The sequence below is a fragment of the Mytilus californianus genome, unplaced genomic scaffold (assembly GCF_021869535.1).
Source record: "Mytilus californianus isolate M0D057914Y unplaced genomic scaffold, xbMytCali1.0.p SCAF_9, whole genome shotgun sequence".
Classification (NCBI taxonomy): Eukaryota; Metazoa; Mollusca; class Bivalvia; order Mytilida; family Mytilidae; genus Mytilus; species Mytilus californianus.
In genome coordinates, this window is record NW_026262745.1 from 67,820,928 (window position 1) to 67,893,016 (window position 72,089).

The following is a 72,089-nucleotide window of genomic DNA, read 5'->3' on the forward strand; positions in this document are numbered from 1 at the left end:
ACGTTGTCATACTTCAAATATTTGTTTTTAATGCTGGATATACATCTCTGTTCACTAGGTATTTTAGAAATTATGGCTTATATAATTATTTTCTATAGAAGGGTATATTTCAAACGAGACTACTTCAAAAGGAAACACTAAATATAAAGTTGAATGAAAAATTATTAAATTAATCTCTAAGATCAAAGAACAAATATATATAAGCAAAGAACAAAACAAAATGGTAAACTGATACAAACAGAAAACAAAACATAAAACCATCTGTACGAAAATTAAAATTAATGAAAAAGCATTTCAAAATCATTTTAAATTTCCTAGCATATGAACTGTACCTACTGTTTGGAACATGTACTTACCTTTGAACAGCATTACACGTACAAGTGGTAGAAGCAAATGCTATCCTATTGTTCATCAACAGAAAGATACATACAATGTATGTCAAACCCATAGTCGATCAGTTACAAGGATGATATTGTCAATACTGAACACCTTATCAATTTAGTGATCATAGAAAACGGAAGTAACAATTAGCATTTAAAATTGGAAACATTTTCATATCCAATTTATACTAAGCACAATAATGCAAAATTGATTCGCGCTACGTGTTAACATGGTGCAAGATAAATGTTTCTAATCAATTTAATAATCGATAAGGAAAGTTTAAAATTTCAACTGTTAGCTTCGTTTTTTATAAATACGATTGGTTTCAATTTCAAACTTATCTTATATCACCCAATTCGACAGCGACCGACGGTTTCCTTCATATTATGATACAAGGATTTCATAGAAAGTAAAAAAAAAAATACAGCATGTTGAAAAGGAGTCATTAGGAAAAAAAATAATAGAGTTAAATTTCATTATATATTGTAATCGATGTTTAGTTTGCCGATATAAAGATTACGACATTCACACGGTGAATATCAAGAAAACGACTATAACAATTTTAACTCTTAACAGTAAACCTATCGATTTTTTGTAAAGATTAAACATTGTGTACGGTACTTACACACATGTAGGGCTTGTGTCCAATTATACACAAATACAAAAAATAAACCGTTTATATAGCGTTAGTTGGTAACTGCAGTTTTAGTATGAGTTTTAGAGTTCACGGCGATAGTAACACGTAGGCCTAGTCATATAGTACGAATCTCGATTTTTTTTTTTTTTTTTTGGTTTGTTGTAAAGTTGATTCTTTAACAACAGTAACATATCATTATTTGCTTTTATCAAAAAACTATCGATGACTGTTTTGTTTTTCAATGAAAAACAAATACGAACATTGTTATCTTGATGTTGACGGCATATGAGTCTGTTTTAATACGAAAACAAAATGGTGGTAAAGGCATTCTTTGAAATTCTTCCTGCAGCCCGTTGAATGTGAAGATCTTTTTCAACTCGGTTTAGAGGTGGCTATGCTGATTATACAGTATCTACTTTCCATGATGTTATATGCACTCCCCCATTCAAAACGTCATTATGATCCATTATGTCCACAACCTGCGTCAGGAAAACAATTTTAACTATCCCTATTTAAATCAATTCAAACTCACAGCTATCATTTTATATATTTCCAATCAACATCGTTTCAAACCGTATAGGAAAACATGAAACGGAGAACAGATCCTTTCTACAACTTACCGTTATTAACAAAGGCCTCCCAGCCATCCTTTACCAAATGTAATGTCTCGCAATTGAAACACGTTTTTTCATGACATGGAATATACAAGAATGTACCAGTATAATCAACATGATAGTTAAAATAAAAAACCCAACAAAAACAGTTTTTAAAATTCAAATCTTTGGGAATCATCAGGTGCTCCAAAAAGGTAATCATATCCTGCTAAACATGTGGTACCCGTCATATTGTTCATGAAATATAAATTCGGTTGTGCATTGTTAGTCTAATTCAGTGACCTGAATATTGTCAATAACACTTCAATGCAAATGTCTTGAACAAAGGTCCTAGAAATTCTCAACATGTATAATAAATCATTACGACAATGTCAGGCAATAGTCTCAACACGAAAAAAAAATGTGGATACTCTTTCCGAGTGATTGAAGGTTGTGCAGTTGTTGATACCATTTGCAATTAAACCAGAAACTAAATAGATTTAGGAATAATCATCCATTTTTAAAGACTAAAATGTTTGTTGAAAAGTACCCCCACTCACTGACAAACGTGTTGCTTTCCTTACGGATAAAACCCCAAACAACATTGTTTGTATATGCGTGTTACTCACAACACATCAACAAAAAATTGACGCAAAGTAATCTTTCGATATGCCAGGTTTTATATGCATTGGGTTTGGGCAATCATACAATCTGACAATGCATTTCCTATCTGATGGCTTTAAATTTGTTCAACCGTTGGTATATTCATGCATTATAATACATTTGCTTGCGCTTTATAATCTTATTTGTGTAAATTTAATTACCCGTCTTTGAAAACGGTTCAAGCCCTTAATGAATCTTTACAGTTTGTTACCATGACCATGATGACATTTATAAGTACTTGAAAACAGTCAAATTTTTTCAATGGAAACTGAACACTAGTAGCAAGATTTAAGTCTGAAACGGTCATTTTGGTCTGATCAAGTCTTAATCGCCTTGATTTACTGCTAGGGAAAAACGTTAAGACCTGTTTAGACTTTCAGACTCTGTTCCGATGTATCGTGTTCAGTCAGATCAGTCGGGTCAAGATAAACAAGACAGATTCTTCCAGCGTTCAAATAAGACTTGATTAGATCACGTTCAGATAAAATAAGACCAAAGGTAAAAATCTGTTTAGTTGCTGTAAGATCGTGTTCAGTCGTGTTAAGATTTTAAATATTTCAAATAAAACGAGCGACAATTTATCTGTGTTTATTAGGGGTTACTCCCCTTTATGAAGAAAATCGGCATAGCTTGGAGGATATTCTTTTGTGGTCTTTTAATGTAATACTGTATATCTATTTCATTAAATAACGTATGCAAATGTACAATTCATTTTTCGCGATAGAACTTTTAACATTTAATTGGTTATATAAGAAAAGATTAATTGTTGTAACCGGGAAATGTGTTAGTCATTAAAACTTTGCATCGTGCTTTCTGACATAAAGTAGTCCTATATTTATTCATTCCGCCCGTAAAGATATAATGACAAGTAATATATCCCAAAGATGTTCTGAAATTTTCTTAAACATTTTTTTTGTTTCTAATGTATAATTATATTTCTGATCCATATAGAATTTGTCAAAAAAAATATATTCTAAGTATCTAATTTACTTTATATTTTTAAATATTATACAGATGACATTTGCTTAGTGAAAGTTATTTACATTTTAATTAACGGATTATCTAAGCAGTCAACCGAAACGGGTTGTCATAAACTATCTAAATAATTACCAGTGCAACGCTTATGATGTTTTATCCATGGACGTAAAATGAATAAAATTCCATGTTTTATCTTATATAAGGATTTACCGGGTAAAATTATTACACTGACAAATAAAACATTATTTTTTTTCAAAAAAAATGCAACATGAATAAAGAATATTTTAAGAATTTAGTTGACAGTTTATATTTACCATTAGGTGCCTATAAAGACCGATGTCGATACCTCTCTTGATTTTTTTTTATCATCAAGTTTTTTTTTAGGAAGAACTAATACAAGAATAAATCATATAATAGAAAAATATCAAACAACATAAAAGTTAAGAAACGATTGATAAAATCTTGTGTACGGTTTATATTTCTGTTTTGTATCAGATTTTTTTTTATAACACCAGCGTTACTTCTCATTTAAAAAAACAGTGAGATGCTTACTTGCTTTTTCAGAATTGACCAAAAAGCTATAAAATAACGTAGCGAAATGACCGTACTTATAGATTAGAACTTTGTTTTTCCATTTTGAATTGTTTTACACTAGTTATTTTGGGGACCTTTAAAGCTTGCTGTTCGGTGTGAGCCAAAGCTCCGTGTTGAGGCCGTACTTTTAATCTATAATTGTTTTATATTTTGTGACTTGGATGGAGATGATTATTTGGCACACATATCACATCTTCTTATTTATAGTAACCGGGAGCAGTTTATAATATTTTCATTTCGATAAAAAAGAAATATGCAATTCAGTAAATCAAATCGATTTGTACCATATTGTAACATTCAAAAGTCTTTAACTGAAGTAAATGATTGATAGAAATACATTATTTGTATTGCATCGCTCCTAAAATAATGTCCAGTGTCAAATATTACACATCGATGATCACTTAGATGTTCAACTGATTCAACAGAAAATTTAACTTAGGACTAGGACCAAATGCAATTCATTACGTTACAATTGTATCCAATATTAATATTGCTAATAACATTCAGTCGAGGAAAAGACACATGTGACATTGATATGCATTGGTTTGTTCTAGCCTGATACGGCGAGCGCGTGTCGACAAAAAAAAGGTCATGTTAACAAGAGAACAATTGTTGTGAATCAGAGCCAAATTGACCTTTGTTCCAACTTTACTCATAAATAATGCGTGCTTGTGGACAAATGTTCACAGACGAAAGGTCACAATTCAGTTTCTGAGACTATTATCTTTGAAAAAGAAAATACTTATTTTTAAAAAAATATTTTGTATTTATCTTGAACTTTTGTATATATAAACCAACTCTGTAAACAAATGTATTAAATGAACAAATAATTGTTTAGTAAACAAACTATCAAAGTGGCTTGGTACCTAAACAGCTTTATGGTGCTAAGAAATATTATATCATTTGCATGATTAAAATTTAACAAATCTTCATTTACCAAGGCTAATAAACAATTTCATAAACTTTAAAAAGAATATATGTAATAAAAAGTAATTTTTCAAGATATTTCTCTTAATACGTAAACAATTGTCACTTCCTGTCCTGCGACTTTTTGTCCTGTGACTTTTCAGTGTCCGCTTACTGTTAAGAATAGGACCTCCCTTACCCAGGTACTCCCTTACTAATGCAGAGAAAGCTGTCGGCACTACCAATCCAAAGTGTTAGAGAGAATAAAAAGTACACCAGTCATTCTCAATTTTATATGTTTTGCGTAAAACAAAACGGTTTTAAATGTTGAATTCAAGGATTGCTCGGATATAAAAAAATAAATCTTTTTCGTTTGCTTTTCGTTGAACTCATCCTGAATAGTATGTAATATTGTACGCTGAACATTCAACGATCATGGCCAAGCATGTGTTCTTCAAAATGCAATCTGTAGAAGAAAAAACACGGTTTTAAATCATGAACATTGGAAATCAAGAATCGTGTGTCGTGTTTGACCTATAATCCTTTATTAAATAGTCGAAATTGACTATTAATATATAGTTTTTTTTTTTTTGCAACTACGTAACTCTATATTTGCGTGCTTTTGCCACTTTGTTTAGAAAAAATATCATATATCTTAATTCTCTTTCAATAACATTTCCTTATTCAATTTGCTACTCGTCTACCAAAAAAAAATAGATATTGTTTCATTTTTGTCATTTTGGTTAAGTTCTTGGTAGATCTCTCAGGTGAATATCAAACATGAGTCCAGAGTTTTGACGGTTGTGAATTAAGGATAAGTTACTTTATGGAACACTTATTTCCTTGGATGGTAGTACAAACTTATATTTTATCCGTTAAAGTTTGTCTGCCTGTTTAATAATTTGCAGTTTAAAGGAGAATTATTCGTCTTTTGCAAATAGTTTAAGAATAAAATGAAAATTTGCTTTCGATTGCACTCAGGCAGAGAGAAATATGTTTTGTTATATTTCAGACGATTTTAGTACGGATATTAAACTATAATTCTTAATCTCTTCCAATTTTGAACGGAGGTAACCATTATTTTTTATAATAATTATATAAGGGCTTGCTGAACAAAACAACAAGACAAAAATAAAACGATATATTACATAGGGTGTAGCATTCTCCTGTTTTCATTGGATATTACGATCGCGTGTTTCAAATAATATTTCATGTATCTGAAGCCTTGTTTCTATTTTTAAGTATATTAACGCTGTGTTTCTATTTATACGTATATTGACGGTGAATACTAAAAATATGTGACGTCACACAAAACAATCATGGCGGAAGCGCCGCAGAGTACGAAAAGAAAATTTGCAAGTAAACTGAAATGAGTTCCATTTGAATTCTTATTTGTTCTAAACAGAAAAAAGTGCTGTGTTTTTGTTTACAATAAAACAAGTTAATCTTATTTATTAATATTTTCAATAGCATGTTAAAAATCTTGCAAAATAAAATTAAAAAAAAACACGTAAAGAACATTGAAGTCCATTTTTCTAATACATTATTTACATATGTAATATATAAATTAAGGACTTTCACTCAGTCAATACGTTATATATGGACCTGTTAGATTATATTGACACTCGGACTTCGTCCTCGGTCAATACAATCTGAAACAGTTCATAATTGACAAGTATCTTATAGGACGACTTATCAGTTTTAACATTTTAACATAGGCCCCCTTTAACTGATGCACAGTTCTTCAGATGTGCTCTCTTTCGAATGTAAAGATCTAAACATTTCTATCGCCATGCCTTAATGCTTTCTAAATCATTGCTCCATTAAATTAAATCAACTATTAAATTTTTAAAATATCACCGTAGAAATTACGTTTTGTGTTGATATCAGATAATGACTTTTTCTGAATCATAATTTATATAAAATAAAATTCAAATCATCCCTGCCTCTCCACAACTTTTAGCAATAACTCCACTTTGTGTACATAAAAGTCCAAAGAAAATGTATTTAATTCAGAGTGGCCTTATTTGTAGATATGTTTAGTAGTCATTTGGACTGTTTACAGTATTCTGTATCGACTTTAGATTCCACCAATAACGCAAAAAGAGATGAAAGTCAGCCTTAAAGGTCAAGCTTCTATAAAATTAAAATGAATATTTTGTCTGTGTTATATCGCTTGTAGATTGTGTCAAGCTGACCATTCCCCCCTTATATCATGTATATACTACAGTTTTCAAGATATTATTAACAAATGCAAATGTTGGTAAAAATGATCATTGGATGCCATTAATTCCTATAATGTATAAAGAGTCAACTGACAGGTTAAGTCACATTGCCTTTATCGAAGGTTTAATTTTGGCGGTAAGCTTTTCTTGTTCTACTATATTACGCCTAAGTGGCGAACAATCTTCATTAGAAGGTACGAATAAATTTAATTATTCAACAGACGATTTCCGCTATGTCAAAACTATTGCACAGGTTTTTCGTGCGATCTTTACTAGCTGAAAATTATACCTGGTCAGTTCTGCGATGACTGTTTTCATTCTAAATGAAAGCAAACACCTGTTTAACAGTATGTGCTGGATATATATGTTCTTACCATGCTTTGAATCTGATAGGACCAAAAAGAGACCTGACATTAATAATGACGGCCTAGTTTCAAAACATTTGGCTTTGCAGTTCCAGTGTTCCAGTGGAAAAGATCGGAAAAGGTAGGATACACCTACTAAGTAATTGATTGTTCTTTCCGTCCGAATGACTTTTCGATCTCGTATATGTATAACTGAATTTCGTCAGGTAATTTGTAAATGTAAATGTTATTTTAGGGTCAAGAAACTATGTTATTATACTGTAGTTGATGGAACTTGAAATGAATAAAATTTTCAAAAGTACATCACTGTTGTTTAATTCCTGTATTCAAAATCAAATACATAAACAGTACTGCATAAGGTCAAAATTAATCGAATGAGCCACACGTTGCTGTTCACGTTGTCATACTTCAAATATTTGTTTTTAATGCTGGATATACATCTCTGTTCACTAGGTATTTTAGAAATTATGGCTTATATAATTATTTTCTATAGAAGGGTATATTTCAAACGAGACTACTTCAAAAGGAAACACTAAATGTAAAGTTGAATGAAAAATTATTAAATTAATCTCTAAGATCAAAGAACAAATATATATAAGCAAAGAACAAAACAAAATGGTAAACTGATACAAACAGAAAACAAAACATAAAACCATCTGTACGAAAATTAAAATTAATGAAAAAGCATTTCAAATTCATTTTAAATTTCCTAGCATATGAACTGTACCTACTGTTTGGAACATGTACTTACCTTTGAACAGCATTACACGTACAAGTGGTAGAAGCAAATGCTATCCTATTGTTCATCAACAGAAAGATACATACAATGTATGTCAAACCCATAGTCGATCAGTTACAAGGATGATATTGTCAATACTGAACACCTTATCAATTTAGTGATCATAGAAAACGGAAGTAACAATTAGCATTTAAAATTGGAAACATTTTCATATCCAATTTATACTAAGCACAATAATGCAAAATTGATTCGCGCTACGTGTTAACATGGTGCAAGATAAATGTTTCTAATCAATTTAATAATCGATAAGGAAAGTTTAGAATTTCAACTGTTAGCTTCGTTTTTTATAAATACGATTGGTTTCAATTTCAAACTTATCTTATATCACCCAATTCGACAGCGACCGACGGTTTCCTTCATATTATGATACAAGGATTTCATAGAAAGTAAACAAAAAATACAGCATGTTGAAAAGGAGTCATTAGGAAAAAAAATAATAGAGTTAAATTTCATTATATATTGTAATCGATGTTTAGTTTGCCGATATAAAGATTACGACATTCACACGGTGAATATCAAGAAAACGACTATAACAATTTTAACTCTTAACAGTAAACCTATCGATTTTTTGTAAAGATTAAACATTGTGTACGGTACTTACACACATGTAGGGCTTGTGTCCAATTATACACAAATACAAAAAATAAACCGTTTATATAGCGTTAGTTGGTAACTGCAGTTTTAGTATGAGTTTTAGAGTTCACGGCAATAGTAACACGTAGGCCTAGTCATATAGTACGAATCTCGATTTTTTTTTTTTTTTTTGGTTTGTTGTAAAGTTGATTCTTTAACAACAGTAACATATCATTATTTGCTTTTATCAAAAAACTATCGATGACTGTTTTGTTTTTCAATGAAAAACAAATACGAACATTGTTATCTTGATGTTGACGGCATATGAGTCTGTTTTAATACGAAAACAAAATGGTGGTAAAGGCATTCTTTGAAATTCTTCCTGCAGCCCGTTGAATGTGAAGATCTTTTTCAACTCGGTTTAGAGGTGGCTATGCTGATTATACAGTATCTACTTTCCATGATGTTATATGCACTCCCCCATTCAAAACGTCATTATGATCCATTATGTCCACAACCTGCGTCAGGAAAACAATTGTAACTATCCCTATTTAAATCAATTCAAACTCACAGCTATCATTTTATATATTTCCAATCAACATCGTTTCAAACCGTATAGGAAAACATGAAACGGAGAACAGATCCTTTCTACAACTTACCGTTATTAACAAAGGCCTCCCAGCCATCCTTTACCAAATGTAATGTCTCGCAATTGAAACACGTTTTTTCATGACATGGAATATACAAGAATGTACCAGTATAATCAACATGATAGTTAAAATAAAAAACCCAACAAAAACAGTTTTTAAAATTCAAATCTTTGGGAATCATCAGGTGCTCCAAAAAGGTAACCATATCCTGCTAAACATGTGGTACCCGTCATATTGTTCATGAAATATAAATTCGGTTGTGCATTGTTAGTCTAATTCAGTGACCTGAATATTGTCAATAACACTTCAATGCAAATGTCTTGAACAAAGGTCCTAGAAATTCTCAACATGTATAATAAATCATTACGACAATGTCAGGCAATAGTCTCAACACGAAAAAAAAATGTGGATACTCTTTCCGAGTGATTGAAGGTTGTGCGGTTGTTGATACCATTTGCAATTAAACCAGAAACTAAATAGATTTAGGAATAATCATCCATTTTTAAAGACTAAAATGTTTGTTGAAAAGTACCCCCACTCACTGACAAACGTGTTGCTTTCCTTATGGATAAAACCCCAAACAACATTGTTTGTATATGCGTGTTACTCACAACACATCAACAAAAAATTGACGCAAAGTAATCTTTCGATATGCCAGGTTTTATATGCATTGGGTTTGGGCAATCATACAATCTGACAATGCATTTCCTATCTGATGGCTTTAAATTTGTTCAACCGTTGGTATATTCATGCATTATAATACATTTGTATGCTTGCGCTTTATAATCTTATTTGTGTAAATTTAATTACCCGTCTTTGAAAACGGTTCAAGCCCTTAATGAATCTTTACAGTTTGTTACCATGACCATGATGACATTTATAAGTACTTGAAAACAGTCAAATTTTTTCAATGGAAACTGAACACTAGTAGCAAGATTTAAGTCTGAAACGGTCATTTTGGTCTGATCAAGTCTTAATCGCCTTGATTTACTGCTAGGGAAAAACGTTAAGACCTGTTTAGACTTTCAGACTCTGTTCCGATGTATCGTGTTCAGTCAGATCAGTCGGGTCAAGATAAACAAGACAGATTCTTCCAGCGTTCAAATAAGACTTGATTAGATCACGTTCAGATAAAATAAGACCAAAGGTAAAAATCTGTTTAGTTGCTGTAAGATCGTGTTCAGTCGTGTTAAGATTTTAAATATTTCAAATAAAACGAGCGACAATTTATCTGTGTTTATTAGGGGTTACTCCCCTTTATGAAGAAAATCGGCATAGCTTGGAGGATATTCTTTTGTGGTCTTTTAATGTAATACTGTATATCTATTTCATTAAATAACGTATGCAAATGTACAATTCATTTTTCGCGATAGAACTTTTAACATTTAATTGGTTATATAAGAAAAGATTAATTGTTGTAACCGGGAAATGTGTTAGTCATTAAAACTTTGCATCGTGCTTTCTGACATAAAGTAGTCCTATATTTATTCATTCCGCCCGTAAAGATATAATGACAAGTAATATATCCCAAAGATGTTCTGAAATTTTCTTAAACATTTTTTTTGTTTCTAATGTATAATTATATTTCTGATCCATATAGAATTTGTCAAAAAAAATATATTCTAAGTATCTAATTTACTTTATATTTTTAAATATTATACAGATGACATTTGCTTAGTGAAAGTTATTTACATTTTAATTAACGGATTATCTAAGCAGTCAACCGAAACGGGTTGTCATAAACTATCTAAATAATTACCAGTGCAACGCTTATGATGTTTTATCCATGGACGTAAAATGAATAAAATTCCATGTTTTATCTTATATAAGGATTTACCGGGTAAAATTATTACACTGACAAATAAAACATTATTTTTTTTCAAAAAAAATGCAACATGAATAAAGAATATTTTAAGAATTTAGTTGACAGTTTATATTTACCATTAGGTGCCTATAAAGACCGATGTCGATACCTCTCTTGATTTTTTTTTTTATCATCAAGTTTTTTTTTAGGAAGAACTAATACAAGAATAAATCATATATTAGAAAAATATCAAACAACATAAAAGTTAAGAAACGATTGATAAAATCTTGTGTACGGTTTATATTTCTGTTTTGTATCAGATTTTTTTTTATAACACCAGCGTTACTTCTCATTTAAAAAAACAGTGAGATGCTTACTTGCTTTTTCAGAATTGACCAAAAAGCTATAAAATAACGTAGCGAAATGACCGTACTTATAGATTAGAACTTTGTTTTTCCATTTTGAATTGTTTTACACTAGTTATTTTGGGGACCTTTAAAGCTTGCTGTTCGGTGTGAGCCAAAGCTCCGTGTTGAGGCCGTACTTTTAATCTATAATTGTTTTATATTTTGTGACTTGGATGGAGATGATTATTTGGCACACATATCACATCTTCTTATTTATAGTAACCGGGAGCAGTTTATAATATTTTCATTTCGATAAAAAAGAAATATGCAATTCAGTAAATCAAATCGATTTGTACCATATTGTAACATTCAAAAGTCTTTAACTGAAGTAAATGATTGATAGAAATACATTATTTGTATTGCATCGCTCCTAAAATAATGTCCAGTGTCAAATATTACACATCGATGATCACTTAGATGTTCAACTGATTCAACAGAAAATTAAACTTAGGACTAGGACCAAATGCAATTCATTACGTTACAATTGTATCCAATATTAATATTGCTAATAACATTCAGTCGAGGAAAAGACACATGTGACATTGATATGCATTGGTTTGTTCTAGCCTGATACGGCGAGCGCGTGTCGACAAAAAAAAAGGTCATGTTAACAAGAGAACAATTGTTGTGAATCAGAGCCAAATTGACCTTTGTTCCAACTTTACTCATAAATAATGCGTGCTTGTGGACAAATGTTCACAGACGAAAGGTCACAATTCAGTTTCTGAGACTATTATCTTTGAAAAAGAAAATACTTATTTTTAAAAAAATATTTTGTATTTATCTTGAACTTTTGTATATATAAACCAACTCTGTAAACAAATGTATTAAATGAACAAATAATTGTTTAGTAAACAAACTATCAAAGTGGCTTGGTACCTAAACAGCTTTATGGTGCTAAGAAATATTATATCATTTGCATGATTAAAATTTAATAAATCTTCATTTACCAAGGCTAATAAACAATTTCATAAACTTTAAAAAGAATATATGTAATAAAAAGTAATTTTTCAAGATATTTCTCTTAATACGTAAACAATTGTCACTTCCTGTCCTGCGACTTTTTGTCCTGTGACTTTTCAGTGTCCGCTTACTGTTAAGAATAGGACCTCCCTTACCCAGGTACTCCCTTACTAATGCAGAGAAAGCTGTCGGCACTACCAATCCAAAGTGTTAGAGAGAATAAAAAGTACACCAGTCATTCTCAATTTTATATGTTTTGCGTAAAACAAAACGGTTTTAAATGTTGAATTCAAGGATTGCTCGGATTTAAAAAATTAAATCTTTTTCGTTTGCTTTTCGTTGAACTCATCCTGAATATTATGTAATATTGTACGCTGAACATTCAACGATCATGGCCAAGCATGTGTTCTTCAAAATGCAATCTGTAGAAGAAAAAACACGGTTTTAAATCATGAACATTGGAAATCAAGAATCGTGTGTCGTGTTTGACCTATAATCCTTTATTAAATAGTCGAAATTGACTATTAATATATAGTCTTTTTTTTTTGCAACTACGTAACTCTATATTTGCGTGCTTTTGCCACTTTGCTTAGAAAAAATATCATATATCTTAATTCTCTTTCAATAACATTTCCTTATTCAATTTGCTACTCGTCTACCAAAAAAAAATAGATATTGTTTCATTTTTGTCATTTTGGTTAAGTTCTTGGTAGATCTCTCAGGTGAATATCAAACATGAGTCCAGAGTTTTGACGGTTGTGAATTAAGGATAAGTTACTTTATGGAACACTTATTTCCTTGGATGGTAGTACAAACTTGTATTTTATCCGTTAAAGTTAGTCTGCCTGTTTAATAATTTGCAGTTTAAAGGAGAATTATTCGTCTTTTGCAAATAGTTTAAGAATAAAATGAAAATTTGCTTTCGATTGCACTCAGGCAGAGAGAAATATGTTTTGTTATATTTCAGACGATTTTAGTACGGATATTAAACTATAATTCTTAATCTCTTCCAATTTTGAACGGAGGTAACCATTATTTTTTATAATAATTATATAAGGGCTTGCTGAACAAAACAACAAGACAAAAATAAAACGATTTATTATACCTCAGTATGTTTTTTCTATATAAAAAATAATGAAATAGTTGTGCTATTTCATTCCACAGACTATTTGCCAGTCAATAGTTTCAAAGACTATTACCCCGGTTAATAGTTTCATAATCATCTTTCCCGTACTTTTTCATGCTTATTTTTCATTGGACAATAATGATGTCATTGACTATTTTGCTTGGCAACGTCAAACTCTAATATTGTAAACAGTATAATCTGTTTGTGTCGATTGTAATTTCACTTACAAGAAGCAATTATAAAAGAGAGAAAATCTTCGCGCGCATTTTTTAAAGATCTAAAATATAGTACCTTATTCATAATAGGGTTCGGTCGTCGTATTCTAAAAGCGAATTTGCGTTTGGTGTACTTTAGCTTAAATTTATCATATGCACGGAAAATTTAACACAAGTATTTCTAGTCTTGATTGCAATTAATAAAATATTTACAAATACAAGAAGAACTATAAAAAAAAAACGTATAGTTCATCTTGTGCATGTCAAGTTATGTGACATTTTTTCTTTTCTTTCAGATGATATATGTACACTTTTAGAAAATTAGTTAATTTGGTATATAAAAACACTTAATGACTGTGTTGTTCAGTATAATAAAACACCTAATGACTGGTTGTGCGGGTAATAGCAAGTTTGTAGTCCCTTCGCATACCAACTATTGCTCTCGGCTTTGCCTCGAGCAATAGTTGGTATCTCAGGGACAACAAACTTGCTATTACCCTCACACCCAGTCAATAGGTGTATAATATTACATAGGGTGTAGCATTCTCCTGTTTTCATTGGATATTACGATCGCGTGTTTCAAATAATATTTCATGTATCTGAAGCCTTGTTTCTATTTTTAAGTATATTAACGCTGTGTTTCTATTTATACGTATATTGACGGTGAATACTAAAAATATGTGACGTCACACAAAACAATCATGGCGGAAGCGCCGCAGAGTACGAAAAGAAAATTTGCAAGTAAACTGAAATGAGTTCCATTTGAATTCTTATTTGTTCTAAACAGAAAAAAGTGCTGTGTTTTTGTTTACAATAAAACAAGTTAATCTTATTTATTAATATTTTCAATAGCATGTTAAAAATCTTGCAAAATAAAATTAAAAAAAAACACGTAAAGAACATTGAAGTCCATTTTTCTAATACATTATTTACATATGTAATATATAAATTAAGGACTTTCACTCAGTCAATACGTTATATATGGACCTGTTAGATTATATTGACACTCGGACTTCGTCCTCGGTCAATACAATCTGAAACAGTTCATAATTGACAAGTATCTTATAGGACGACTTATCAGTTTTAACATTTTAACATAGGCCCCCTTTAACTGATGCACAGTTCTTCAGATGTGCTCTCTTTCGAATGTAAAGATCTAAACATTTCTATCGCCATGCCTTAATGCTTTCTAAATCATTGCTCCATTAAATTAAATCAACTATTAAATTTTTAAAATATCACCGTAGAAATTACGTTTTGTGTTGATATCAGATAATGACTTTTTCTGAATCATAATTTATATAAAATAAAATTCAAATCATCCCTGCCTCTCCACAACTTTTAGCAATAACTCCACTTTGTGTACATAAAAGTCCAAAGAAAATGTATTTAATTCAGAGTGGCCTTATTTGTAGATATGTTTAGTAGTCATTTGGACTGTTTACAGTATTCTGTATCGACTTTAGATTCCACCAATAACGCAAAAAGAGATGAAAGTCAGCCTTAAAGGTCAAGCTTCTATAAAATTAAAATGAATATTTTGTCTGTGTTATATCGCTTGTAGATTGTGTCAAGCTGACCATTCCCCCCTTATATCATGTATATACTACAGTTTTCAAGATATTATTAACAAATGCAAATGTTGGTAAAAATGATCATTGGATGCCATTAATTCCTATAATGTATAAAGAGTCAACTGACAGGTTAAGTCACATTGCCTTTATCGAAGGTTTAATTTTGGCGGTAAGCTTTTCTTGTTCTACTATATTACGCCTAAGTGGCGAACAATCTTCATTAGAAGGTACGAATAAATTTAATTATTCAACAGACGATTTCCGCTATGTCAAAACTATTGCACAGGTTTTTCGTGCGATCTTTACTAGCTGAAAATTATACCTGGTCAGTTCTGCGATGACTGTTTTCATTCTAAATGAAAGCAAACACCTGTTTAACAGTATGTGCTGGATATATATGTTCTTACCATGCTTTGAATCTGATAGGACCAAAAAGAGACCTGACATAAATAATGACGGCCTAGTTTCAAAACATTTGGCTTTGCAGTTCCAGTGTTCCAGTGGAAAAGATCGGAAAAGGTAGGATACACCTACTAAGTAATTGATTGTTCTTTCCGTCCGAATGACTTTTCGATCTCGTATATGTATAACTGAATTTCGTCAGGTAATTTGTAAATGTAAATGTTATTTTAGGGTCAAGAAACTATGTTATTATACTGTAGTTGATGGAACTTGAAATGAATAAAATTTTCAAAAGTACATCACTGTTGTTTAATTCCTGTATTCAAAATCAAATACATAAACAGTACTGCATAAGGTCAAAATTAATCGAATGAGCCACACGTTGCTGTTCACGTTGTCATACTTCAAATATTTGTTTATAATGCTGGATATACATCTCTGTTCACTAGGTATTTTAGAAATTATGGCTTATATAATTATTTTCTATAGAAGGGTATATTTCAAACGAGACTACTTCAAAAGGAAACACTAAATGTAAAGTTGAATGAAAAATTATTAAATTAATCTCTAAGATCAAAGAACAAATATATATAAGCAAAGAACAAAACAAAATGGTAAACTGATACAAACAGAAAACAAAACATAAAACCATCTGTACGAAAATTAAAATTAATGAAAAAGCATTTCAAAATCATTTTAAATTTCCTAGCATATGAACTGTACCTACTGTTTGGAACATGTACTTACCTTTGAACAGCATTACACGTACAAGTGGTAGAAGCAAATGCTATCCTATTGTTCATCAACAGAAAGATACATACAATGTATGTCAAACCCATAGTCGATCAGTTACAAGGATGATATTGTCAATACTGAACACCTTATCAATTTAGTGATCATAGAAAACGGAAGTAACAATTAGCATTTAAAATTGGAAACATTTTCATATCCAATTTATACTAAGCACAATAATGCAAAATTGATTCGCGCTACGTGTTAACATGGTGCAAGATAAATGTTTCTAATCAATTTAATAATCGATAAGGAAAGTTTAAAATTTCAACTGTTAGCTTCGTTTTTTATAAATACGATTGGTTTCAATTTCAAACTTATCTTATATCACCCAATTCAACAGCGACCGACGGTTTCCTTCATATTATGATACAAGGATTTCATAGAAAGTAAAAAAAAAATACAGCATGTTGAAAAGGAGTCATTAGGAAAAAAAATAATAGAGTTAAATTTCATTATATATTGTAATCGATGTTTAGTTTGCCGATATAAAGATTACGACATTCACACGGTGAATATCAAGAAAACGACTATAACAATTTTAACTCTTAACAGTAAACCTATCGATTTTTTGTAAAGATTAAACATTGTGTACGGTACTTACACACATGTAGGGCTTGTGTCCAATTATACACAAATACAAAAAATAAACCGTTTATATAGCGTTAGTTGGTAACTGCAGTTTTAGTATGAGTTTTAGAGTTCACGGCGATAGTAACACGTAGGCCTAGTCATATAGTACGAATCTCGATTTTTTTTTTTTTTTTTGGTTTGTTGTAAAGTTGATTCTTTAACAACAGTAACATATCATTATTTGCTTTTATCAAAAAACTATCGATGACTGTTTTGTTTTTCAATGAAAAACAAATACGAACATTGTTATCTTGATGTTGACGGCATATGAGTCTGTTTTAATACGAAAACAAAATGGTGGTAAAGGCATTCTTTGAAATTCTTCCTGCAGCCCGTTGAATGTGAAGATCTTTTTCAACTCGGTTTAGAGGTGGCTATGCTGATTATACAGTATCTACTTTCCATGATGTTATATGCACTCCCCCATTCAAAACGTCATTATGATCCATTATGTCCACAACCTGCGTCAGGAAAACAATTTTAACTATCCCTATTTAAATCAATTCAAACTCACAGCTATCATTTTATATATTTCCAATCAACATCGTTTCAAACCGTATAGGAAAACATGAAACGGAGAACAGATCCTTTCTACAACTTACCGTTATTAACAAAGGCCTCCCAGCCATCCTTTACCAAATGTAATGTCTCGCAATTGAAACACGTTTTTTCATGACATGGAATATACAAGAATGTACCAGTATAATCAACATGATAGTTAAAATAAAAAACCCAACAAAAACAGTTTTTAAAATTCAAATCTTTGGGAATCATCAGGTGCTCCAAAAAGGTAACCATATCCTGCTAAACATGTGGTACCCGTCATATTGTTCATGAAATATAAATTCGGTTGTGCATTGTTAGTCTAATTCAGTGACCTGAATATTGTCAATAACACTTCAATGCAAATGTCTTGAACAAAGGTCCTAGAAATTCTCAACATGTATAATAAATCATTACGACAATGTCAGGCAATAGTCTCAACACGAAAAAAAAATGTGGATACTCTTTCCGAGTGATTGAAGGTTGTGCGGTTGTTGATACCATTTGCAATTAAACCAGAAACTAAATAGATTTAGGAATAATCATCCATTTTTAAAGACTAAAATGTTTGTTGAAAAGTACCCCCACTCACTGACAAACGTGTTGCTTTCCTTACGGATAAAACCCCAAACAACATTGTTTGTATATGCGTGTTACTCACAACACATCAACAAAAAATTGACGCAAAGTAATCTTTCGATATGCCAGGTTTTATATGCATTGGGTTTGGGCAATCATACAATCTGACAATGCATTTCCTATCTGATGGCTTTAAATTTGTTCAACCGTTGGTATATTCATGCATTATAATACATTTGTATGCTTGCGCTTTATAATCTTATTTGTGTAAATTTAATTACCCGTCTTTGAAAACGGTTCAAGCCCTTAATGAATCTTTACAGTTTGTTACCATGACCATGATGACATTTATAAGTACTTGAAAACAGTCAAATTTTTTCAATGGAAACTGAACACTAGTAGCAAGATTTAAGTCTGAAACGGTCATTTTGGTCTGATCAAGTCTTAATCGCCTTGATTTACTGCTAGGGAAAAACGTTAAGACCTGTTTAGACTTTCAGACTCTGTTCCGATGTATCGTGTTCAGTCAGATCAGTCGGGTCAAGATAAACAAGACAGATTCTTCCAGCGTTCAAATAAGACTTGATTAGATCACGTTCAGATAAAATAAGACCAAAGGTAAAAATCTGTTTAGTTGCTGTAAGATCGTGTTCAGTCGTGTTAAGATTTTAAATATTTCAAATAAAACGAGCGACAATTTATCTGTGTTTATTAGGGGTTACTCCCCTTTATGAAGAAAATCGGCATAGCTTGGAGGATATTCTTTTGTGGTCTTTTAATGTAATACTGTATATCTATTTCATTAAATAACGTATGCAAATGTACAATTCATTTTTCGCGATAGAACTTTTAACATTTAATTGGTTATATAAGAAAAGATTAATTGTTGTAACCGGGAAATGTGTTAGTCATTAAAACTTTGCATCGTGCTTTCTGACATAAAGTAGTCCTATATTTATTCATTCCGCCCGTAAAGATATAATGACAAGTAATATATCCCAAAGATGTTCTGAAATTTTCTTAAACATTTTTTTTGTTTCTAATGTATAATTATATTTCTGATCCATATAGAATTTGTCAAAAAAAATATATTCTAAGTATCTAATTTACTTTATATTTTTAAATATTATACAGATGACATTTGCTTAGTGAAAGTTATTTACATTTTAATTAACGGATTATCTAAGCAGTCAACCGAAACGGGTTGTCATAAACTATCTAAATAATTACCAGTGCAACGCTTATGATGTTTTATCCATGGACGTAAAATGAATAAAATTCCATGTTTTATCTTATATAAGGATTTACCGGGTAAAATTATTACACTGACAAATAAAACATTATTTTTTTTCAAAAAAAATGCAACATGAATAAAGAATATTTTAAGAATTTAGTTGACAGTTTATATTTACCATTAGGTGCCTATAAAGACCGATGTCGATACCTCTCTTGATTTTTTTTTATCATCAAGTTTTTTTTTAGGAAGAACTAATACAAGAATAAATCATATAATAGAAAAATATCAAACAACATAAAAGTTAAGAAACGATTGATAAAATCTTGTGTACGGTTTATATTTCTGTTTTGTATCAGATTTTTTTTTATAACACCAGCGTTACTTCTCATTTAAAAAAACAGTGAGATGCTTACTTGCTTTTTCAGAATTGACCAAAAAGCTATAAAATAACGTAGCGAAATGACCGTACTTATAGATTAGAACTTTGTTTTTCCATTTTGAATTGTTTTACACTAGTTATTTTGGGGACCTTTAAAGCTTGCTGTTCGGTGTGAGCCAAAGCTCCGTGTTGAGGCCGTACTTTTAATCTATAATTGTTTTATATTTTGTGACTTGGATGGAGATGATTATTTGGCACACATATCACATCTTCTTATTTATAGTAACCGGGAGCAGTTTATAATATTTTCATTTCGATAAAAAAGAAATATGCAATTCAGTAAATCAAATCGATTTGTACCATATTGTAACATTCAAAAGTCTTTAACTGAAGTAAATGATTGATAGAAATACATTATTTGTATTGCATCGCTCCTAAAATAATGTCCAGTGTCAAATATTACACATCGATGATCACTTAGATGTTCAACTGATTCAACAGAAAATTAAACTTAGGACTAGGACCAAATGCAATTCATTAAGTTACAATTGTATCCAATATTAATATTGCTAATAACATTCAGTCGAGGAAAAGACACATGTGACATTGATATGCATTGGTTTGTTCTAGCCTGATACGGCGAGCGCGTGTCGACAAAAAAAAAGGTCATGTTAACAAGAGAACAATTGTTGTGAATCAGAGCCAAATTGACCTTTGTTCCAACTTTACTCATAAATAATGCGTGCTTGTGGACAAATGTTCACAGACGAAAGGTCACAATTCAGTTTCTGAGACTATTATCTTTGAAAAAGAAAATACTTATTTTTAAAAAAATATTTTGTATTTATCTTGAACTTTTGTATATATAAACCAACTCTGTAAACAAATGTATTAAATGAACAAATAATTGTTTAGTAAACAAACTATCAAAGTGGCTTGGTACCTAAACAGCTTTATGGTGCTAAGAAATATTATATCATTTGCATGATTAAAATTTAATAAATCTGCATTTACCAAGGCTAATAAACAATTTCATAAACTTTAAAAAGAATATATGTAATAAAAAGTAATTTTTCAAGATATTTCTCTTAATACGTAAACAATTGTCACTTCCTGTCCTGCGACTTTTTGTCCTGTGACTTTTCAGTGTCCGCTTACTGTTAAGAATAGGACCTCGCTTACCCAGGTACTCCCTTACTAATGCAGAGAAAGCTGTCGGCACTACCAATCCAAAGTGTTAGAGAGAATAAAAAGTACACCAGTCATTCTCAATTTTATATGTTTTGCGTAAAACAAAACGGTTTTAAATGTTGAATTCAAGGATTGCTCGGATTTAAAAAATTAAATCTTTTTCGTTTGCTTTTCGTTGAACTCATCCTGAATATTATGTAATATTGTACGCTGAACATTCAACGATCATGGCCAAGCATGTGTTCTTCAAAATGCAATCTGTAGAAGAAAAAACACGGTTTTAAATCATGAACATTGGAAATCAAGAATCGTGTGTCGTGTTTGACCTATAATCCTTTATTAAATAGTCGAAATTGACTATTAATATATAGTTTTTTTTTTTGCAACTACGTAACTCTATATTTGCGTGCTTTTGCCACTTTGCTTAGAAAAAATATCATATATCTTAATTCTCTTTCAATAACATTTCCTTATTCAATTTGCTACTCGTCTACCAAAAAAAAATAGATATTGTTTCATTTTTGTCATTTTGGTTAAGTTCTTGGTAGATCTCTCAGGTGAATATCAAACATGAGTCCAGAGTTTTGACGGTTGTGAATTAAGGATAAGTTACTTTATGGAACACTTATTTCCTTGGATGGTAGTACAAACTTGTATTTTATCCGTTAAAGTTAGTCTGCCTGTTTAATAATTTGCAGTTTAAAGCAGAATTATTCGTCTTTTGCAAATAGTTTAAGAATAAAATGAAAATTTGCTTTCGATTGCACTCAGGCAGAGAGAAATATGTTTTGTTATATTTCAGACGATTTTAGTACGGATATTAAACTATAATTCTTAATCTCTTCCAATTTACAAATATAATTTGGTATTGTTTTTTTTTTGCAAATGGTAGATGAAACTTGTATGTTCTAACTTTTTCAGAGGTCTGTGAAATCTTGAAAATACGACGTTCCCGGAAATCACAAGTCGCTATATAGAATGCTTGTAAAATTCAGAAACTTGCAGTACGCTCATATTTGATACTTTTCTGTTCAAAAAGAAAGTGTAAAATAAGAAGGCGAAAACGGGAAAAAGGAAGGGTTGTTACACGAACACGTTCTTCGCAATTTAATTCTAAACGAATAGTGATTAACTTACTTTTTGTTCAAATATCGAATATACACAATCAAATCTCTAACTTATCCACGCTTGCAATTACCTTTTTATTGACAGGTTTTTGCTGGCATTTGATTGGACAGCAGTTTAATGTAGGCGTGACAATCTATCACATTTATCCAATCAGCTGTCAGTTTAGTTGGGTTTTTTTTTTTATATAGTGAATTGATCATCAAAAGGACGTTGTTGCTATTGTTGGCCAGGGAATTTTTATACTAATGAAAACAGTGGCGGATCCAGAGGGGGGCATAGAGGGCGTACGCCCCCCTTTGCTTGCACTTTTTTTTTTTTTTTTTTTTTTGTAAAATGATTAATCAGACTAGACTTCGCGAACTTTGCCATTTCCCGTGTATTTAATTTTTATGCGACAATTCTTTACTTATAAAGATATTTTTCTCTCGTATTTACTGTAATATATTATTGATTATGTCAAAGTCATGTGATTCGCTACGGTGGAGTTGACCAGTACGTCGAAAAAAACGTAACTCAGTCATTTTGAAATTCAAATTACAGTAACACATTGCTTAGGCTGAGGATGACAAGCATGACGCCTTCAAAGCGACAAAGTATTGAGCAAGAACGTATTGACTTCTATTTCACAATTCCACCCAACAGAAAGTAATACTCTATTACACTCTCATGAAAAAAAAAGTTCCACAGCAATATTATTTACCTACGAAAACATGTTTAACCCCACACGCCCCAGCCCATTAATAACATTGCTGAATAGTGATCCCCAGTCAGTAAGCTCTAGATATAGATTTAAAGTCTAAGGTACGGACCATTGATTTGAGGGGGCAGTCTGAGATATTTTAGAGAAAAAATTCTGACCCTGATTTTTGCCTTAAACAAAGATTCTTGCCGTATCTGGATTGAAAACAATAATCTTGTCCACTTTTTTGCTATTAGAAAAAAATATTTTCAACAAAATTATTTAGCATTAAATGAACATGATGAATAAAAAACGGGCGTAATTTTTTTTTTGGGGGGGGGGGGGGGGTTGCATGTGAATCCCATATCTGACCGGAATGTCTGTTTCGCCGAACTGATATACTGAATACTTTTTTCAAGGCCCGACTGCAACCTGCCTGCTGGGTGTGGCCTATATGTCTCCATGTGTCGACCGTCATTCACAACTTCATTGTCATTTCCGACTCATTCGTAACCTTTGGTTGATTTGGAACCCCTCACTTCCCTTGTTGGTTGAAACATTTCAACCAAACATTTGGATAAAAATTGCTTGTTTGTCTTTCTTCGTGTCGGTCGTATTGTAAATTTCATTGAATAGCCGTATATCTTGTTTACAAAAAGAAATCTGTGAGGTTATGCTAACCATACAACAAACGAGAATTTTCCATTTCCATTTTTTACTGACAAATCCCACATCAAATATATTTATTAGTACATAGCTTTGGATCCATCCAATCATTTTATAATAGACGATTAATGGAGAGAATACGGCACCAAAAATGTCCAACCCCTACACTTTAACTATAAAATGCATTTCACACTTATTTTATGTTTTTAGCTAAAAAAAGGTCAAAAAAAATTTTCGCCTCGCTCCGCTCGGCGAACTTTAATACTACGCCCCCCCTTTCCAAAATCCGGGATCCGCCCCTGGGAAAAGTTTATGTGTGTGCTTGTCAGATAGAAATAGACAACGCTTATATTTAAGAATAAAAAAGGGATGAAAAAGAAATATTACTATGCTTTATATTTAGACTAATTCACTTAAACTGTGTTATACAGACGAAGAAATAACGCCACGTGTAGCCAGGATAAATAAAAAATGATGATTTTAATTATGCTAATAATGATATATTATCCAATCAAAGGGGAAGCGTACGATATGTCGGCCCCTGAATCCGCCACTGACCAAGCAAATTACGACATAATTAAACAATTAACAACTTTGTAAAAAAAATTATAGAAAGGCGTCTTTTTATTCCATATAATTTATGATATTTTGTGGACAATATAAATCTTAAATCAGTGTTTCAGAGTCATATCAGATAAAAAAAATAATTGTAATTTCTGCCACAAAAAAAAATCGTATTTTAGAATCACGAAATAATTGAAATCGAATTTGGATTAGTTTTGTGCTCAATGGAATTTATTAAGACTTTAAAATATTCTATTCCTTTATAGTCACTATTTTGAGATCGAATTTAATGAGGTTCATATATAAGTATGTGTCAAAACAGAAAATATACAGTTGCAAATCAACGGGTACGTCTTAACACTGGCCAGGACCTCCTGAGTGCACTCAGGACATACAAAGTGCACCCAGGACTCTTTTAAAGTCATCGTATATGCACACAGGAAAAATGTTTATATTCTGTTCACGTTGTTTATTTTAGTGGAAACTATTGGAAGATTTTGAAAACGAAGGTAAATAGATATTCATTATTTTTATAAAATAATGAGGGCACGTGTCACTGATTTCACAACATTACTACTCAGCCGTGAATAATCCAATCAAAAAATTGATTGGATTATCCTTATTGCTTATGAATATTCAGATTCAATATTTATTTAAGCTATCTTATGTATATCATGTTATAAAACAGTGTTTTCATAAAATTTAATAATGCAAAATTTTAAAGTTTTTTTTCGGAATTGATTTATGTAATTAAATAATTTGTGTATTGACTTTAACGATAATGGAGAAAAAAAACTCAAAAGTCCCATTTAATGTATTTTTAAACAGTTTATGTGTAATGAGCCATGTAAATTATTTTTTTTATTATACGTTCTGTAGTTCTAAAGTAAAAGAAATAACAATTGGTTTGTCTATTATCAGTTCGTTTTTGTTTTTCTTCGTGAATTTTTTCTCCTTTCCAACATCAATGAAATAAACGAATATCATATTTTATTTGATATAAACATACAAAGTGTTCTTTGTTTTGTTTTGCTAAGTCTAATATCTTGGTAGAGTACGTGCTTTCATTGGTTTCTTTCTTTGGTTTGGCTAATGGGCAAGTTTTTGTTTTATTTTTATTTAACATCTGTGCATAAGGACTAAGTCGTTGTAAGCACGGACTGAGTATCTTTCAACAGTCTGCAAAATAGTCTTTCTCGCTGTTCTTGATTATGAGTCTTGCAAAAACAACATTAAATTGATATGAAATAACATGTTTTCTGTAAAACCAAAAAGTTCATAATTTCTCATGAGCTCGATTTAAAACCAAATCTTACTACATGTACCTGAAATTGTTAAGAAAAAAAAAAAAAACAAATATGATAAACGACGGGAGTTCAATGTACGCATTATTTTAGCCCGTTTGTGAAAGGGGGTCGGTCTTGATCGGGACAGAAAACTGACAGAAAAATGGAGTCAAATTCATTATACAGAATTTATTTTCTCATTTAAACTCGTTCAGGCTTGTAATCATGGTAATACTGGAGAAGAACGATTTTAAGGAGAAACAACACTTTACTGTTTGAGTTTGATTATTTGAAAATCGTATTTTTATAAGTACGGCAACAAATACAGATAAGAACGGGCTTCATACAAAACTAAATATTGCCTTATTAAAATGTTGATGACAAATTCCTTCTTCATATTTTATTTCCCTATTCAAACTCGTTTGAGGAATTTATTACTCACCGTGTATCATCGGTACAGCGGATATAGCTTAATAGGTACTTCGAAGGGTGAAAAGCTATATACCGTACATTCATTTAACTATGCACCGTACAGAAGGATTTATGTGGTCAGCTATACACTGTACACAACGCTTCTTTTCGGAATAAAATATCGAAAAATAACATACGTAACAGCTTCCATTTGCAGCTGATTATTTCCAAATGATCAAATTCAGGATGTGATACGTTAAGAATGAGGCATCTTCTTACATTGTATCAATTTATCACGATTTTTTTAGAATGATATCAGGACTGTAATCTTTTGAGACTTTAAAAAAAAATCATCAGAATTCTGTTGAGAATACTATCTTTTTGAGGAAACAATTTTCTTATCTGAATTCTGTTTAGAAAAGTGCCTATCCGAGGAAACGATTTTCTTATCATAATTCTGTTAAGGAAAATATCTATATGAGTAAACGATTTTCTTATCAGAATTCTGTTAAGGAAAGTATCTACCTGAAAAAGCGATTTTCTTATCAGAATTCTGTTAAGGAAAGTATCTATCTGGGAAAATATTTTCTTATCAGAAAATATCTATCTGAGGGAGCGATTTTCTTATCAGAATTCTGTTAAGAAAAGTATCTATCAGAATTCTGCTAAGGAAAGTATCTATCTGAGGAAACGATTTTCTTATCAGAATTCTGTTAAGAAAAGTAGCTATCTGAGGAAACAATTTTCTTATCAGAATTCTGTTAAGAAAAGTAGCTATCTGAGGAAACAATTTTCTTATCAGAATTCTGTTAAGAAAATAATTTATCTGAGTAGCGATTTTCCTATCAGAATTCTGTTAAGGAAAGTATCTATCTGAGGAAAATATTTTCTTATCAGAAAATATCTATCTGAGGAAAATATTTTCTTATCAGAAAATATCTATCTGAGGGAGCGATTTTCTTATCAGAATTCTGTTAAGAATACTATTTATCTGAGGAAGCGATTTCCTTATCAGAATTCTGTTAAGAATACTATTTATCTGAGGAAGCGATTTCCTTATCAGAATTCTTTTAAGAAAATTATTTATCTGAGTAATGGTTTTCTTATCAGAATTCTGTTAGGGGAAGTATCTATCTGAGGAAAATATTTTCTTATCAGAAAGTATCGATCTGAGGAAGCGATTTTCTTATCAGAATTCTGTTAAGAATGAGGAAGCTTTTTCCTTATCAGAATTCTGTTAAGAAAAGTATCTATCTGAGGAAACGATTTTCTTATCAGAATTCTGTTAAGAAAATTATTTATCTGAGTAGCGATTTTCTTATCAGAATTCTGTTAAGGAAAGTATCTATCTGACGAAAATATTTTCTTATCAGTAAGTATCGATCTGAGGAAGCGATTTTCTTATCAGAATTCTGTTAAGAAAAGTATCTATCTGAAGAAACTATTTTCTTATCAGAATTCTGTTAAGAAAATTATTTATCTGAGTAGCGATTTTCTTATCAGAATTCTGTTTAGAAAAAGTATCTATTTGAGTAAACGATTTTCTAATCAGAATTCTGTTAAGAAAAGTATCTCTGAGAAAACGATTTCTTTTTGGATCAGTATCTACCTGAGGAAACCTATTGTTATATCAGAATTCTGTTAACTATACTATCTATCTAAGGAAGCGCTTTTCTTATCACGTTTTTGTTCAGAATAGTATGAATCTGAGGAAACGATCTTTTTTTAATAGAATTCTGCTAAGGTCAGCATCTTTTAGAAAAAACGATTTTCTCATCAAAATTCCGCTGAGAATATCATCTTTCTGAAGAACGATTTTCTATTCAGAATTCTGTTAACAACAGTATCTCTTTGAGGAAACATTATCCAGCTGCAGACCAAACATTAAATCATTTTCCTGTGCATAGAACCCAGGTCTTCTGTAGGGCAGACGGACGGAGTCGAGCGGTTACTATTTCTTTTTTTTTCCTCTTCCGCGCAGATAATGGGCCAATTGTATTGAAAAATAGGCAATGAAAAATAATTAGTATGGAAATTTAAGGTAAACAAATAAAGAATAGAGAAAAATTTGTTAAACAAAAGAAAAGAGTAAAATTAGGGAAAACCTTAAGCAATAGCGAATTATAGAAATATGCCTAATGGATAAAATACATAAAGCATAGAGAAAATTTAGATTAAAAATTAGGATTGAGGCATGATTATTTAAAAATAGTATAGATAGATAAGATTCTTACTAACTCAAACTTTATTTCTGTTCTAACATGTGAACTAAGTTCTCTTCTACAAGCATAATGGTTGTAATGATACAGGATGTTGCAACTAGAAAGTTTGTGTGCATCTCCAATAAGTGAACTTAAAATTGGCGTATTAAATTACATTTATCTCCAATAATTCACAAAAATAAAAAGAAACCCGGCTATAGAAAGAAGAAAGACGTACACATCTGTCAAATGATTTAACGTTTTTAATATATAATTATTATGCAATTTATTATAATTTAATTATGTTATTTCCTATGTTGTACATGTATTATGTACTTTTCATATGACCCCATAACATTCCATATATTCTTATGCAACGCTTTTGACCTCCAATAATGACATGATAGAATCTCAGTTTGCAATCTTAATCTGGGAGAGTTCATCAAATTTAATTATGTATATAATAGCTTCAAATGATGTTCCTATTTGAACCTCAGTTAAATCTATATAATTCACATATGTACCATTGGGACACATCATTAATATATTAGACAGGGAGCTCCTTCATAGAAATTATAAACACATTTGGTAAATGCACATCATGTGGTAATTAGAACTGGCGGGAGAAGTAGCATCACAATTGACTTTGTTTAAAGTCAAATAATAAAGATATGGTCAAAACTATTAAGTATCTCAATCACGCAACGTGTTTTGTTTTTTTAACATGTGTTTCCATGTTTTAATGTAAAATTTACAGTTGAGTGTACAAAAGACACAAACTGTGTGGTTTTAATGATAAAATAATGGTGTCAGAACACTAGGAATCTTTATATTTAAGTTGCATTTATGGGGTTCACAGGGGGATCGTCAGTTTTTAAGTGATTTTCAAAAAAACATTTCATGGGAATTGCCTTAAAAAATAAAAAATAGAACCTCTATAGGTGCCCCCTCTGGTTTGGTTTTGATATATGTGATCAAATGGATTATTTTCCACACAACCGTGTCCCTTTTTTAGGGTACTTTGTTTTTGAATGAATTATAGTTCTCCAAAGATTACAAAGGTGAAATGAGGTGTGGTACCCAACAGTTGAATCAATATATCTTCTAATTGCAGTCATATATAAACAATCTGAGACACAATTTTGTAGCTTGGTCAATCAAAGGGATAAAAATAGATTTTTACTACGATATGAAATATGCTTTCCAAGTTGGGAGCGCCGTTATTTGGCAGTTCATGGGCTATATTTTTAAATTGATCCTACCAAAAAAAACATTAGATTAAGAAAGTTCAGCTGCTTTAAAGTGTGATAAAGATTATAAAAATCCATTCTGTAATTTATGAGAAATTTATCTTTAAAAGACTGCTGAATGGAGTCAGAAAGGTCTGCCTGTAGTGCTACCTTAAATTACCACTTTTTCTTACTTTAAGTACTATTTTATAGATGTTATGTGGTCTCAGCACTATTTAACAACTTTCTTGATAAATTACAAAGCACTCCTCAAATGTTATCTTCGTGCATTAGTTTTATCTCAATAACATAAAACATTGTCGCTTTAATTGCATCGCCATTTGTCCCTTTAACTATGAAAATATTTGGTTAGTTAAAAATACAATTATACTTTGGGTACCTAAAGTCTCACTTTACATTTCTTTATCTTATTCACATCAACATCAATGTTATGAATGTTTTGCTGCTGCCATAACTTCAAATGTCTGCGAAATTATTCATTTATTTCGTTCTCTTCTATTTCAAATATACGGATCATTCTATATTGATATATGTACTATTTGGATATATTATAATTTAGGAATTATATATTTCAGAAATGAGTTAACTAATACCTACTTAACCAAAATGTTATATACTGCTATTGGTTAAAAAGGCCGGGATAAAGTACCGGTTTTTTTTGTATCCAACTAACAAATGTCAAAATTATCAATAAATAATAATACATATAAAACAACTATAATATTTAAACGACAACATCTTCAATATTTGATTAAATTTTTAATCCATTCAAATCTAATCTGACTTTTTCACTTTGTGGTAGGTTTCCACTTTTCGTCAGATCAAATGACCCCGGAAAACAATTGAAAATGTCATAATTTTCAATTTCTCCTGTTGGAATCCATTTGTTTCCATCTTGTTTGAACTGTTCCACTGTTAATATATCGCCATCTTGTTTTATAACTTTCCCGAGCTTTGCATTTAACTCTGTCAATTTGATCAAAACCATTTTCCCGACAGAGTATCGCCTTCTGTCCTGGTGGGTACCTCTGGCAGCTCCACGTTCTACTTGGTTAGTATAAACCTTCAAATAAGATTTGATTTTATATAGTTGTGAAATATTTATTATTGCCCATTTCCCTTAAAAAAAATTTCACCAGTAAAATCCTTGTATTAATCCCCAAAAACATTATGTGTTATAATTAAAATTCTGAATAAATATGGTTTTTACCCCACTATACATTCCTGTCAAGGCTATATGTACCATCCGGTTTAGTGCAAAGATTCAAACAACTCAATTAAGTAGAAGTCAACCTGTAGTTTAGTATTTTGCTTTGTTTTAAGATGGATGTTGGTTTTAATCCAATGATGTATATATCTTGTCTGCTCTTGTTATATTTCTTTAATGAAAGTGTATTTGCATTTCAATGCAACAATAATGCAAACACATTGATATCTGCCCGAATACCTTTACAAATTATACTACTCATGACTGCTAAGCTGCTGAACAAATATATATATATATATATATGAAGTGATTCAGTTCATAAGTAACTACGAAACGTTGTGCAAAATCTTTCAAGTCTATTCCACAAACTGATATATATGTAGATAGTTTACATATCGTTTAAGTGCTCACACGTAACACCCATCTGACACATTCATGCACATATGAATCCATTTGAGTAAGTACTACTTGAAAATGTTGTGACAAAAAATTGCAAAAGTTTCAACACATTAAAAATATCTATGTATCCGCAAGCAGGAAGTTAGTATCTGACAGATCCGAAAAGTGATTGCTGACCAAATATACTGTCATTTTAGTATGAAGTACCCACATAAAGTGTGTACTCACCTCTTTGAACTCATTCCTTTTCGTTAAGTATTTATCTACAAGTTGCTGTTCCTTTTCACCTAACGTTGCTTTACTTTCAGCAGGTCTAAACTGTTGAAGATTATTTAATGGCCATTCTGCTTCTTGTTCACTTGGTGGAATAATTGGCTGATCCATGAATTCCTTCCACCAATTCACTCTTTCTTCGGAGAAATTGGCCAACTTGTAGTCTCTCTCAATCGATCTAAGAACAAAATATAGATAGAAATAACTATTGCATTAACACACTTTTTACATTACTTAAGAAAATAAAAATACTGAGCAAATATGAAACTATTCGTAATGTGGTAATAAATTTTTAAAGGTGACAATAAACTTTTTTGAAGCTATTAAACTGTGAATTGAATTGTGTTACAGTGTTTAAGAAAGGAATCGCTATTCCAAAACACGGAACAATGAAATATCATTGCATGTATCTATATATTCAGAAGAACAAGAATGTGTCCATAGTACACGGATGCCCCCCCCCCCCCCCCCCCCGCCACTCGCACTATCATTTTCTATGTTCAGTGGACCGTGAAATTGGGGTCAAAACTCTATTTAAGCATTAAAATTAGAAAGATTATATCATAGGGAACATATGTTCTTAGTTTCAAGTTGATTGGACTTCAACTTCATCAAAAACTACCTTGACCAAAAACTTTAACCTGAAGCGGGACAGACGGACGGACGGACGAACGAACGAACAGACGGACGATCGAATGAACGGACGGACGCACAGATCAGAAAACATAATGCCCATAAATAGGGCATAAAAATATGTCCACTGAAACATAGACTATGTTTATACTTACTGTATGGACTTAGAATCCAAGAATTATTATCATATTTAAATTTTTCGTTTAATATAAGTACTACTGAACAGAAATAAGGTCAAGTTTTCAATAAATAAATTAAAAAAAAAACGCATGCAACCCTTTGGAGGGGTATTTCGCTGACCTTTTCAGACATGTTACTCTTTTAGTTGCGGTAATAAAAATCACAATTACTCCTAATATCCACACATTAAACTAATATGAAATGATATATTATTAGATAAGTTTCCTTTCGATTAACAAAACTCCAATAAAAATGGATAATGTGTCTATGGATTACAGATGCCTCGCTTGTAAATATACATGAGTAAACTTCCATATACAGATGCAGGATTCCCATAAATAAGACCGTTTCGGGTTTATAAGCATTGTATTTAAATTTCATAACATTTGGTTGAGGCAAACTAAAGCTAGAGAACGGAAACGACAGATATAGCATTTTTTTCCATTTATAAACGGACATAACTCTAGAACGGTAAAAGTGACACCACCTAATTTCAAGCTTGTTCTGTGTTTTTGTTGTTGGTGATAAAGAATTATAATAACATTTGGTTGAGGCAAACTAAAGTTAGAGAACGGAAACCAATTCTGGGGACGGAAGGACATGTCCCGGTAACACTACAGCGGGGTCATAATAAAAACATCACAGTGCATGCGGGGAAATATCTACAAAAAAAATTTAGCAAATATACTGTCAATTGTTCGACATTTGTACTGTAAAATACAATTACAAATCAAACATTTAAACAACAATTGGGCGCCTGAAGATGTTAGATACTAAAAATTACGAAAAGGGCAAATAACGCGATAAACTGCATACATGTATATAACAATTCAAATAACCACAATCCCACCGATAGTATGAATATGAAATAGCCCACTTAAGTTATCTCAAGAATAGATACACCATAGTTGTAAAAAAAAGAAGGTCTTACACCTCAGACACGGGCGAACTTTGTTTTACTGCATCCACACAACACTAAACAATGCGAGTAAATAGAATGGACGAGAAAGGATTTAAGTAGTAATTCTTATGTTAATGACACGAATGTCTTCAGTCAACATGTAATATGTTATGACCAGCTATCACTGCATGCGTAAGTTTTAAATATCCAAAACTTCTAAACTTTAGACATACCTCTTCAGGTCTTTCACAAAGTCATGATCGAGTTGTTGATCAACAAGTGCGGGAAATCCTGGTGGTAGTACTTGTTCACCTTTATTCATTTTGAATATTTCTAATGGTCTTTCGTTATGGCTTGGATGCCAAACATCGTCAGTGGAAAACACCTTAAATTTTACAGTTGTGTGGCCTACAGCATCATTGAAAATTCTACAAAGCATAACTTAATTTTAATATTGTATATTATAATTACCCAATTACCTACAGTATATATACTATATCAAGTCCTATAGATATGGAAGTAAATTAGAATGGTAGAGTAGACTACAAATTCAACTTGGATGGGTGTGTGTGTTGAGGAAGGGTATGACAAGAAGTTTAAGGAACACTTACATACATAACAAGATCGTCTGAACACATGAGGTGGGGGATACTTTTTTCATCAATCTTTATATATATGAATAGTTCTCTTCACATACTGATAAAATAAATTTGAGTGCGCAGCAATAAACTCAAAAGTACGGGGTAGGGCTTGGGGTGGAGAGGGCAAAAACATCCTCAAGGTTACATGCAAAAAAAATAGTTTTGCCCTCTCCACACATCCCACCAGCTCAAAATTATTTCCACGACTGATTTTTAAAATTAGTAAGGTCAAACAGTGGTGAGTGTTCTCACAAAATGGTAGACCTGGATATTAAGAATATGAATCCATTTTAGGATAAAACTGCATACTATATTTGCTATATATATCTTACATGCCTTGTATTGTTGGATTGCTGATTCACTCACAAGTGTCAACGTTTTCCTATATATTCATACCCTTTACTCCAATTAACGCTAATAATATCAATACCTCCATAAATCAGCAATATCATAGAATCATGCTACTTGAAACTGAATTATGTCGATTGATCAACAAATATAATAATGATAATATTATATAACAAAAAATAAAAGCATTTTTTTTTATATTTTTGCATGCACACAATACAAATCATGCATACACCCGCTCTCTCACCTTTACTATGTTGAAAAGATAAATTACAAAATTAAACTGTATGAATTTGGAATCAGAATATGTTTTAAAATATACCTATATAACTTTGGAAACGTAACATTATGTATCTGGTTTAGGTAATCTTCGAGCCATGAAGAGATATTCCACACACCACAAATGTCTTCGCTTTCTGGTAGAGGAGATTGTGATTCTCTAATTAAAGTATGCAGTTCAGGAAGGGTAATGGCGTCATTTGTCCTGAGTTTGTGACTTATCTTAGAAAAAGACTGGTCGACATCTTCGTGTGTGTGGCCGACTATAAGAAATGACATCCATACCTAAAATGTCAAAGTAGGCTGCATCATATATATATATTCAATTGGACTTTCATTACCTACTCTTTAGACAAAAAGTCAAGGAGGCCTATTGCATGTAAAGAATTGTATGAACATTCAACATTTACGAAATAATAAGAAATACATGAACCTAGTCAACATTGAAGTACTGAACCAACTATATATCTATAACGTATACAAGGCGAGCTCACTAACAGGAGACAACCTATGCACTTAAAAATGTTACAAGGAGTATCGAAAGTTACAACTCTCGTCACCAAGCTGTTTCCAATATCCCAGTATATAAGTACGTACAAAAGAAACAAGAGTACACATCATGTCATAAATGTAGTCACATGTATCATTTAGTATTACTCTTCATACATTAAGTGCGTTCGAAGCGGTCTTATTAGTTTACCTACATCGAGAACGTTCAAATCCTAAATTTGAAAACCAGGGATGTAGAATCACATCGAAATGTTAAGAGCCATATGAACAAAAGAGACATAAAAAGTTCGTATATAGTCTTAGATCAATGATCCAGTATAAAAGAGCCGAGGTTACATGAAAGCAATGCGAAAACGGACATTTTGAATTGTTCGACATACATTCATTATACACAACATACAAATATAATTCACACATTGCTTGTAGTATCTGAGAAAGGGGCTAATCGCATAAATTTTATGTAGCCAAATAATCAGGAATGAGGTCAGATAAACCCTGCTAGATAGACTTGTACATTTTATACTCATCCTTTACACCGAATATAGTTGACCTATTGTCCAAAGTACTTGAAAAATAGTCATCCTTGATGCGAAATCTTGATTTAGTACAAAGTCAGTTGATTTAAGTTTATGTGGTTTGTCTATATCCGATAAGATAAGATTTTGAAGTGAAAGGATGTGTTTCTGTGAGCTCCTGATTGATAATTACCATGGCTTTACTAAACAGTTTTACTGTTGTTAAATCACTGTTTAATTCTTTTAATGCAACTGTACTTTTTAATGAAAGTAGTGAAAGTAGTGAATTAACTGATCAAGTTATAGAAAATGAAGTCGACGCTGTATACGGTATTTAATACTTTCTAGAATCATACAATTCATAGTTCGTTATATGCACAAATATATATGCCACACAAAAATCATCTTCAAAACGTTCTGGCATTACTCTCTGAATTTTCACAATTTTTTATCAGAGGTGACCCCAGTCAAAAAATGGGGAAAAAAAATTTCAGATTTTTTGAGTAAATGCGGTACTGCTAAAAAGGGCCTGAAGATAATCTCCACTTTCTCCAATGATTCTTTGTATGTCATCAAGTACTGATTATATTGATACCAAAACCGATCCAATATGTAACTACTACGGTGAATTTTGAACAACAGTTTTAAATGAAACCATTTTCGTATAAAAGTACATTTTTGAAACAGACTATAGCATTTCAAAATATGAAAATGTGTAAATATTTGTGTTTAAGCATCGAAAACTATTCGTTAACTACAAAATCTCATGTCTATTCTTTTTTTTATAGTCTGTCATTCGAGTGAACATTTCAATGTTCGATGGGGATCATTTCTGTACATTTTCACTGAATTTGGTAATTTCGATAACAGCACTTGGATCGAGATTGTCATGTTTAAAAATCGATTTGTATATCCAAACTCGAGACGTGTACGTGCTTTTTTCAAACAAATCAGCAGAAGTTCAGAAAATGACATATTCTCTTCACAGTAAGTCAAAAGTCGAACCCACCCATGCTTCTAAGGTAAAAAGCAATACAAAAATGAAACAGACTATAGCTTAAAAACTAGTTAATCAATAATTCATTTGTCACCAAAAAATACGGTTTCACATCAAATATCAAGTAAAATTACTGTTTTTGACACTTTTTGAGCACTATGATAAAGAAATGTCGACGCTGTATACGGTATTTAATACTTTCTAGAATCATACAATTCATAGTTCGTTATATGCACAAATATATATGCCACACAAAAATCATCTTCAAAACGTTCTGGCATTACTCTCTGAATTTTCACAATTTTTTATTAGAGGTGACCCCAGTCAAAAAATGGGGAAAAAAAATTTCAGATTTTTTGAGTAAATGCGGTACTGCTAAAAAGGGCCTGAAGATAATCTCCACTTTCTCCAATGATTCTTTGTATGTCATCAAGTACTGATTATATTGATACCAAAACCGATCCAATATGTAACTACTACGGTGAATTTTGAACAACAGTTTTAAATGAAACCATTTTCGTATAAAAGTACATTTTTGAAACAGACTATACCATTTCAAAATATGAAAAATGTGTAAATATTTGTGTTTAAGCATCGAAAACTATTCGTTAACTACAAAATCTCATGTCCATTCTTTTTTTTATAGTCTGTCATTCGAGTGAACATTTCAATGTTCGATGGGGATCATTTCTGTACATTTTCACTGAATTTGGTAATTTCGATAACAGCACTTGGATCGAGATTGTCATGTTTAAAAATCGATTTGTATATCCAAACTCGAGACGTGTACGTGCTTTTTTCAAACAAATCAGCAGAAGTTCAGAAAATGACATATTCTCTTCACAGTAAGTCAAAAGTCGAACCCACCCATGCTTCTAAGGTAAAAAGCAATACAAAAATGAAACAGACTATAGCTTAAAAACTAGTTAATCAATAATTCATTTGTCACCAAACAATACGGTTTCACATCAAATATCAAGTAAAATTACTGATTTTGACACTTTTTGAGCACTATGATAAAGAAATGTCGACGCTGTATACGGTATTTAATACTTTCTAGAATCATACAATTCATAGTTCGTTATTTGTACAAATATATATGCCACACAAAAATCATCTTCAAAACGTTCTGGCATTACTCTCTGAATTTTCACAATTTTTTATCAGAGGTGACCCCAGTCAAAAAATGGGGAAAAAAATTTCAGATTTTTTGAGTAAATGCGGTACTGCTAAAAAGGGCCTGAAGATAATCTCCACTTTCTCCAATGATTCTTTGTATGTCATCAAGTACTGATTATATTGATACCAAAACCGATCCAATATGTAACTACTACGGTGAATTTTGAACAACAGTTTTAAATGAAACCATTTTCGTATAAAAGTACATTTTTGAAACAGACTATAGCATTTCAAAATATGAAAAATGTGTAAATATTTGTGTTTAAGCATCGAAAACTATTCGTTAACTACAAAATCTCATGTCTATTCTTTTTTTTATAGTCTGTCATTCGAGTGAACATTTCAATGTTCGATGGGGATCATTTCTGTACATTTTCACTGAATTTGGTAATTTCGATAACAGCACTTGGATCGAGATTGTCATGTTTAAAAATCGATTTGTATATCCAAACTCGAGACGTGTACGTGCTTTTTTCAAACAAATCAGCAGAAGTTCAGAAAATGACATATTCTCTTCACAGTAAGTCAAAAGTCGAACCCACCCATGCTTCTAAGGTAAAAAGCAATACAAAAATGAAACAGACTATAGCTTAAAAACTAGTTAATCAATAATTCATTTGTCACCAAAAAATACGGTTTCACATCAAATATCAAGTAAAATTACTGATTTAGACACTTTTTGAGCACTATGATAAAGAAATGTCGACGCTGTATACGGTATTTAATACTTTCTAGAATCATACAATTCATAGTTCGTTATTTGTACAAATATATATGCCACACAAAAATCATCTTCAAAACGTTCTGGCATTACTCTCTGAATTTTCACAATTTTTTATCAGAGGTGACCCCAGTCAAAAAATGGGGAAAAAAATTTCAGATTTTTTGAGTAAATGCGGTACTGCTAAAAAGGGCCTGAAGATAATCTCCACTTTCTCCAATGATTCTTTGTATGTCATCAAGTACTGATTGTATTGATACCAAAACCGATCCAATATGTAACTACTACGGTGAATTTTGAACAACAGTTTTAAATGAAACCATTTTCGTATAAAAGTACATTTTTGAAACAGACTATAGCATTTCAAAATATGAAAAATGTGTAAATATTTGTGTTTAAGCATCGAAAACTATTCGTTAACTACAAAATCTCATGTCTATTCTTTTTTTTATAGTCTGTCATTCGAGTGAACATTTCAATGTTCGATGGGGATCATTTCTGTACATTTTCACTGAATTTGGTAATTTCGATAACAGCACTTGGATCGAGATTGTCATGTTTAAAAATCGATTTGTATATCCAAACTCGAGACGTGTACGTGCTTTTTTCAAACAAATCAGCAGAAGTTCAAAAAATGACATATTCTCTTCACAGTAAGTCAAAAGTCGAACCCACCCATGCTTCTAAGGTAAAAAGCAATACAAAAATGAAACAGACTATAGCTTAAAAACTAGTTAATCAATAATTCATTTGTCACCAAAAAATACGGTTTCACATCAAATATCAAGTAAAATTACTGTTTTTGACACTTTTTGAGCACTATGATAAAGAAATGTCGACGCTGTAAAGATTGAAATAAACAATTAATTTCCCCATAGGCGACAATGATAGCCTTTTTCGAGATACAGACTTCAGAAAGTTGATGTTTTTAACAAAACCTTGCTAGAATTAAAGAAAAGATATTAGAACAGTATTTTTTGGTCCTTAAAATATAGGTTCGCGTTGCTTTTCTTAGCGTAATTTGTACTTATATCCCATGCCTATCAATTTTGCACTTAAAAATACGTGTCTCATCCTAGCGTTTAAAAATCATCTCAGTTCCGTTAGGGCTAAGGAAAATAATTTATTTGGCCTTTGGTATAATGCAGAATGCACGAAGTCTCTAATAACAAAAAATAACGGGCGCACATATCAACCAATCAGGATTAGCTATACTCTTAATTCTGAATACCATGTTATGCTCATAAAATGGCTGCGCCCATAAAATCTAATGGTGTATTGTAACCTATACGGTATTTAATACTTTCTAGAATCATACAATTCATAGTTCGTTATATGCACAAATATATATGCCACACAAAAATCATCTTCAAAACGTTCTGGCATTACTCTCTGAATTTTCACAATTTTTTATCAGAGGTGACCCCAGTCAAAAAATGGGGAAAAAAAATTTCAGATTTTTTGAGTAAATGCGGTACTGCTAAAAAGGGCCTGAAGATAATCTCCACTTTCTCCAATGATTCTTTGTATGTCATCAAGTACTGATTATATTGATACCAAAACCGATCCAATATGTAACTACTACGGTGAATTTTGAACAACAGTTTTAAATGATACCATTTTCGTATAAACGTACATTTTTGAAACAGACTATAGCATTTCAAAATATGAAAAATGTGTAAATATTTGTGTTTAAGCATCGAAAACTATTCGTTAACTACAAAATCTCATGTCTATTCTTTTTTTTATAGTCTGTCATTCGAGTGAACATTTCAATGTTCGATGGGGATCATTTCTGTACATTTTCACTGAATTTGGTAATTTCGATAACAGCACTTGGATCGAGATTGTCATGTTTAAAAATCGATTTGTATATCCAAACTCGAGACGTGTACGTGCTTTTTTCAAACAAATCAGCAGAAGTTCAGAAAATGACACATTCTCTTCACAGTAAGTCAAAAGTCGAACCCACCCATGCTTCTAAGGTAAAAAGCAATACAAAAATGAAACAGACTATAGCTTAAAAACTAGTTAATCAATAATTCATTTGTCACCAAAAAATACGGTTTCACATCAAATATCAAGTAAAATTACTGTTTTTGACACTTTTTGAGCACTATGATAAAGAAATGTCGACGCTGTATAGATTGAAATAAACAATTAATTTCCCCATAGGCGACAATGATAGCCTTTTTCGAGATACAGACTTCAGAAAGTTGATTTTTTTAACAAAACCTTGCTAGAATTAAAGAAAAGTTATTAGGACAGTATTTTTTGGTCCTTAAAATATAGGTTCGCGTTGCTTTTCTTAGCGTAATTTGTACTTATCTCCCATGCCTATCAATTTTGCACTTAAAAATACGTGTCTCATCCTAGCGTTTAAAAATCATCTCAGTTCCGTTAGGGCTAAGGAAAATAATTTATTTGGCCTTTGGTATAATGCAGAATGCACGAAGTCTCTAATAACAAAAAATAACGGGCGCACATATCAACCAATCAGGATTAGCTATACTCTTAATTCTGAATACCATGTTATGCTCATAAAATGGCTGCGCCCATAAAATCTAATGGTGTATTGTAACCTACAAGAGATTCGCAACTCTAGTAGAGTCTATATAACAGCCAATGAAATGACGTGGCCACCGGAACGTCGATTAATCCGACGGATTTATGGGTAAAAACCCGCTATTGTAGTGAAAAAGGTTCTACCGTACGCCTCACGATTTTTCTAATGGATAATGCCGATACCTTTCACAGCTAAAGCATGCAAGTGTATTAAAAAGTTACAAAAAACTAATTCTAATAATCTGTTGATAAAATGTGTTCTAATGATGAGATGAGATTAATCAAATACAAACACAGTTAAAACTCGGCCCATTTTACTTCACCTATTGCCGTAGAAACCATTTGATCTCCCAATTTTTTTCTTAAAACTTGGAAATATGCTAATAAATATATAATTTTATGGGGCAATAAAACTCCCAAATGTTGTTTCGTGAAAATAAGACTATTTTCGTAAAATTTGATCCAATAGTGTCTTTTTTTCTTCAAAATTATCAACAAATGTGGCGATTTTTTCTTATTTATACCGAAGCCAGCTGTGCTGGTACTATCATTTTATCTCGTGAAACGTGGAAATGCGCGAATAAATATTCAATTGTATGGGGCTATATTACTCTCAGATGTTATGTCGTGAAAATAAGACCAGTTTCGTAAAATTCGATCCAACAGTGTCTTTTTTTCTTCAAAATTATCAACAAATGTGGCGATTTTTTCTTATTGATACCGAAGCCAGCTATGCTAGTACTATCATTTTATCTCGTAAAACTTGGAAATGCGCGAATAAATATTCAATTGTATGGGGCTATATTACTCTCAGATGTTATGTCGTGAAAATAAGACCAGTTTCGTAAAATTTGATCCAACAGTTATTTCTAAAAATATCAACAAAGGTGACTATTATTTTGTTATTTATACACAAAGCCAGCTATGCTAATTTTACAAATAAATATGTCATATTATGGGGATATATTTTACTCCCATTTTTTTTTTCTTTTTTTTTCTTTTTTTTTATTAAACTGGCTAAATATTGAAATTGTTCATGGACAAATTTCCTTTAATCAGTCCTTCATTTTTGTGCACTATGAAATTTATAGCCTGCATTTTGTTAGACAATTTATTCATTTTTCATTCTGTTTATGGCAAAGTTGTTTATTTTCTCCTATTCTGAAGTCATTGTTTTTTTCTTCTTTTAGGGTGCCAAAGATGAACGCATGCAGTAAATTTACAAAAAGGAGTAAAATTTTCCTAGTAAAGGAAACCTTCTGCTGATCGTAATATTATGAATGAGCTTCATGCATCTGTTGTCGTTTCAGACTACGCTTCTCATTCAAAACATGAACTTAAATTCATTTCTAAATTAAAATCGTAATGAGGACATTTCAATGGTGACTGCAAAAGATATATATATATATATATTTGACAATAAAAGATTTTATTTACACCAAGGATTTGTATATGTATACACATAAACAATCTTACTTTTAAACTGCCATCTCTTTACCCCAGAATAAAAAGACAAAAACCACTACAAATGATTAAAAGACAAAAACCACTACAAATGATTAAAAGACAAAAACCACTACAAATGATTGTCTCGTGGAAATAAGGTTATAAAATACTTTTTAAATAGTGTCTTCGTGTTGCTTTGATGTATGACCTCGGCTTCCACTTCAATGTTGTGTTTTTTTTATAGATTTTTTGTTGCTTCGAGGACACACATATCCATCTATGTATGCAGTATTGTCAATTGTTTTTGTTGTTGGGTCTCTCGCTTATGTTTTCGTCCTTTTCACTATCAACAAAGAGTTCGTCATCAGTTTAATCAACTTGGAGTATATCTAAGTCGTAACTATTAAGATTATCATCCCACGAAATAAAATCGGAACTTTCCATATTGCGTGCACATGAATGAAGCTTTATTCAAATGAGAAATGAATTGTAATTTTCTTAAATAATATTAATTCTCAATACACACTTCGAACATGAAGAAACCATAAATTTACCGACAATCATTTAAAAAACAACTCAATGGAAGCCTATGATGAAACTGTCAAACAACACTTAGAAATCAAACATTTACCGACAATCCTACAGAAAAACTCAATGCAAGCCCAATAAATGATGAATATAAAAATAAATAGAATTTTAATAATTCATAAATATCAAGAATAAAAAACAAAGCCTATCATGATTAACAATTAATTAACAAATAAATTAAGTTTTTTTCCACATTAATTAATTTTTCATTTTGTGAATTGTATTTTTGGAAAGAATGTGGACACCTGTGGTGTAAGAACTTCTTGTTTACAAGGTGTCAATTAAAACTCATTATTTATAACATGTTCGTGATTTACCTGGTCATCGAATAATTCAAACCTAATATACATGTCACACTGTGAAATTATGTCTCCGAGACAGGTGTATATTCAATAGAAACCCATTATGTAACTATCAAATAAAATGAACTCTGACACAATTTATCAAGTGTTAATTATTTAATATCAGTTTTTTTAATACAATATCAAATTATGTCTCTTTTTCAATAATACAAATCTAAAATCAAATTTAAATTACATTAAAATAAATAATTATATATGTACTCAAATTATTTAATTAATTATGATAAATTAAACACTGAAACAGTTTATGTTATGCTTAAACATTCGTCCTTACTTCGAGTACTTTTAATACTTTTATTAATGACTTTATTACGTAAGGAGATCTCGCGAGGTTTAACTAGTGGCCGCGTGTTATTACGGGATTTCGCCGAGTTGCGAATCTCTTGTATTATATGTCTCTGAATAAACAAATAAATACATAATTATTTTATATTAAATACAATTGTTATTAAAATGAAAGAAAGGATTAACGCATTTACAAGGATATATACTCGATGCTGAACTTAAATTAGGTTGTATTGTTTTAACGGAAAGTTCTATGAGGATCTGGAGGGGGTCCTTTATTTCCGTTTTCTTTATTTTTTTTTGCCGATTTTCTCTATTCTTTAAACTTTTTGTCTATTATTATCAATACTTTATATTCAAGCACCTTATTATTCTCTATTCTTTATTTTTTATCCACTTTCTCTATTCTTTATATTTATTGCCCATCATTCTCTATTCTGTAACCCCCCCATCAACATCTTTTTCTTTCCGATGGTATGTTATTTATAGTTTTATTGTCTCGTGTTGGTCTTAGTGCAGTTTTCAGAATATAAACTGCACTCGGAGACATGATTCCCTAATGTGGCCTCAGTGACTACGCATCACTACGAAATAAAAGCAAAAAAAAAAAGAAAAAAAAAAAGACGGTTGTCCAAATATAAAAAGAAAAACACGCACGGGGAATGATTACTAAATGCCACGAAGTAATTAAGTTTTAGAGGAAAGTATCGAAAGATAACGAAATTAACGATATAAATTATCTGACATAAAACATATTTGTATTTACGCTGATCGTTCCCGATGAAGTTAAATCCAGAACCGTGCTTCAGACGCTTGAAATTTATAAGGTGTTTTCACTCTTTTGTTAATGTTATGTTTAAAATTTGCAATTACTTCTTTTCAAAGAATAAGTAGATAAATACATAAATTAACATCAGAAAATAAAAAATAAAATAAAATCATAAACAGTTATAGGCGAATAATTTATTTCCTCAACAAAACAAAATCACTAATCTCTTTAAAAAAGACCAACAGAAATAAAAAGTCAACCAATGATTTTATGTTAAATTATTAAAAATATACGTTTTTCATTCCAGCATTTATATTGTAAATTTTTTGTAATTAAAATGTATCATCCACATGAAGGGGCGTAACTCCTAATATCATTCTGACACACTAAACGGATCTTAACCCGATCTGAAAATTTTGAACATTACTTTTTATGTTTGGTCTGAATTCGTCTAAAACCGTCTTAACATATCTTGTTTAACAGCTAGAGCCTTCTGTTTTGTTTATCTTGACATGAATGAACGGACTGAACACGACAAATCTGAACAGCGTCTGAAAGTCTTAAAAAGTCTTAACGTTTTTCCCTAGCGGTAAATTCAGTCGATTAAGACTTGATCAGACCAAAATGACCGTTTCAGACTGAAATCTTGCTACTAGTGGAAACTAGTGGAACAAGGCGAATTTAAAATTCACCTTCTTTTGCGCGATTTCGGTTACAAAAGGGTTTCGATTTTCATTTTGACTTCGATATTGCCAACACATATATTTCGAAAATACCTTTCTGTAAATCTGATAAAGCACACTAAAAGTAATCGGTAGTTTTTGTCGTACACTTTTGTTTTCGGTTTTCTTTATTCCATTCAGAATATTTTCTTTAAACATAGCAAAGGCTTACCTACACTATCAACTAAAGGATTGATACTACAACTTGCAATAGAAAAATGACGTATTCCAGCAAGAAATAACTTGATAGTAGAATATTTCAACCCTAACACTGACTGGCAATATGATACAAAACAAATGTATATATCCTCAGAAATATTAGACATTACATTTCCAATGATTTCTTCCCCCTCGAATTGGGAGGTACTGAATTTAAGAAAACACTTATATCCAGATGTGTATGCATCTCTTGTAGCACTATTTATGCTTTTACTCCACAAAATATTAATTACATAACTCAATTCAACAGAATTTCTGAGTGGGGCGGGCAGTGACAAGGTTTCACTGATGCTGTCGGACACAGTTGACGAAAACGGTCCATCTGAAATCGAGAAAGAACATCTGCTATAGTATTACATTTTCCAGCTACATGAGTGGCGTGAATAATAAAATTATATTTTGCGGATAGACGTTTTATCAATCTCACAATTTCTAATGATTTTGATCTTCCTTTCTTTATATTTAAGACTGTAGCCATATTATCACAGTGAAAAAGGATACGCTTCCCTGACCACTCATTACCCCATATAATCGCAGCAATAACTATCGGGTATAATTCCACGTAAGCCATAGAAAATGATAATTCCGTATCTAATTTCATTTCTACGGGCCATAACGTTTGAAACCAGCGATTTTTGAAATAACCTCCAAATCCCACGGTTGACGCAGCATCAGTATATAAATCAAAATCAGACGGCTTTACTTTATTATCATCAATAAATAACGAAAGTCCATTCCGCTGATCTAAGAACTTATGCCACAATAATAAATAATTTCTACAACCAGAATTCAAAGCGACATTGTGATGAAGTTCTTAAACAGAGTGAGCGATATAAAAGATCTCCCTGGAATAATGATTCTCATAGCAACATTTAAATGACCCAACAAACTTAACATCTCACGTTTTGTACATGTTTTGCGATTGATGAAAAGAAGTAGATATTCCTTGATTCGACATAATTTATCTGCGGGTAATCTAGCTTCCATACGAATGGTGTCCAAAATAATACCTAAGTATTCGATGCATGTTACTGGTCCTAAAGTTTTATGTGTTGCAATGGGAATTTCAAGAGAAGCAAACACGGAAACTAAGATTTACGTAGTAGCGTCGGCGTTTGCCAAAGGTCTGTCGATTGTTAAAAAATCATCGAGTAGATGCAGAACTGTATTAATTTCATAATTGTTGTGTAAAATCCAACACATAGCGATAGATAAATTGTCAAAAATTTTAGGGCTTGAACGGCATCCAAATGCTAATCTAGTGTAAAAGTAATAAATATTTTCCATTTAAATCCATATAAATGCCATAAACTCGGATGAATAGAAATTAATTTAAATGCATTAGATACGTCCAATTTACAACACCTTGAGGCAAAACCGTATTCTTTGATGATTTTAATGGCATCATCAATTTTAAGATATAAAAGCGAAAAATCCTCTTTGTTGATGAGGTCGTTGACACTACTATGTTCATCGTTATTGTGAGGTGCAGATAAATCAAGTATAAGTCTTTTCTTTTTAGAATATTTACCTTCAACAATGCCGACAGGACTAACCCTATATATATCAAAAGGTGATTCCGTAAATGGGCCTATAACAAAATTATTGTCTAACTCAGATTTGACTAATTCGGAAACATCATCTGGACATGTTCTAGTAGAAAGCAGGTTTTTACATTCTTAATCTTTTCCGGCAAAGATGATACGCCAGTAAAAAATCCTTTACGTATCCCGTTAATTAATGAATTAACGAAATATCTATCTGGATGTCTTTGTAGCTCCCATGCTAATTTATCTACATTAATTGGTGTTGTGGCATGCATATACACATTATCGTCATCTAGTCATATATTTGCTTATTTAGCAGTTTTTGATACAAATTTCGAAGGTTTGCTTTGAGTTGACGACTTTGTATTAATGTCAACATGAACATAGCGGCACGCGGGTCCTCTGTAGCAATTATCAGCGAGATAATAATTGCAAATTTCTTTCCCTTTGTGAAATAGCTTGGGTCTTCAGTATGGATCAATATCGACACTTGATTGTGGCTTCGAATAAGGTGTTGTAAGAATGCGCTTTTGTTGAGAATGGTAGCTTTTGCCCTGTGAGGTATCGGATAAGTAACACATTTCAGTGCTATGCAAAGAACTTCCACAGACGCCAGATGTATGTATAGCTGTCCCTAAGCAAACTGAAAAATAGAGTTTCTCATCTCTAATCGACCAGTCAACGGTCAAACCTTTAGTTAATTTTACTGCTGCAACTTTCTTAGCAAACGCCTTTTGGTATTCATAGAAAATGTTCCCTTTAAATTTAGTCGTCATTTCTATGATATCTTGTAATAACATGTCGAGTTTTACACGACGATCTTCAAATTCGCAAACAATGTTTTTGAAAATGTTAAATGCCTCAGTGTATTCCTGTACTGATAAATCACGTTGCAGGCGATGATCTTTGGGTTTAAGAAGAAGAATAGAACCATTTGCTTCTATTTGCTGAGCATCGCTTTGATTTTCATGTGCAGGAATTAACAAAGAAACTAAATTAATGTACTTGCCTTCTTTGATATTTTGTCGCTGGGTTTGTGACACTGTTTGTATGTGCGGGAACATAACAGCAGACACTGTCATGGAATCACTATTTCCCTGTGTTTCAATTATTGAAGACGAAGTCTGACTTTCGTTACATGATAATGCACTTCTGGCAGCATTCTTCTGAAGGTCCAACACAGTTTTTAGAATTTCACCCTGAGTTTTAACTGTTTCGGTCAACGATTTTACATTGGCCGATAGTTCACGAATAGTGTTCTTTGATATATTATTTTTGACTTCTGTGTTACCATTTGTTTGCATGTTAATAGCAGGAATAGCATGACGATTAGAATTTAAAAGCTTGTAATTGTTTTTGACTAAATGAATCGGGAGCATTAACTCCAATCACAATAAGTTCTGCAATTAATTCCTGTTTTAATTTTTTTCTAGCATTATTTGAATCGACAACGGTAGTATTTTCGAAGCCATAATCATACAAACAAATAATATTGTTACATAAAATAAACATGTGTATCTAATCCATATAAAAAATCACAACTGCAAATTAACTTAATTTCTGATTTACTCTAGACAAAGTAAGGAAGGAGTTACTTAAGATTGACATGCCTTATATATCAAACAAAATAGACTATCAAACACTGCGGTCAGACAATTCCCAGACTTCCATAAATAAGTCAAGATAAAGTGATAAAAGTAAACAAATGGCATCTGCAAGGAAATAAACACTTACATAAACTTTAATTAATGAATATTAATACACACATGATAATGATAATTCAATTATTGAACTCATATGAAAACTACAGTCATAAGAAGTTTCCAAATGTTGGTAGAGACAATGCTAAATTATGTTTGCAAATTGATCTTGGCATTTAGATGCAGTCTTGAAAATCCCTGTCATAGAAAATCATATTTCTTTGAATACAGAATACATTCAGATAGTTTAGCAAAAACGTATCCATACGTGTTCATGTTCATGACAAAGGTAAATTTGATACGAATGAGTCGAGAAAATATCAGACTCAGTTTACACTGTTAAGAATGTTGAGAGTGTTTTGCGACAAATTCAGACAGTGTAGAGACTGCTAAAAAAACTCGTTAAAGTATTGTTGAGACAAATCAAAACAGTGTTATACTGTAAGGAATGTGTTGATACATATTTAAGCAGAGTTCAGACAGTTAAGACAAAAAGTGAAGACACATGAGAATGTTTTAAGAAAAAATAAGAGAGTGTTGAGAAAATTATGGGGACATACATACTTTTTAGAACGGTAAGACATAATCCTTAAAAATTCAGACAATTCTGATGATATTACAATGAAGACTAAGGCTAAGGTTTTGGGATGGTTTGGCGCCCGCAAACATGTTTAACCCCGCCACATTCTTTATGTGCCTGTCCCATGTCATGAGCCTGTAATTCAGTAGTTGTCGTTTGTTGCTGTATATCATATTCGTTTTTCCTTCATTGTTTTGTACATAAATCAAGTCGTTATTTTTCTCGTTTGAATTATTTTACATTGTCATTTGGGGGACTTTTATAGCTGACTATGAGGTATAGGTTTTGCTCATTGTTGAAGGTTTTTGTTAGTAAATTTAGACATAGCTGTGTCAGCTTTTCGCTATTTTATTTACTTATGTCAGCAACATTGACCTGTACCCTGTTTTATCCTAAAGAGTTAACCAAGTAAGCTAATTCATAATATATAATCATGTCCTCAAAGCTTCACTCCTCTATTTTTATTCTGTACGCGATATCAATATATTTATTAATCTTTATAGTCGTTATAATTTCTATGTTACAGGTAACTGTCGTTTTGATGTCAAGGTTGTTGTTTCTGGTGCAGTCGGTGTATTAATGGACGTTGGTGTCAGCGTTATATTTATTTTCTTCCTGAATAATATACAGAGAAATAAAAGGAGAGATCCAACGATTGCGGGAATAAATGCCTCTCTCGAAATACAAGCAGAAACAGTAAATGCATATGAAGAAATTGACGAAATCATATTGATAACTCATGATGCATACATTAATCAAAACGGAGAAAATAGTGACACGTCAGTATTTTCATGAACACAGAACAGAGAAGCCAAAACAATCTTAATATTGATTATCTAAATCCTTACCAACCAATCATACGAACTACTGAACATCATCTGTATATGACTACGGTAACTAGTGAAGATTGTAGTAACACTGCTCAACTGGTTGCTGTTGAAGATTCTCCATCATTTTGTGACAACGATAAAACTGATGTTTCGGGGAAGAGTGAATCCGGTTCCCGAATTTCTCGACAGCTTAACTATGTTGAACTGGACATGAATGCTACAATGTCTGAGGACAACAAGGTGTAAGGAAAATATGAAAACACCCGTTTATTTGCGAACCAGCAAACTGAAAAAAAAACAGCATCACAGAACACACAATATGCTGAAATAGTACATACGGTTTAGGGTTTCAAATTGACACTGTGCATGGTGTTCCTGTTTTATATTGTTTTTCTTTTTATCAAAATCTTTGTCCTAATATAAGCATATGTTTGGAGATGTATAAAACATTAATGCAAATCGCGAGGTTTAAAGTAATATGTTCATGCAACAGAAAGATTTTTAGAAAAGTTTCTATTCGTTCAATGTCATTTACATATATTTCAAATGAATTATAACCAAACAAACTGGTTAGTTAATGTTAATTTGTTTGTTTTCTTTTCATATCACATACACAAAAAATCATGTTATTACTGTAATATAATTATCAATATTGTATATACATTGTTAATTGTTAATGTGCTTTTCAGGAAGTGATTTTTTTATTAATGTTACAATGAACAAAAATCATTTTTTCGTCCAAATTTTATAAGGATTTTAACTTTCCTATCATTAAAATACAATTGGAAAAATTAATGATCTTTTTGAAGTAACTAAACGAAAAGTCGTTCTAAAAATTAACTAGTTTTTTCATTAATTCGTTTAAGAATTTGAAAAGTTCTTATACATAACTGGCATAATTAAGATTCAGAATTTCATTATAGTCTTAACACATACACACATATAAGAATCACAAAACTGCATATAAAACAATTTAAATATTTCCCGTGTTTGCACCACCAACAAGATTTAAATTATATAAGAGGCCTTTAAGACACAATATAATACCTTTCCCATATTTTCCCTAATAATATTTTGTTGCAGGTTTTGGCAACAAAAATAGCAATATTTCCTTATTTAATATAAAACAAACTCACTATCTGCTACAGATTTTAAAACGTTCATTAAAAAGAAAAGCTTCATCAATCATGATTTGTCTTCAAATTAAACTTACAGTGAATTTAAAAATGACACAAACCATATCGTATATCAAAGAATTGCAGTTAAAACATGTCTTTTCGGGATATTTTTTCATTCATAAATTCCAATTTTTAACTCTGAAGAAGCAACTCCGGATCTGAAGCTTGCATAAAATCCTTACTATTTAATGCCAAAATATGTTTCAAATAACAACCAGTACACTTATCATGCTTAACAAATCATAAATCAATTTACGTCCGTTCGCATATGCAACAATTCTTGAACACCAATCTGTCATTAACTAATAAAATACGTCGTCTACAAAAAAATGTTTACTACATATATATATATAAACATCTGCTAAAACGATTGATAGTTTATAGCCGACTTAAACATGCAGTGAATTTTGTTCCATGTTGAAGGCCTTACTTTGACTTTAAGATAAAGAAGTGCAATCAGGGCGTTTTTTCTTTACTTTTAGTTTTGTAAGTGGCTTGAGTGATTTCGTTTCATTCACTTATTCGCCATATTCCTCTTTTTCCATGTTACTTAGAAATTTGTTTCCCCGGCTGTGTGGGGTCTGTAAAATTGTCCTCATGCAGGAGGTACGTGTTCTTATATTTTTAGTCAGTTTTGGCCTATTGGATTTTGAAATAGCATCTTGTATTTCTGCTTCTTTATTTTTTCGCTTTCTGACAGTTTGTTTATTGAAATTGGTTAGCAGTTTAACCGAATTATTTGCCTTATTAAGAACTGTTTTGAATTTGCAGGGAGGTAATAGTTTCTCTTCCATGTGCACTGAGTTTTGAGATTGAAAAAAGCTGTAAAAAATAATTTTTCCATGTGCGCGAGAGATTTGTTTTGTCATGAATTGGTACTGTTGATTTTTTTCATCAAGTTTTAAAATTTGTTTGAAAGAGAGGCAAAATATGACATAGAAATATTCAAGCTCAAACGTCGAAAACGAACTGACAACGACATGGCACAAACCGAAAAACGACTAAAAGAAAAACAACAGTTTACAACAAACATTATAGAAAACTATATACTGAGTAACACGAACACCACACAAAAACGGGGATGATTTAAAATACTCCAGAGGGGTAGGCAGATTCTGTTCCACTAGGCCTCATTGTCAATTTCTATATGTAATGCAATATATGAGACAGAATTAACTGTATCTGGTGTGTCCTTTATTCCGAGGTCATTAGCTAGGGTAGATGCGTTCAACATAGTCACTAAACCTTGAATCATTTAGTGAGAGGACATTATCAATATAGCGGACGTGAAATTAAAGGATAATGCTTACTTTTTTACTTTCGCTCTAAGAAGCTCATGTTGACAATTAACCTAAAAAATACAGTTTTGTACACTACAAAGCTATTATAATGTTCAATATCAGATCTATGAGATATATTAGCAAGCTACCTAAATATTGTTATATGTCGATAAAGGTATACGACATATTACCTCTGCAATCTTGATCATAGTGAGTATATATAAGCAAGTATAGTGTTTCGACGATTTAACGTTCTTACATTGACAGTAAAGATATTTTTCTTTAGTCCTTTTTAACAAATATAATCTTTCTGAGACCACTGTTCAGTAAAGAGTGTCGCATGTTATATTTGAACATATTACCATTTTAATAGTATGATAGAACAATAGATTAGATCACTATGACGTATCACTCGATCAAAAAGTATGGTATGACAACATTACAGACATGTAAGTGTCGTTTTAATATAACGGAATTTGATGTGACTGTCATACAAGTGAGAGGTTTGGCGCTATAAAGCCAGGTTCAATCCACCATTTTCTTCATTTGAAAATGCCTGTACCAAGTCAGGAATTTGACAGTTGTTGTCCATTCGTTTGATGTGTTTTATCATTTCATTTTGCCAATTAGGGACTTTTCGTTTTGAATTTTCCTCGGAGTTCAGTATTTTTGTGATTTTACTTTTTAACAAGTTCCTCTTGTTTACTCTCAAGGTTCAATTGAACAGTATTGCTCACATTTATAAGTTATTGTCGTAGACTGCTATCAAATGTGGTTTCACGTTGTTTTATTAATCTTACCATTTTTTTCCATTGTCAATATAGTCATATTTTGCGATTTGTGAGCTTTCCTAGACAACCATATGATATATGTTTTTAAGATTCATTCATAGAGTCGGTAGAGTATTACATTTTGTCCTAGTTTATGCCATTGTTGGTTGCTAATGAGTGTATCTTTGCATTCTCTATATTAGTTATAACAGAAAGAATACTTTAACAAAGGTCAATTAAAGGTATTATTTTGATTTAGTCTGATAAGCTTAACTTGGCATGTCTGTATATAAAGCACTTTACCATTAAGGAGATATGATACTACTCGTTTGTGTTACGTTTCCTTATTAAATTTTATTAAAATTATTTGGTGCGGTAATTACCTTGGTAGAAAAATTACGTCACTGAAATTTTCGAAGCGTGCACGTATTTTTTCAGGATGATTGAATGGTAAGCAGATGGGAAGAATGAAACTAATAATTATAAGCAATTAAGAATAGAGAAAACCATTATAGTAATGTAATATACGATTCACACTTCTCGAAATATCAGCACAACAAATTGCCTCTATCCTTAGTTGAATGGTTATATTAGATATCGTTGGTCTTTACCATGTTTCCAATGTATTCACTATTATATAAAGTATTATACTTTAATATAAGTGTTTAACAGACAACTTTTTTAACGATTAAGTTTTGTAATTTATTACCGGAAGTATAATTTTCTATAAATGTAGTTATTTGTCGTGTAACTTGCCTCAACATCACGGAAATTAATGGAAAATTCGTAGAATTACAAAAGCACAGTGAATTATTTCCTTTTTTAAAAACATAACCATGGCTGTCTTTTCATACCTAATATTGATTATTGTATGCTTTATAAACACGTTTAATTTGGTAAATGGAAAAGTGTGCTACAGACAGATAAGCAAAAGATCAATAAGGTAAATGTAATATATGATTCATTGAAGAAATGTGTGTATATGTTGGACTATACATACACAGAGTAAAACTTGAGACAACAAATCATACTTTTACATCGCAATTTTAAAAAGTTCAAACAGTTTAGAGTCGAAGCTTCAAGTTTTTTTTTTTGTTTTTTTTACATAAACGTAACATTGACTGATCACCAGTGTTTCGTTTAAAATGAATAGCAATGAATATTACTTCTTTCTATGATAAACTGAGTTCATTGGAATAGTTATACCAGTACATTCGTAAATTCGATGAAATATAATATGTCAGTAGATGTTTTCAAATCAAAGTCGTTAAAAACAGAAATAAAAAAAATGTCAAGGTCTTTGTATTTTGAATAGAAACAACGTTAACATTTTACATTTATTTGCTTTTCAGCAACATTGGAAATCATTCCTTATACAGTTTTTGGTACTATTGCTGTGACAATTCTGAACTTAAAAATGGCACATGTGTAGGTAAGGCATTATACTGTTAATTGCGAATATCAGCTTAGTATCTTGAAAAGTCTGTATAGATAATTAGCAATGATTAAAAATAAATAAAATGAATTAATTGTAGTATTGAACATATTACACGAATTTCGGTTTCTTATTTCAATATTTATTCTTTGCGACATACATTTCACTTTATAACTTGTAGTATCATTAAAAAAGATTACCCTTTCTATTGCAGAATGTAGAGCAGGTTTTTTAGCAGAGCGTGAAAAACCATGTAAGCCCTGTTCTGCAAATAGGTATGGTAGTAAGTGTTCTAACGCTTGCAATTGTAAACTGTATGAAAGGTTTGTAATTGTTATCATTTTAAAAAGCCTACGATGACATATTTACTTTTAATAATATACTTCATTTATTGAATTTAACCCAAAATCCAACCCCATCCACGTTTTGGTGGATTTGCTTGGTATGTTCTGTCTTTAATGTAACATTATTTCTGTTATACTTTGTATGTATTTCTTTCATAGAAAGACCGAGCTTTCAAAATAAGATTTTGATCTTTTGATTTTTAATCAGTTCCTAAACTTCGGATGGTATTTTTAACTCTGTGTTCTTTAAAGACCACTACAATGTAATTTTTTTTCTTTGTCGAGAGTTTTTTACAGTTTTACTTTGAACATTGCTCCAAGCGGTCTTTGAAATATATTTCAATATTTCGATATTAAAGTGAAGGACGAAATGCTACATATATTTGCAGAGAATGTACAACGAGCTTGCTTTTAGTTACTGCGCACTCTGATTTCCCTAAACTACCTTTGGGATCATCACTTTTAATTTCTGCGAAGTAGGGCGACATATTGTTTAAGTAATATTGTCCTTCCCTCTTCTTGCAAACTCGGTCTTTCTATTACCGGAGTGACTTATAGACAGAAGGGGAGAAATTTGTTCTACTCCACTTAAACGTTTAGTGCTTGCTTCGTTACGTGTTGTAGTGTTTAACTTGAACTTTGGACAATAAGAATTATTAACCCGGTATAATATGACAATAGTTATTTATAAATTTGGTGCGTAGAAAGCGCTTTTCCGAATTCATCCCTTCAACGGGAACGCTCTGATCCCATAATTTAAAAGAGAGTACTTTGCTTAAACTTTTTTCGATTGAACGTTGTGCTCATAGTGGTATTCTACTGATCGGATTAAAAGCTGGAGCATAAGGTATAAAAAAAAACTGCTTTATACCCTGACATGTCTTGCATTTCCCTTGTCAAAGACCTTCAATATACCTAAATATGTGTTTTGCCTTTTAAAAAAAAGTGTGTTGAAGACAGAGCTTTTTTATTCCCTCGTACCCTTTTAAGATAAGATATATGTATATGTTATACTTGTTTTTTAAAGTTTAAGTTGATATTACCACCATTATCCAACAGATTCGTTCTTCAATGCACAGATGTAGCGTGGTCGACTTCTATCAAATAACCCCACTCACAGCGTTGCAAGGGACAGAAATTAACATGTAGCTTAGTGAAAATTTTGTTTTGTTCAATGTTGAAGGCCTCATTGTTACTTTGAGATGGATAACAGTAATACTAACGCTGTTGCTATGCTTTCTGTTTTTTGTTTATGTCTGCGTATTGATTTTGTGTCAAGAATAGGCACAGCACCCACTCTCTTTGTCATTGCATAGGCATTTTTGTATTGTTCAAGTAACTAACTATGTCCACTTCAAAATTTCTTTCATTTTTCATTCCATTCGAGTTGTCTCATGAACATTGATGTCAAACGACATTTAAGGAGGGTCATTGGTATATATTCTCTAATCAAATTTTCGTATATTTAGCCAAAAAGTAGATTTAACCATGCTTTGTTAAAAAATATACAAAAGAGTATTGGTCATGGTGCTATTTTTCAAGCTATATTACCCAATTTTGCAAAGATTATTCATAAAAATCCCTTTTTGTGAATAAAAAGAAATATATGAGATAGAATTTTGAAGCAACATATCATAAGACAGGTTTTATAATATGCTTTAAAGAAAGAAAGAAAATTGTGTGACCGAACTCATTTTCTTGCAAAAAGTACAAATGCATTTTTTTTACATTCCTTTATTAGTGATATTTCCCAGCAATGGCTACATTGAAAAATTGATTATAACAAAAACAAATATTTGGTATTTGGTTTAAACAGTCTAAATAATGGTATGGATTACTTGTTTTTCTTTATTAAAAAACAGTCTTGCACATTAATTGCTAATATGTCCCACAATTTGCAGATTTAAGGAAAGAACTAGACCGATTGTGTACTGCTAGTTTGCGTTCTAAGATGGCGGTATACAGTTGATCAACATTCCGACAAAAATGAGCCTTTATTTTCCTTATTTTCTATTCAACTAATATTTTGTTTTAGTTTGAAAATATCTCGACAATATAACAGAAGTATCCTGATGATGTTAAATTCAGATGCACCAACTTTATGACTTAATATTTGTATATTTTACATTTGTTTCACAGTATCAAAGAAATTCAAGGACGACAATGCTCTCTGATTAACGTCTCTATATTGTAACATAGGTCATATAAATAAGAAGATGTGGTATGAGTGCCAATGAGACAACTATCCATCCAAGTCACAATTTGTAAAAAGTAAGCAATTATAGTTCAAAGTACGGCTTTCAACACGGAGCTTTGGCTCACACCAAACAGCAAGCTATAAAGGGCCCCAAAATGACTAGTGTGAAAGCACTTTTGGCCTCAAAGTTGTTAACACTAATTTGCAGTTTTTTCCTTTGCAATTGCAAATGTTGTTTATTATTCATTTATACCTTTTCCAAATAAGTAATTTGATTGAGTTCCTACCTTATACAATGATAACAGCAACATGTACGAACCCCTGACCCATTCCGATATTATTTCTTTCCAAGAATCATTTGTAATCACAGTATAATATATTTCAATTAAGATCGTCTTAAAATATTAAATTCATAAAGTGTTATTTCCATTTAACAGTACCTGATCGAAACCACTGCTAGTGTCCTGTTAGTCCTCAAAGGTATCACCAGCTCAGTATTCATTATATCGGATCTGACATTATTTGTAACATAATTTACTATAATTACCCGTTAACAAATTTAGAAATTAATGGGAAACTAGTTTCCAACTCTCTCAATCAAAGTTGACTTTAGAAGATTGTGACTTTTCGTTTAAGGTCTTTTGTTCATATAGCCTTCAACGTTTCTACGTATCTATTACATCCTGTCTTTCACATGTGTAGACGTTCTTGGTGACGGTAAATCAGCAAAAGCGTTTTGAACGCACGATATTTATATTGCTATTTTCATTAATTCAAATTGAAAACAATTTACTAAAATCTTAATACCCCTTTGCCTTCAATCTCATCGTCAGTTTTTTTTATTGATATTTCACATTATTTATTTATTAGCTTGTTCCATCTGAGTTTGTTTTCCTAAAATGTATATTTGAATTAAAATCCTCGTTTCTAGGCCGAGATTGAAGATTAGGGTTTGATTAAAAATCTAGTCTTTTCTAAAATATGCGATAGGAAGTTTCAAATGATTCATATATTGCAGATGCCATACCGTGAAGGGTTGCATTCCAGTAACCACATCGCGAGATCATATTGAAAAATCCGTAACAACAACAAGAGTTCATACCCAAAAAGATGAGATTAAAAGTTAGTTTATTACTAGAACACATTATACCTAAGCATAAGTACTTGAAAAAAAAAACTACATCGTTTAAACATTAAATTATATCGTATTTACCTATATTCGAAATGTTCGTAAACTGTTTTTTTTTTTTTTTCGGGTTAAGGCTTATCAGGAATCTAAACATTCCTCTTCGAAAAATGCGGTACTTTGACAATAATGATACCACGCAATATATAAGTATTTTTCTGGTTTATTCGGTTATAATATTACATTGTTAATACATCAGGAATAATGACGTTTAACTAAGTCAACAATTCTTAAAAAGAACGAATTTAACTTTTACTTATACAAAAAACAATGTTTAGCCACCCCAAAAATCGTACACCACCGCTTTCTAAACCTGTACTTCATGCATGTATTTTCAGGCGAGTTAGTAACACTTCCTGATATTTCTACAAACATGACAAGGGTCAGTGGAATGAAAATATGCAAGTGTAAGTTTAAAATTCATGATTAGAATAGAAAGGATATTTGGAGGTTATCGGTGACCTTAGTTCGGAAAAAAAACCGACATGGCAAAGCAACTTCAGTATTTTCTTTACGTTCACTTTTCGAATAATGCAAATCACCTCTATCTGAATAAACCAGTTGAAGATTTCCTTATTGCTGCACAAATCTGCACAATATTGGTTTTTTTTATAACGACATACTTCATTTTGCATGGAGCTGTTTTATACGTATTTGATAATTTACTCATGGGGAGGAATAAATCCTACTTTGTAATAAATTACTCTGATTCAAACAAAAAATTCTGTGAAACGGACATTATCAAGATGCTTTATTTCTTGATTGACAACATCTTTTTTACGTGTGGAGGACGTGTTTTTCAACAAACAATCGGCATTCCCATGGAAACAAACTGTGCCCCTCTTATCAATATATCTGAATGTGAAATTAAATGATCTGGCTTCTTCGATCTTCTTGTTTTTGACAAGTGTGTGAAGGAACTCCGACTCATATGAAAAATAGAAGAGGTCGTCAAGGAGAGACAGTTAGTTCCCATAAGAATTTTTTTAAAAGTCTACCTACAAATTCAACATTTGTTCATTACTTATCTAGACTTGTGCAACTGTGACCTTTCATGTAATGTCTTAGTCTTCTTTGGTTTAATCAGCTCATCAACGTTTGTATTAGATTTTGGATTTTTACATATTTTGGCCTCGACCAGCACTGAAAAATACGTTAATTGTCGAAATGCGCCATTGGTGCTGTAAAATTGGTGCCGTTTATGTTATTGAGAATATGAAATATTTTAAAGACATTTATTTGTTGTTAACCTCTTGATGACAGAAGGTTTTTCTTACACTGATATGTTTATGTTGTTTACCTCTTGAGAACTTGATTATTTTGTAAAAATGCTTATTTACTGTTGACTATTAGAGCATTTATTGTGTTTTTGTAGAGACACTTGTCCTTTGTTGATACTTTGATTAGTATTTTAGATCATTGTACAGACACTTGACATGTCTTGACCTCTTGAGTACTTGTAGTTTTATTTGATTGATGTGTCATCTGCATCGTATGTTTATTGTTATAAATTCAATGATGATGTGTAGCAGTTTTTTATGACCTTTCTAAAGACAATATATCATTCGTAAACGACCAAACAGAGGTTTTAAATAATGGTAAATCGCAGTCCTGTATGTTTAGAGCATTAATATATGTTACAAATGTTAACAATGTACACACTTGTATAAGAAACTTCATCTTTACCTGATGAGTTGGTCGTATCAAACTGTCACCGGCGAGACATATCAATGAGCAAGCATCATATGAGAAATAAAATAAACGGAAAAATATTTTTGTCAAAAAGAATCCTTCGATCTCATCAAAATTGTTATCACTTTGTCATTACAAACTTCAAGAACAAAGTCTGGTTTTAAGTACTATTTGTTTCTGTCTGTCCATTTTCCTGACAGGATTGTAAAGCATTGACGACTATAGATGTTTTAAAATTCTTGTAAAAATGCATTACTGCTTTTTCATATTTCAGATACAATAAACAGTGTTTTTCTGTATACTGTCTGTACTGGATCACTGGCACTTGTAGTGGTATTTGCCTCGTCTACATTGACACATTATAGAAGAGAAAAACGCAACAGAAATAATGCAGACAAGGGCACAGAAAGAGCAACAATAATAGTTGTATAAGCAATGCCTTCTTAAGACGGATATTACATACATAGTTTATTATGTAAATTGACACCGTGCTGGTGCTTTTTTAATTATCATTATTGTCCTTCTGAATCACTTGTTAATCAGATCTACACATGCATATCATAAAAACATGACATTCTTTTTTTATTGGCACGATCAATGAAGGTGCAATCAAAACCCAGTATGACACATATCGCGTATTGCCTTTAAAAAATTATGTCAATATGGTCGAGTATGGTATTTATCAAAACAAGTTCCTATATACAGATTGAAAAAAAGGTATCTTTTATTTGTAATTGTTGATTTGTGAAAGACTAAGTTCAGAGTATGTTGATCGCCATAATCATCTACTCAACTGAACATATTAATAAAAACATTGCATCTACTAGGTCTAATCTCAGCTTTAGGCCTCCTCCTGATTATTTGAAGGTTCCGACTTTGAATTGGTTACCATAAACACAAGCAAATCGTCAATTATCGTTTTTTTTCGCCCGCTCAAAGTACGAATCAACGACTCTTTCAGTGCTTTTAACTAGCCACCTGACAGCTATCAAAGAACATATCATTTACTTTTAAAATAAAGCATATACAAATAATAGCATAATTATTTATGGAATGTGAACAAAAATATTTATATGTAAATTTTGTACTTTTGATGGTCACTAAATTCGATTGGCAGTTTTAACTTTTCGGCTATCAACACTTCATTTATACACAGTCGTATCAAAAATGAGTTTTCCAAATTAAATAAATAATCCGTTGAAAAATGTGATTGCAAATTTGTTTTCTACAACTCTTATGAACATTTTCTCCGTAATTAAAAGGGTAGGTATGCTAGATATATATTTTAAGTACCGAATTGTCAAACTTATAAGCGAACAAAGAGTAACGGCTGTCGATTTTATGTACAACTTCTATTTGTTTACCATTTACATAACAGAAAGATATTTAATCCTTACAGTTGTAAATTGACTACATCTATAAAACCTGTCCGCAATAAAGATTTTTTACAGGTTGTAAGAACTCCTATGGATATCAAGTGTGCCCATTTAACAGCAGGCTTGTTCCTGTACTTTTATGATAAAACGTTTGTGGCCCATCTTAAGTATGATTCGTTTAATTTTAATCTATTTCATCAATTCAATAACACTCACCTTTACCTTGATTATATATGTTTTGTCAATAATAAAGAATATTCTAAATATTTTGAATAAAACCTAATATAATTAAATCTAACACGGGGAAATAACGACAAATTCTCATTCCCTATAGCTAATATTATGTTTTCACCATCTTACGGTATTTAAATATCCTAGTGCGTTCGCTCAGCTCTGTCTAAGTAACGTTAAAGATTTCCATGTATCACAAGTACATTATAAAGTCAGCTATGTCGTTACCAGACTTTAATCGTTTTTCAATTTCTGTTTAAGATACAAATTTTTGAATTGGAAATTTGGCTGTACCGTTAGACATCTTATAATAAGTGGGCTTTTATTGTCATGTTGTTTATTGAACCCTTACTATTAAATCAATAAATTAAAACATAACACAATAGGTATTCCTATATAGTAATCAACAATCACAATCATACATGACGACACCCATATTTTGGCATAGCATAAGGTCATGTTTTTCTCAGACTGTTTATTACTTCTTTATACTTAATCTAAAAGATATGTAGTTATTGACACAATGTCTTCAAAACAACTGTTTATGCTAGTTGTTTTTAGCTTTAACTTACTTCCAGTAACACGAGTAATCAAAATAAACACTTAATAAATTTGGTGCGTCCAAAGCGCTTTTCTTGAATGACCTTCAACAGGAATTCCCAAATCTAAACATATGAACGCCAGGGATGCGTAAATACGCTGAAATGTTAATACAATGTAGCTATGTGGGTCTCAAATGTGTGACGGTGACGTTGATGTGCGATGGTCACGCTGAAGTGCAATGATTTTTGGCGAAATACTATGACCTTTTTGCTGATGTGCAATTATCTATGTGACGCGTGATTGCTAGTTTAAAATCAACAGATGTTCATATTATTATGAGAAGTAGATTTTTTTATCAGTTAGTATATAAAGTTGCATTCATTTTTTGTCCATGAAAAATTAATGGCATGTTGGGTTCGATGATATGCGTTGTGTCGTTGGATTACACGATAACCGTATGCTGTCTGGATGTCATTTTTAAGTACCCTGTTAATATTATAGTTTTATTAATACCTTTAGTGTAGATCTCTTTTAACGATTTTTGCAACATTCGAAAAACAGGAATATATTTCAAATCAATATTTCCTTAGTTATTTTTTCATAATAATTGAGAGATCGTCATATTTTATTTTGCTGGGTACTCTCCATGATATACTTTTAATTATCTTATACGTTCAGGTATTTCACATCTTATACGTTCAGTTTTTTCACATCCAATCTTTTATGGGAATATTCTATACAAATCACAAAAATGTCGTCATTCACCTCAACAGCTAACCAAACCTTTAAACAAACTTATTCAGAAGGGAAGTTACGATACTAGTTGTCAGGTCATTAAAGATGGCATTTATTGGAATCAATATTGATTCACTCATCGGGTCTTTTCATCGGAAATAAACAAATTTATCATAAAACCAGTTGTTGGCATGATACGGGTAATGTTTTATATTTTATGATGGTATGATACTAAACCTCTAACGAGAGGGATTGTGCTTGATTTTAGTATGATGAAGACATAATCTTTCAATCAGTTTAATTGAGGTCTGGAGCTGGCATGTCAGTAACTGCTAGTAGTCCTTTGTTAATGTATGTATCATTGTCATTTTGCTTAGTTTCTTCTGTTACCTTTTTAGACATCGGACTCGGACGTCTTTTAAACTGAGTTTTACTGTGTGTATTGCTATGTGTTTGTTTATTCTACATTGGCTAGAAGTATACGGGAGGGTTGAGATTTCACAAAACATGTTTAACCCCGCCGCAGTTTTGCGCCTGTCCCAAGACAGGAGCCTCTGGCCTTTGTTAGTCTTGTATGTTTTTTTTAATTTTGGTTCATTTATATGTTTCGGAGTTTAGTGTGACGTCCACTTTCACTGAACTAGTACACATTTTTGTTTAGGGCCAGTTGAAGCCCGCCTCCAGTTGTGGGATTTTCTCGCTGTGTTGAAGACCCACTGGTGGCCATGGGCTGTTTTCTGCTCTTTGGGTCGGGTTGTTGTCTCTTTGACACATTCCTCGTTTCCATTCTCAATTTTATTTAAAACACGAAAAGATGCTTCTAACAAACAAATTAACGTATAAATTGACAAAAAAAACATTGAAAATAAAGTTTATGTGATCCATCACACTTCAGTGTTACCACCAACGTATCAACAAGATAGCGTCACAATGCCACATTCGCACCTCCACGTGATCAAAAACGCACTTTATTGTCAAATCATGCACTTCCGCTTGACCATCGCGGTTTAGAGTCCTACAGCTATATGAACAAAGGGACATAAACAGAATAGCCAAATTCATCGTAGGTCAACTTTACCCGAGGGAGTTGGAAACTTATACTTATTTTTATTTTTAAATACATGTAATGTTTACTTTCAAATTGGAACTCTGTGTCTGTTAGTCTGTTTATTAGTTGTATAGTGTGCTTAGTAATTATTTGACGAGTAAAATCCTTTTCAACTGTTTTACAATGTGGCCTTATGTTGTGCTGTAACACAACTGTGCCAGGTTAGTGGAGGGTTGGGTGCCAATAATTAAGTTTAACTACGCAACATTCGGTACGTATCTGTTCCAAGTCAAGAGCTTTCGTTTGTTGCTTTATATTGACTCCCCGGGGGTATCACCATCCCAGTAGTCAGCACCTCTGTGTTGACATGAATTATCATTGATATGTTCATAATTATAAATTAATTGTTTACAAAACTTGTCGAAATACTAATAATTTTATATTCCAGAAATAAATAACCTTATCTGTATTTGGTAAAACTTCTAGGAATTTTGGGTTCTCAATGCTCTTCAATTTCGTTATTTATGTGGCCTTCATAACATTTTCTGATTCGCACGTCACTGATGAGTCTTTTGTAGACGAAACACGCGTTTGGCGTACAAAATTTCAATTCTGGTATATATGATGAGTTTATTTACTACATCTTCTTTATTTTATACGGCTTCATTCCATTAACTACAAATTGAAATTTACAATGAGAGCTTTTTTCGGAATTTTCCCGTTATAGAACATTCCACATCTATGTCGCAATATTGGACAGGCATCTTCATCTGGCACACATATTTTTCACTTATAATCATCTTCAAGTTATGTTTCTTACGATATGTTACATAATTGTAAAAATTCAATTATCCCGCGATGGCCTTAATAATGAAAATGTAGCACAAGAGCTCTAACTTACATTGATGAGTTTTTAAATAAGTATGCTTAATGAAATAACCATGGACTTATTATTGAGCATGTTCATCACATTTCCCTGTATGTATAAACTCACTTGCAATCAATATTTTCATGTTGATATATTGGATATTGTAAAATGTAACAGCGCGTGCTCCTTATCATACGTTCTTGTTTTCAGTGTTTTCTTTTAAAATATGCGACACAAATTAAACAAAATGCCATGTTAAGCAGTATCACAGATATTCAAGATGAATACAGTATGAAAAAGTTGCCGGAAACACCTCAAATAAAAAACAAAACATAAATAAAACGCATAGCTATAGTAAATTGCTTCAAGTAAACGATATATAAATCGATACCGATTCCTTAACATAACTTCTTCATTCAAACACAGATGCTGAGATCGTAATTATTTTTTTTTTATTTACTCAAAATTTATTTAATCCGCCACCAGTATTGTACCTGTAGTTGAGAAATCTCGTCAGTAGTTGGATTTACTGATGATTTATGGTTTGTGTTTCTTAAACATAGTTGTTTTGCTATATCAAAATATGTATTGTTTATTTATAGATGTCCCTATTTTACTTGTCCGGTTGCTGTTTCATTGACATACATCACGTTTCTTAAAATCGGCCATTGATGATGTTCAGATTCCTGTCCCAAATAAGGAACTTAGATAGCGGTTATCTCTATGTTATATATACAGTTTTATCTGTGGGTTATATATACAGTATTGATGTAGATTGTTGGACGGGTCTACAATATATTCATTTTATTTTTAAATATTTAAGGGAACATTTATTGAACTCCGTATTATATGAACATGTACAAGCGTTCAACATTTTACTGAGATATTTAAACGCTACACGATGGGACAGCGGGTATGCTACTGCTGGGAAAGAGAAGTTGAAGTTGATATATGGAAAGTTGGAATCATCACATTTGCCATAGATGCTTGTTTGATATCGTCCATATATGCTAATATTAAGGAAAAGATTAAGATATGCTGAACGTTTTTATTTTGGATATAAGTGAGGTATGTGTCCAGATGATTTTTTCGCAGAAAACAAAGTGTGATACACATAGGTAAACTACGGTTATATTTACTATAATTTCTATAGAAATTTATCAACTATCAACTATATATGTCATCATGGCGTATCGGAAGACTATTATCTATTTTCTAAACCGTCTTATTTGCAGCTACCCTCTACCCGAGAAATTCTTATTAGACAACAACAAACAAAAATTGACGAGCTATTTCTATACTAGTTTCTTTATGTTTTCAGGAACATAGGATTATCACCCATGAATAAAATGCACAAAAACCCAAAAAATATTTATCAACTAACAGAAAGGTAGTTTTTAACGTGACAGTCATTAAGTTAAGTATTTTAAACTTACTGTCCCTCTCTACTTGGTTGATATCTTCAGTCACTGTGATATTCGTGGACACATCTAAAATATATATTCAAGCTTTCATGTTATTGGGAATATATTTCAAAAGATCCATAGTGAATCTATCATGTATATACAAAGTGCTTTCTTCAAGCCGAAATGCTATTCCACAAAGACAGTTTACGATGTACTAAATACAAATAAGTAGCTGTGGTATGATTGACAATAGGACAACTATCCACCAGAGTTCAAATGAAGTGAATGTAGGCATGTATAGACAAACGTATGGCCTTCAGCAATGAGAAACACCCATACCGTTTTGTCGACTTTAAAAGGCACCGACATGAAACTACTTACTATTAATGTTCCGCCAATCAATACTTTGTGAATGTTTCTATTGCATGAACTAGTAACAAACTGAACTTGGCAAGAAGGAGACCACTCATACAGTTCAGTTTTTTTTTAAATCTTGACTTATTTCTATTATTAAGAAGTTAACAATGAGGGTCAATTGGATCTTATAATTTTCAATAACATAGATGAATCGAACTGTCAATGGAGATTTGTCATTTTAGCAATATTCAGTAGCATAACGTATATATACGTAATAAACATACGATATGCAACATAACAAGGTTTCCGTGTCTCATTATGATTATCCATAAAAATAGTTACTGTTTACAAAGAAAATATTTAATCACAGGTACGTTCTGAAAAGTTTTAATTCATATGTTCGAAATCTTAAAGGCGTCATATGAATTTTGTTTCTCTTTTTTTCCCGCCAATTATTATGAGAGTATGCTCCAAATATGTTAAACTTACACATTATACACACGTCATTATTTATCCCTTTAATGCATCGCTGAATGGTTGAATGTGATGTATGATCAAAAGCTTATTCAAATTGACCAACACTTCATAAAAATAATAATTGTATAACCTCACGAAACACTCCGGTTCTGGTGGAGGTGAAGATGCTAGAATTTAGATTTTTCTCTATAGGAGTATGCAGACTGTATGTTGTGCTGTTGTTTATCTATTCTTCTTATCCTATTTTTTTGTTATCTGCTCTCTTTGACTTATGGATCTGGATTTCCCATTTACATTTATATATATATACATTTGTAGTTAAATGTCTTATCACTCATTTTCATATTTTAAATTCCGAGGCAACAATAGTTTACCGATGTACAAATCCCATAAATCTATCAGTATTTAAAGGTGTAAGATCGTAAGGAAGATTGAAATGACGACAAGGGCATCTATAAGTGAATCATAATGTACTTTTCGTAATTCAATACTAACAATTGTGTATAGATAGACTTCCTGTCACAAGGATTTCAAGGCAGCCTTTTACATGGTCGCATCTATATAATAAACATATCAGTAACACGTCGGATACAAATTGGTAGAATACTTCAGATGAATTATTTCAATACATAAAAGTATAATGAAAGGAAACTAAGCAAAATCTTATATTGACGACAATAGATCGGCCATGTGAGAAGATTCTTATATTTTTTTCTGGATTCATTTATCCTTTATCATGCTGCCTAATAACATTTTTGTTAACCAAAATGGACCAACAAAATTTCAACTTAAACTTAACCACAATAATATGAAGAAAAACAGTGTTTATACCTTAATCATGTTAATACTTGGTTAAATTACCACTTTAATTGCGAAATTTATTTAATTGTTTCAGAAGATTAGGACGAATCTGATTATTTTGCAATGCTACATGTTTGTTGATCAATTATTCCAGTTATGAAAACGTTATGTTTTTAAAATTATCTTTTTGTTTTGTTGCTAAATAACAATTGAATGATTCATTTTAAGTATTACATACATCTGAAACACTTCACATTCACAAATGTCTACGCAAAACTTCTCATATCTGTTCGGTAAACATGGTGTACAAGGTTCGCCTTGAAGAGACTCATAACCTTTACTACATTCTGTAACATCAAAGAATAAAAGTGATAGAACATGTAATCAAAACATATGTTTGCAACGTGACAAATGCCACAATGATTTAAATAAGTAATTGTTAGATACACAGTAGATGAGAAAGATAATCTATTTCTGGTTGATATCATTACAATTGCACTGTATTGTTGTGATATCGATAAATGATTCTCAAACTATAATTAAAACTTTAACTCGATGTCGATTGTAAGCACTATACCCCTTTCCGCGTACCATGTGTATCCATTACTTTTCAGACTAGGGCTGTTATTGTGCCAATGAAATATTTCAATATGTTGTTTCTACGAGACAATATTTAATTGTTTGGAAGAATCTGAAAAAAACATCTATGCAAAGGTATTCCCCCATCAAAAAAATAATTTCTAATATGAAAAAAGAAATCTAACAAGAATTGTGTTAACATATTTTAATACATTTTTTTACATATGCAATTAAATAAAAACCTTTAAGGCCCACATTTCGCATCAACAGGCAAATTCAAGTCGTCTTACTTTTTGTTTATCAAAGTTCCAATCAATAAATAACATTATAAAAAAGACCCAATCATCTGCTTTATTTCTAATAACATATATCAATACAAGACATATTTCTGTCGAATACCTTTACATATTAGTATATATAGGATTGTTAATGTTTTTTTATACAAAATGAGATGCTTATAAGAATAAATCAACAAAACCTACCAACACATGTGCCGTTTCTTTCCTCAAAAAAATCGCAATACCACGTTTCTTGAGTTCTATTTCCTCCACTAGAAATTACAAAAAATTACTGTAGTGTTTGTTTATAACCATTTCATAAAACTAACTGAAAAACTTAAAGTTGCCTTACATACAAATCCACGTCTGATTTAGAAAAAGTTATGATAGTGTTGCTCATGTCCCTTTTGATGTGAAATTGATTTGAACGAAGTTGAATGACCAAAACAAAGAATTTGTAATATTATCTAAGCATACATAATGTTTCATGTAGAAAAAACGCTTCATTATCCGTAAGACATAATGTTAAGGTTCTTAACAAAATTGCATAAGTTTACGACAGAAAGGAAAAAGCGTCTATGTCTTTTTTTACGAATAACAAAAGTACATTTGAACATCAGTAAACTATTGTCGCTTTAATTTACATTATATTTGAGTACTCTAAACTAATGTTATTTACGTTATTCATATTATAGTGTCTTTCGTAATTCACAGTAGGAGTTAAAAAAAGCAAGATATACACAGATATTTTTATTATCAACTAGAACATTGTTTATTATTTTCATTTTCCTACAAGAAAACTTATTTACCAAAAATATTTCCCTTACTTGGCGTGTGTAATCATATTTATATTTTATTTTCTCCTTATTAACTTGAAAGATAGTCAGCCAGACATTAATACTGCTTTTCTTTAATAAATTAAACGCCGAATGAATCGATATAAACTTTTTTTAAAGTAAAATACTAACCCACTGAAAATAATTGAAAATCATAACTTGTTCCTTCTGTGTTGATCAGGATCGAATATCTGCAAAGTTCTTTTAAAGTCATGTAACTTATGTTCCGGTAATGTTTCAGAATTAACTTTTAAATTCAAAATGATGTACTATCTGATCATTTTCATTTTCATTTTTTTTTTAAATTCGGCATATTTTATGGTCGGAAAATATGATGCCAGTAGATCATATTGACAACTTGAATTCAGATATTGTAAATTCATAAATTATTGCTTGCGATTTCGGAAAAAACTGCATACAGATACATGTAACAGATGTAAGAATGCGGGTTCTCAGTATTGCGATACTCACCAATTCGCATTATTCGCATTATTTAAAACCTTGCAACACGCAACACGACAGATGCCACATAAGGGCCAGTATCTGCTTAACTTTCAGGTGGGGTTCGTGTTATGCAGTCTGTTTTTTCTGTTAAGTGTTTTTGGACATGTTTGCGTCTTTCTTCGATTTTTTGTTTTTGAAATTGCGTTGTCAGTTTCCCTTCGACTAAATAAACTCATCATAGATACCAGGATTGAAATTTTCTATTTGCGCCAAACGCGCGTTTCGTCTACAAAAGACTCATCAGTGACGCTCGAATCAAAAAAGTTAAAAAGGCCAAATAAAGTACGAAGTTGAAGAGCATTGAGGACCACCAATTCCTAAAAGTTTTGCCAAATACAGCTAAGGTATTCTATTCCTGAGGAAGAAAAGCCTTAGTATTTCAAAAATTCAAAGTTTTGTAAACAGTTAATTTATAATTATGACCATATCAATGATAATTCATGTCAACACAGAAGTGCTGACTACTGGGCTGGTGATATCCTCGGGGAATAAAAACTCCACCAGCAGTGGTATCGACCCAATGGTTGTAAATAAACTCATCAAAGATATCAGGATTGAAATTTTGTATTTGCGCCAGACGCGCGTTTCGTCTACAAACGACTCATCAGTGACCCTCGAATAAAAAAAAAGTTACAAAGGCCAAATAAAGAACGTAGTTGAAGAGCATTGAGGACCACCAATTCCTAAAAGTTTTGCCAAATACAGCTAAGGTAATCTATTCCTGAGGTAGAAAAGCCTTAGTATTTAAAAAATTCAAAGTTTTGTAAACAGTGAATTTATAATTATGACCATATCAATGATAATTCATGTCAACACAGAAGTGCTGACTACTGGGTTGGTGATACCCTCGGGGAATAAAAACTCCACCAGCAGTGACATCGACCCAGTGGTTGTAAATTAACTCATCATAGATACCAGGATTGAAATTTTGTATTTGCGCTCGACGCGCGTTTCGTCTACAAAAGACTCGTCAGTGACGCTCGAATGAAAACAAAATAAATTTTGAACGCATGTCCCATTGATATATTTCTCCTTTTTTTATAGTGTCCGCAGCTCATTACACATTTTTGTTTGATAAGGGATATACAATTCAGAATGGAAATGGGGAAAGTGTCAAAGAGACAACAACCCGACCAAAGAGCAGAAAACAGCCCAAGACCACCAATGGGTCTTTAACACAGCGAGAAAATCTCGCACCCAGAGGCGGGCTTCAGCTGGCCCCTAAACAAAAATGTGTACTAATTCAGTGAAAATGGACGTCATAATAAACTCCGAAACATATAAATAACTAAATTAAAAAAAAAACATACAAGACTAACAAAGCCCAGAGGCTTCTGACTTGGGACAGGCGCAAAAATGCAGCGGGGTTAAACATGTTTTGTGAGATCTCAACCTTCCTCCTATACCTTTAGCCAATGTAGAATAAACAAACACACAGCAATAAGCACAGTAAAACTCAGTTTTAGAGAAGTCCGAGTCCAATGTCAGAATAGGTAACAGAAGAAACTAAGCAAAATGACAATGATACATAAATTAACAAAGGACTACTAGCAGTTACTGACATGCCAGCTCCAGACCTCAATTAAACTGATTGAAAGATTATGTCCTCATCACATGAAATTCAAGCACAATCCTTCCCGTTAGGGGTTTAGTATCGTACCATCATAAAATATATGAGAAGAACATAACCCGTATCATGCCAACAACTGGTTTTAGAATAAATGTGTTTATTTCCGATGCAAAGACCCGATGAGTAAATCAATATTAATTTCAAAATATGCCTTTTTTAATGACCTAACAACAGTATCGTAACATATCCCTTCTGAATAAGTCTGTTTAAAGGTTTGGTTAGCTTTTGAGGTGAATGACGATATTTTTGTGCTTTGTATAGAATATTACCATAAAATATAGGATGTGAAATACCTGAACGTATAAGATGTCTGCATGTTGATTTATATTTACGAATGATGTCCTTGTACCGATGATAAAATTTTGTAAATGTTTTGACTAGTTTGTGATATTGAAAACCCTGGTGTAATAATTTTTCAGTAATACAGAGATTTTTTTCGTTAAAATCAAATACGTTGTTACATACACGAACGAATCGAACACGTTGATATATATAAACACCATAAGATGGTGACTAAGAGAACGTCACCATCTAAAAATGGATGATTA

The 72,089-nt window shown here is 31.6% G+C and overlaps 1 protein-coding gene across 1 annotated transcript; it reads right to left on the bottom strand.

Annotated features, from left to right (window-relative positions):
* Positions 1-28,205: 28,205 nt before the first annotated feature.
* Positions 28,206-34,328, bottom strand: LOC127714694 (uncharacterized). Its single transcript, XM_052220763.1, has 4 exons — positions 34,299-34,328; positions 33,221-33,415; positions 31,229-31,451; positions 28,206-30,457 (listed from the first exon to the last, which is right to left on the bottom strand). Exons 2-4 carry the CDS (start codon positions 33,307-33,309, stop codon positions 30,146-30,148), a joined length of 624 nt encoding a protein of 207 aa, XP_052076723.1. The 5' UTR covers positions 33,310-33,415; positions 34,299-34,328; the 3' UTR covers positions 28,206-30,145.
* Between the last annotated feature and the right edge of the window lie 37,761 nt (positions 34,329-72,089).

Coding starts and splice junctions, on each gene's coding strand:
- LOC127714694 (XM_052220763.1), bottom strand. CDS start 33,309: ATGAATAAAGGTGAACAAGTACTACCACCAGGATTTCCCGCACTTGTT. Junction 31,452..33,220: donor TTTGTGAAAGACCTGAAGAG/GTATGTCTAAAG, acceptor TTTTGTTCTTAG/ATCGATTGAGAGAGACTACA. Junction 30,458..31,228: donor AAAGGAATGAGTTCAAAGAG/GTGAGTACACAC, acceptor TCTTATTTGAAG/GTTTATACTAACCAAGTAGA.